The following is a 72,089-nucleotide window of genomic DNA, read 5'->3' as shown; positions in this document are numbered from 1 at the left end:
AACACCACCAGAATGGCTTGGTGCCTTGACAGAGCTAGGTGCCTAGAGAAATGCATGCCATGACAAAAGGGATTGGGGGACTGGTCTAGTGATACTAGATTGTTATGACAATCTGGTGTAGTCAGGGGTCCCACAAAGGTTCCATGTGCTGTCCGTTCGGGGCTGCCTATTTTCTTAATCTAGCTAACGCAAGACCCATCAGCTGAATGTAATGCCTTTCGACCGGTCTACAGATTTAGGGTTGCTTATGGCACAAATTCATATTTCCTCCTTATTAGTGCATCTAAAGGTAACAAGCATTGCAATGCCAATAGGTCTGGTTTTAAAAGAATGTTGTGTGGTAATGTGCAGCACTGCAAGTAGATAGCCTAGGAGTGGATAAGTATTTGTGTGGAAGCAAAGCACTGTAGAATAATATACGTTGAAAGGCCAGTGACAGTTGCACTGTCGCGCCAGACCTAACTATCCCCCCTCTCCCCATTTGAGCAGCTGCTAGTTAAAAACACCATAAATTATCTAGTTACCTAAGACACTTTAATTGCATTACAATGCCATATGTGTGCCCCTGAAAGTTCAATCTCAGGCAGCAGGATAAATAAACAGAGCTTTGTGGAGGGCAAGCACTTTTTTGTGGAAGCACACAACTTCTGCCCAATCAAAACATGTACTCCTGGATCCCAACATGTGGGTGCAGCCAAAGTCCTTTTCCAGGTGTTTGTCACATAACTATCTAGCAACAGCTGCACTATCAAGCAAGACCATAACAGTATTTTCCTAGTGTTGTTTTGCTGCAGCTCCTGGGTCCCACAGAGATCCCCTCATGGGCATTTCGGAATAGATGATCATACTAGTCTGCACCAGCTTTCTCATTCTGCTTCTGAATCGTGCCAAATTATGAATCTGCAGCATCAGACAGCACTAGAGATCAAAGAGATGACGGCAGAGCTCTGAAGTGAAAAGATCAGTTTAACAGCAGCAAAAAAGCTGCAAAAGGGTACAGAAGGAGAATCATTAGAGGCCCACAAGAGAAGGCATTCTAGGTATAGTCATAAGATGTCCAAAGGTGGGCAAAGAAATTCGACCAAGGCTGGCTTTAGTCTCAGATTGCCAGCCCTGGAGCTGCGCTCTCCACAGTCATGCTGCTGCCTCTCTTGGGTGGTCAGGAGTCCAGCATGCATCATCCTTGGAGTAAATGCAACGAGAGCTGCTGTTTCAACATGCAGCACATCAGCATCGACAAGATTTCTACAATGCCTGCCACTGAGCCCACATCAAGGCTGTCTTCTGCACCGCAAGAAATGCTTTATGTGGGGGCAATCGTTGTATTCCACCTGTTGATCCCAGCCTTGAACCAATGTGTGGTCTTCTAACTAGTTAGATGCAATCATACCGTTCCCAGTGTGAAGAGCTTTGATCTGCCTTACTCATTGACTGAGAGCACAAAAGTGTCCAAGCTCTGTCCTAGCTTTCCTAATGTATTGTCTAGTTATCCTTCAGACAATATAGGCTTGAAAGCTTCTTACCCTCAGCAGAAATCAGGTGAAACCAATTCCAAAACCCTGGAAATACCAGAAAGGCTTGTCCTGGTCAACGATTTTACTAACTGAGTCAGACCTTTAAGTTCACATTTACCACAGGAGAACACTTCTAAAGCCCCAAGTAACTTAGGGGAGGTAACTGGAAACTTGCAGCTTGCCATGCAGCAGCCAACAGCAAGGTCAAGTCCACGTCCAGTTGCCACTGGTCATCTTGGTAATTGCAGCAAAGGTCTCTGGTAGCTTGTTGTATTTCAATAGCTTGAAAAGGTCAGCCTTATGACCCTAGGACTCCACTTCTTTGTACTGGGTACAAGAGGGAGCAGGTCTAGTCTTCAGTGCTTCTTTTCTTCCTCAGGTCCAGGATTATTTTGAAGGGAATATCTTGAGAAATCACATTTAAGTCTGGTACAAGCTAATGGGTGGGAATGGTTCCTGGGCATGCCATAACCAATAGGGTAAAAGTTCCTGGGGACACTCCCACCCACATTGGCCATTTCTAAGATGGTAAAAGTCTTAGGCCGCTCTGAACTTGGGCTGTGAGGGCTAAGGGTGTGTGTGTGGGGGGGGTGTACTATAGTAATCCTTGTATCCTCCCACATCTAAAACTTAAATCCAGTTTTGGGCAACCACTGTCCCCCCAATAAACCCAGAGACAAACATCTGAGACAAACAAAGTAGGGATTTTCAGCAACTAGACAGTGGATACACAAGAATTGTTTTGCTATCATGTTTCCATTCCTTTCAACTGCCCATCTATGATTAATTGTAAATCCAGCCAACTTGTTAAACAAGATTTGATACTCCGGGATTTGACAAAAAGGATGCTCGCAGCCCCCACCATGCATATTCTGTGAGAATCAGAGGATTCATTTCTGCCCATTCAGGTGAGCCTACTGTTTGCTCCTGGGAGGCACTTTGCATCTTCTTCACACCTATTCAAACGTGAATGCCTGGCTGGGGGACTGGAAAGCAAATGTAAATTAGACTCCAGAATCTTCAAAAAGTAACTTTCTGAAAGCCATTTTTCCTTAATATTTCTTAATAATCCGACTTCACCATAGTTGTTTAATTATTTTTCTAGCTAGTCCCACTCCCAAAATCTGTATGAGGATTTTAATCTTTACTCTGATTTTGTACACTTTAAAAAAATATATTTTGAGGCCTGCCACAGTGAAAATTAGCTTTCAGGGCTAGTCACTGAAGGACGTTAACATTAACATTACATGTACTACTTTTAAATACCACAAACAAAGGGAATGCAGCAGGCTCATAGACAACAAACCGATCCCTATGGGTTCCCTACTGTCCACGACAGAGAAAGGGAAAGTAATTGATTCTAGTATCTGTAGTGTGCAACTCCACCAAAGCTCCTGCTGCAGGAGGAGTCTAAAAGGCAAAAAGGACCCCAATGATGCAAACTATAAAGGCGGTGCACCACTTAATAAGCAATTGTTTAGGTAGAGTATAAAAAGAGTCCAATTCTCCTATGGTAACGATGAAGCAAATCTTCTGATTTATACCAGTGGACCTGCTAATTACTAGTGAGGAATGTTATTGGGGGTGGGGCGGGGGGAGTGTATGCAAATTTTCCTGACCAATCTACCAACAGACCTTTCCCTTGGGATGGTTAGTATGCATGTCTGGATTTTAAGCCTTAGTCAGCCCAGAGGAATATACAATCTTTGTCAGACTTTTTGTATTTGGACCTAAGATCTTATTTCCCCTATTACATTAGGTTTCCTTTAATGTAGTCTACTGGCGCCCATATTGGAGCGTCTACCTGCGGTCTAGTTGTTCAAGCACAGGAGCGCGATATGCAAGTTACAGTTGTGCTGCAGTCTTGTTTTGAAGATGAGTGCGAGTTCCACTGACATAGAGCGACTAGAGGATTGGCTTGTGTGGAGGGGAACAAATTACTAGGTGATCGGAGCAGTTCCTGACCCTCCCAGATTTTTTTTTTAGGGTCGGAGTGATAGAGTACAAAGAAAAAAGATGTCCATGCAAATGAAGTATATATATATATATATATATATATATATATATATATATATGGAAAATGTCACTTACCCAGTGTACATCTGTTCGTGGCATGAGACGCTGCAGATTCACATGCTTTGCACATCCCGCCATCTAGTGTTGGGCTCGGAGTGTTACAAGTTGTTTTTGTTCGAAGAAGTCTTTCCAGTCACGAGATCGAGGGACTCCTCCCCTTTCGGCTCCATTGCGCATGGGCGTCGACTCCATCTTAGATTGTTTTCCCCGCAGAGGGTGAGGTAGGAATTGTGTATTACAGTAATAGTGCCCATGCAATGGAGTAAACATGTATGTACATAATGTAGTTTAAAGTGATATATTTACAAATTTACAAATGTTCAAGATCAACTTCGAAACGGCTACAGGCTTCCGGGGAGGCGGGTGGGCGCATGTGAATCTGCAGCGTCTCATGCCACGAACAGATGTACACTGGGTAAGTGACATTTTCTGTTCGATGGCATGTGTAGCTGCAGATACACATGCTTTGCATAGACTAGTAAGCAGTTATCTCCCCAAAAGCGGTGGTTCAGCCTGTAGGAGTTGAAGTTGTTGAAAAAAAGTTTGTGGTACTGCTTGTCCTACTGTGGCTTGTTGTGCTGTTAACACATCCACGCAGTATTGCTTGGTAAACATATGAGGCGTAGACCATGTGGCTGCCTTACATATTTCAGTCATTGGAATGTTTCCTAGAAAGGCCATGGTAGCACCTTTCTTTCTAGTTGAGTGTGCCCTCAGTGTAATAGGCAGTTCTCTTTTTGCTTTGAGATAACAGGTTTGAATACATTTAACTATCCATCTAGTATGCCTTGTTTGGAAATTGGATTTCCCGAATGAGGTTTTTGGAAAGCAACAAATAATTGTTTTGTTTTTCGAATTTGTTTTGTTCTGTCAATGTAGTACAATAACGCTCTTTTGATGTCTAATGTATGTAGTGCTCTCTCAGCTACAGAATCTGGCTGTGGGAAGAACACTGGTAGTTCTACTGTTTGATTCAAGTGGAACAGTGATATGACTTTTGGTAAAAAATGTGGGTTTGTCCGTAGAACTACTTTATGCTTGTGTATTTGAATAAATGGTTCTTGTATGGTAAATGCTTGGATTTCACTGACTCTTCTTAGAGATGTGATGGCAATTAGAAATGCAACTTTCCATGTTAAATATTGCATTTCACATGAGTGCATGGGCTCAAAAGGTGGCCCCATGAGTCGTGTTAAGACAATGTTGAGGTTCCATGAAGGAACTGGTGGTGTTCTTGGTGGTATAATTCTTTTTAGGCCTTCCATAAAGGCTTTTATGACTGGTATCCTAAACAGTGAAGATGAGTGGGTAATTTGCAGGTAAGCTGAAATTGCAGTAAGATGTATCTTAATGGATGAAAAAGCTAGTTTTGACTTTTGCAAATGTAGCAAGTAGCTTACGATGTCTTTAGCAGATGCGTGTAAGGGTTGAATTTTATTATTATGGCAATAATAAACAAACCTTTTCCACTTATTTGCATAGCAATGTCTAGTGGTTGGTTTTCTAGCTTGTCTAATGACTTCCATACATTCTTGTGTAAGGTCTAAATGTCCGAACTCTAAGACTTCAGGAGCCAAATTGCTAGATTCAGCGATGCTGGATTGGGGTGTCTGATCTGTTGATTGTGTTGAGTTAACAGATCTGGTCTGTTTGGTAGTTTGATATGAGGCACTACTGAGAGGTCTAGTAGTGTTGTGTACCAAGGTTGTCTTGCCCAAGTTGGTGCTATGAGTATGAGTTTGAGTTTGTTTTGACTCAACTTGTTTACTAGATATGGAAGGAGTGGGAGAGGGGGAAAAGCGTATGCAAATATCCCTGACCAACTCATCCATAACGCATTGCCCAGAGACTGATCCTGTGGGTACCTGGATGCGAAGTTTTGGCATTTTGCGTTTTCTTTTGTTGAAACAGGTCTATTTGTGGTGTTCCCCAATTTTTGAAGTAAGTGTGTAGTATTTGGGGGTGAATCTCCCATTCGTGGATCTGTTGGTGATCCCGAGAGAGATTGTCTGCTAATTGATTCTGTATCCCTGGAATGAACTGAGCTATTAGGCGAATGTGGTTGTGTATCGCCCAATGCCATATTTTCTGTGTCAGGAGACACAACTGTGTTAAGTGTGTTCCTCCCTGTTTGTTTAGGTAATACATTGTTGTTATGTTGTCTGTTTTGACAAGAATGTGTTTGTGGCTTATTATTGGTTGAAATGCTTTTAACGCTAGAAATACTGCCAATAGTTCTAAGTGATTTATGTGAAACTGTTTTTGACGAGAGTCCCATTGTCCCTGAATGCTGTGTTGATTGAGGTGTGCTCCCCACCCTATCATGGAGGCATCTGTAGTTATTACGTATTGAGGCACTGGGTCTTGAAAAGGCCGCCCTTGGTTTAAATTTATATTGTTCCACCATTGAAGCGAGGTGCATGTTTGGCGGTCTATCAACACTAGATCTAGAAGGTGACCCTGTGCTTGTGACCATTGTGATGCTAGGCACTGTTGTAAGGGCCGCATGTGCAATCTTGCGTTTGGGACAATGGCTATGCATGAAGACATCATGCCTAGGAGTTTCATTACTATTTTGACTTGTATTTTTTGGTTTGGATACATGACCTGTATTACATTGTGAAATGCTTGTACTCTTTGTGGACTTGGAGTTGCAATCGCTTTTGCTGTGTCGATTGTTGCCCCTAAGTATTGCTGTGTTTGACACGGCTAAAGGTGTGACTTTGTGTAGTTGACTGAGAAACCTAGTTTGTGTAGGGTTTCTATGACGTACTTTGTGCTTTGTAAACACCTTTCTAGTGTGTTGGCTTTGATTAACCAATCGTCTAGGTACGGGAACACATGTATTTGCTGCCTTCTGATATGCGCAGCTACTACTGCCAGGCATTTTGTAAAAACTCTTGGCGCAGTTGTTATTCCGAATGGCAACACCTTGAATTGGTAATGTACCCCTTGGAATACAAATCTTAGGTACTTTCTGTGTGAAGGATGTATTGGTATATGGAAATATGCATCCTTTAGGTCTAGTGTTGTCATGTAGTCTTGTTGCTTGAGCAGTGGGATTACGTCTTGTAATGTCACCATGTGAAAGTGGTCTGATTTGATGTAGGTATTTAATGTTCTGAGATCTAATATAGGTCTCAGTGTTTTGTCCTTTTTGGGTATGAGAAAGTACAGAGAGTAAACTCCTGTTCCTTTTTGTTGAATTGGTACTAATTCTATTGCTCCTTTTTGTAGCAATGCCTGGATCTCTAGTCCTAGAAGATCCATGTGTTGTTTTGACATATTGTGTGTTTTCGGTGGAACGTTTGGAGGGAATCTGAGAAATTCTATGCAATAACCATGCTGGATAATTGCCAGTACCCAAGTGTCTGTTGTTATCTCTTCCCAATGTTTGTAAAAATTGCTTAATCTCCCCCCCACAAGTGTTATGTGTTGGGGATTTCTGACTTGGAAGTCACTGCTTGTTTTGAGGAGCTTTAGGGCTTTGGAACTTCCCTCTATTCTTTTGGAATTGTCCCCCTCTATATTGTCCCCGAAAACCTCCCCGCTGATATTGACTTTGATAAGTGGGCCATGTTTGTGAGGTTGTGGGTTCTGTAGCTGGTCCTCGAAACCCCCCTCTAAACTGAGTTTTGCGAAATGTGCCTGTGCTCTGTGGGGAGTAGAGTGCGCCCATGGCTTTGGCCGTATCAGTGTCCTTTTTAAGTTTTTCTATAGCAGTGTCCACCTCCGGCCCAAACAACTGCTGTCCATTAAAAGGCATATTCAGCACGGCTTGTTGTATTTCCGGCTTGAATCCTGATGTATGCAACCATGCATGTCTCCTTATTGTTACTGCAGTATTTACTGTCCTCGCAGCTGTATCTGCTGCATCCATTGCTGACCGTATCTGATTATTTGAGATACTTTGTCCTTCCTCCACCACTTGTTGTGCCCTTTTTTGGAACTCTTTGGGTAAGTGTTCGATGAAATGTTGCATTTCGTCCCAATGAGCCCTATCATATCTTGCCAGAAGTGCTTGTGAGTTGGCAATACGCCATTGGTTTGCTGCTTGTGCTGCAACCCTTTTCCCTGCAGCGTCAAATTTGCAACTCTCCTTGTCTGGAGGTGGTGCGTCTCCCGAGGTGTGAGAGTTTGCTCTCTTGCGAGCTGCCCCTACTACTACAGAGACTGGTGTTAGTTGCTGCGTGATATACACAGGGTCTGTAGGCGGCGGCTTGTACTTTTTCTCCACCCTTGGAGTTATGGCCCTGCCCTTCACAGGCTCCTGAAACACCTGTTTGGAGTGTTTTAGCATTCCAGGTAGCATAGGTAGGCTCTGGTATTGGCTATGAGTGGAGGATAGTGTATTAAACAAAAAGTGATCCTCAATGGGTTCTGCATGCAAGGTGACATTATGAAAAGCTGCTGCCCTTGAGACCACCTGCGTGTAAGATGTACTGTCCTCAGGTGGGGACGGTCTTGCTGGGTAACAGTCTGGGCTGTTATCCGATACTGGCGCATCATAAAGGTCCCATGCGTCGGGATCGTCCTGACTCATTGCTGTATGCGTTGGGGATTGCATCAGTGGTGGAGTGACCACTGGTGATGTGTGCATTGATGGTGGTGGAGATGGTGGCGGAGTTGTCTGTCTTGCCACCTTTGCCTGTGGCTGCTTGTCCTTATCTTGAAAGGCAAGTTTTCTTTTCATTTTAATAGGGGGGAGAGTGCTTATCTTTCCTGTGTCCTTTTGAATGTGGAGCTTCCTTTGAGTGTAGTCTGGCTCCACTGATTCAAGTTCTTGTCCGAACTTATGTCCGTGCATTTGGGAGGACAATCCCTGTTCCTCTGTGTAGGAACCTGATTTCGGTTCCGAGGCTGGATGTTTCGGAATGGAAACCTTTTCGTTAGCCTTTTTCGGCTCCGACAACACTTTCTTGATTTTAGGCGTCGTGGTCTCTGGGTGCCGGACCAGAGTCGGATGACTTCGACACAAGCGTGCCCTTTTTCGGTGCCGATGATCGGTCACCTATTTTACGGGTTAAGCCATGGCCTGTTGGCGGTGGCGTCCCCTGGGCTTTTGTGGTCTTCTCGTGAGTTTTATGTTTCGACGTCTTACTCACGGTTTTCGGCGTTTCTTCGGGATCGAGCACGTCCGAGTCCGACTCCTGGATCGAGAAGCTTTCCTCTTCCTCCTCCAAATGCCTTTGTCCTGTCGGCGCCGACGCCATTTGCAGTCTTCTAGCTCTTCGGTCTCTTAGTGTCTTCCTCGACCGAAACGCTCGACAGGCTTCACAAGTATCTTCTTTGTGTTCAGGAGACAAACACAAATTACAGACCAGGTGCTGATCTGTATATGGATACTTGTTGTGACATTTTGGGTAGAAGCGGAATGGGGTCCGTTCATCAGCCTTGAAGAGACACGTGGCCGGGCCGACCAGGCCCCGACGGGGGATCGAAAAAACCCCGGCGGGCCACCGGAGCTCTTCAAAAGTCGGTGTTGATCTGTAGTAACTAACCCGATACTGAACGCAAACAATACCGTCAAATTTTCCGAGATTCTAACTAACTTTCCGAACCGAAACAGGGAGCGAAAAGGAACACGTCCGAACCCGATGGCGGAAAAAAAACAATCTAAGATGGAGTCGATGCCCATGCGCAATGGAGCCGAAAGGGGAAGAGTCCCTCGATCTCGTGACTCGAAAGACTTCTTCGAAGAAAAACAACTTGTAATACTCCGAGCCCAACACTAGATGGCGGGATGTGCAAAGCATGTGTATCTGCAGCTACACATGCCATCGAACACATATATATATACACACATATATACAAGTGAATGTTGAACTTAAATGGCTACAGGCTCCCGGGGAGGTGAGAGGGTGCATGTGAATCTGCAGCAGAACATGCCACGATCAGATGTACACTGGGTAAGTGAAATTTTCCGTTCAGTGCCATGTGTAGCTGCAGATATGCATGCTATGCATAGACTACAAAGCAGTTTTACCTCCCATAAAAGCGGTGGTTAGCCTATAGGAGTTGGAGTTGTTTGAAATAGTGTTCTTAGTACAGTTTGACCTACTGAGGCTTGCTGTGTTGCTAACACATCTACACAGTAATGCTTGGTAAATGTATGCGGTGTTGACCAAGTGGCTGCTTTACAAATTTTGGCCATTGGTATATTTCCTAAGAAAGCCATTGTAGCCCCTTTTTTCCGTGTGGAATGTGCCTTAGGTGCAACTAAGAGCTGCCTTTTAGCTTTAAGGTAACATGTTTGGATGCATTTTACTATCCACCTTGCTAAACCTTGTTTTGAAATGGGGTTATCAGTATGTGGTTTTTAGAAAGCCACAAATAACTGTTTAGTTTTTCTAAATGATTTTGTTCTATCTATGTAACACATTAGGGCTCTTTTAATATCTAATGTGTGCAGGGCTCTTTCTGCCACAAAGACTGGTAGTTCCACTGTTTGATTGATATGAAAAGGTGACACAACTTTTGGAAGAAATTTAGGATTCGTTCGTAGTACGACTTTATGTTTGTGTACTTGTATGAATGGTTCTTGAATTGTGAAAGCTTGAATTTCACTAACTCTTCGCAATAAAGTAATTGCGACTAGGAAGGCAACTTTCCATGTTAGGTACTGAATCTGACGAGTGCATAGGTTCAAATGGTGGTCCCATAAGTTGTGTGAGCATTATGTTTAGATTCCACAAAGGCAATGGAGGCGTTCTAGATGGGATGATGCGTTTTAACCCCTCCATGAAGGCTTTGACAACAGGAACTCTAAATAAAGAGCTGTGCTGTATATTGTGCAAGTAGGCAGAGATTGCAGTGAGATGTATTTTTATGGATGAAAAAGCAAATTTAGCTTTTTGCATATGAAGCAAATAACATACAATGTCTTGTATTGATGCTGAAAGAGGTATAATTTGTTTATATTGACAATAATGCACAAATTGTTTCCATTTGTTGGCATAACACTGCCTGGTGGTGGGTTTTCTGGCTTGTTTAATTACTTCCATACATTCAGTTGGTAGTTGTAGATACCCAAATTCTATGACCTTAGTGGCCAAATCGCTAGATTGGGTATGTTGGGATTTGGATGCCTGATCTGCTGTTTGTTTCGTGTTAATAGATCTGGTCTGTTTGGGAGTTTGATATGTGGTACTACTGTCAGGTCTAATAGTGTTGTGTACCAGGGTTGACGTGCCCACGTTGGCGCTATGAGTATGGGTTTGAGCGTGTTTTGACGCAGTTTGTTGACTAGAAATGAAGTGAGCGGGAGAGGAGGAAAAGTGTAAGCAAATATCCCTGACCAATTCATCCATAGAGCATTGCCCTTGGATAGGGGATGTGGGTACCTGGATGCGAAGTTTTGGGATTTTGCGTTTTCACTGGTGGCGAAGAGATCTATGTCTGGTGTTCCCCATTGTTGAAAGTATAGTTGAAGCACTTGAGGGTGAATCTCCCACTCGTGTGTTTGTTGATGATCTCTGCTGAGAACATCTGCCAGTTGGTTGTGTATCCCTGGAATGTATTGTGCTACGAGGTGATTTTTGTTGTGGATTGCCCATTGCCAAATTTTTATGGCTAGGAGGGAGAGTTGGGATGAATGGGTTCCTTCTTGTTTGTTTATGTAATACATTGTTGTCATGTTGTCTGTTTTGATAAGGATATTCTTGTGAGTGAGAAGAGACTGAAAATCTTTGGGTGCTAGGAATACAGCTAGCAACTCTAAGTGATTTATGTGTAACTGTTTGTGTTTGGCGTCCCATTTTCCTTGAATGTTGTGATTTTTTAGGTGCGCCCCCCAGCCAATCATTGATGCATCTGTTGTAAGTATGGTCTGAGGCACGTTGTCTTGAAATGGCCACCCTTTGTTTAGGTTTGTGGAATTCCACCACTGAAGTGATATGCATGTATGGCGGTCTATCATTACTAGATCGTGAAGTTGACTCTGTGCCTGTGACCACTGCTGTGCAAGGCACTGTTGTAAAGGCTGCCTGTTTAGTCTTGCATGTGGGATGATCGCGATACAGGATGCCATCATGCCCAACAGTTTCATTACGAATTTGACAGTGTGCTGTTGGGCTGGCTGTATTTGTGTCAATATATTGCGAAATGCTTGTATTCTTTGTGGACTTGGGCTTGCAAGCGATGTTTGCGTATTTAGTCTGGCTCCTAAATACTGTTGAATTTTCGCTGGTTGTAGGTGTGATTTTTCGTAGTTTATGGAGAACCCTAGGTTGTTTAGGGTTTGTATTACATAATGCGTATGTTTTTGACACTGTGTATGACTGTTGGATTTTATTATCCAATCGTCGAGATATGGGAAGACATGAATGTATTTTCTTCTTAGGTAGGCTGCAACTACCGCCAGGCATTTTGTGAATACTCTGGGAGCAGTTGTTATTCCGAAGGGTAACACTTTGAACTGATAATGCTTTCCCTGAATTACAAACCAGAGATTTTTTCTGTGCGCTGGATGGATGGGTATGTGAAAATACGCGTCTTTGAGGTCTAATGTTGCCATGAAATCGTGCTGTTGAAGTAGTGGGACAACATCCTGTAGTGTTACCATGTGAAAGTGTTCTGACAGGATGTAAAGATTGAGGTTTCTGAGATCCAATATTGGCCTTAAGGTTCCGTCCTTTTTGGGAATGAGGAAATACAGGGGCATATTTATACTCTGTTTGCGCCGGATTTGCGTCGTTTTTTTTAACGCAAAACTAACTCCATATTTATACTTTGGCGTTAGACCCGTCTAGCGCCAAAGATCTTGGAGTTTGCGTCATTTTTTAGCGTGGACACCTTCCTTGCGTTAATGATATGCAAGGTAGGCGTTCCCGTCTTAAAAATGACTTCGAGGCATGTGCGCCGTATTTACACTCCCGGGCAAAAATGACGCCCGGGAGTGGGCGGGTCAAAAAAAATGACGTCCAGCCGCTTTAGCGTAATTTTTTAACGCCTGGTCAGGGCAGGCGTTAAGGGACCTGTGGGCTCGGAAGGAGCCCAGAGGTGCCCTCCCATGCCCCCAGGGACACCCCCTGCCACCCTTGCCCACCCCAGGAGGACGCCCAAGGATGGAGGGACCCATCCCAGGGAATTTAAGGTAAGTTCAGGTAAGTATTTTTTTTTTTGTTTTGGGTGGCATAGGGGGGCCTGATTTGTGCCCCCCTACATGCCACTATGCCCAATGACCATGCCCAGGGGACATAAGTCCCCTGGGCATGGCCATTGGGCAAGGGGGCATGACTCCTGTCTTTGCTAAGACAGGAGTCATTTCAATGGGGGTTGGGAGTAAAAAAAAATGGCGCAAATCAGGTTGAGGCGAAAATTTTGCCTCAGCCTGACTCACTGTGGGCCGTATAAATACGGCCCACAGTGAGTAAACTCCTGTTCCTAGTTGATTTTGTGGCACTGGCTATATTGCTTGTTTGAGCAATAGAGATTTTACTTCTTGCAACAGGGCAGTATGTTGTGTGGAGAGGTTGTTTGGTTTTGGTGGAATATTTGGTGGAATTTGTGCCAATACTATGCAATAGCCATTGCGGATAATTGATAATACCCAGTTGTCTGTTGTGATGGGTGGCCAATTGGTGTGGAACCTTTGCAGTCTTCCCCCCACAGGTGAGGTGTGAGTTGGGAAGGGATGGATTAAGTCATTGTTTTGGCTGTTGTGAGGCTTGTTTTGTTGAGTGATATTTTCCCCTGCCTCTGGGGTACTGGCCTCTGAAAGTGCTTTTGAAACCACCTCTTTGACATTGAGGTTGGTAGGCCGACTTTGTTTGTGAGGTGGATGCCTCAGGTGTTTGGGTTCTAAATCCACCCATGTATTGGGACTTATGAAATGATCCCCTGTATTGCGTTGTATACAAGGCACCCATGGCTTTAGCTGTGTCCGAATCTTTTTTCATCTTTTCAATAGCTGTGTCTACCTCGGTGCCAAAAAGCTGTTTTTGGTTAAACGCATATTTAGGACCGCCTGTTGAATTTCAGGCTTAATCCTGAAGACCTAAGCCATGCGTGTCTTCATATGGTGACAACAGTGTTGACTGTGTAGTTTGTGATAGCCTGCCCTTCCACAACTATTTGTTGCGCCCTTTTCTGTTGGTCTTTGGGGAGAAGTTGTATTATATCTTTCATCTCATCCCAGTGGGCTCTATCATATCTAGCCAACAATGCCTGGGAGTTGGCTATCCTCCACTGGTTGGCTTCCTGAGATGCCACCCTTTTGCCCGCAACATCAAACTTTCTGCTCTCCTTGTCTGGTGGGGGTGCATCCCCTGATGACTGCAAGTTTGCTCTTTTCCTTGCTGCGCTTACCACTACAGAGTCCGGTAGGATCAGAGGGAGGTGGCTTATACTTTTTCTCCACTCTAGGAGTAATCATTCTAGCTTTGACTGGCTCCTGGAATATTTGGTCTGCATGCTTTAACATGCCTGGGAGCATGGGAAGCGACTAATAGGTGGTATGTGTAGAGGAGAGTGTGTTAAAAAGGAAGTCATCCTCTAACGGCTCATTGTGCATAATGACATTGTGTGTGATAAGATGCCGCCCTAGCTATGACCTGAGTATAGCCTGTACTATCCTTTGGTGGTGATGGCTTAGAGGGATAGCAGTCTGGGTTGTTATCTGGAATGGGATCAGGATCATAAAGATCCCATGGATCCATATTGTCGTGCTGTGAATCAAATGAATGTACAGGAGATTGCACAGGTTTGGGACTAGTAGGGGGAGAGACCAGCAAATGAGGAGAGTGAGGAGGAGACTGAGGAGGAGAAAGAGGAGGAGAAAATTGAGGAGGTGGAGGTTTCTCTTTAGATTTTGGCACTTTATCTGGTGGCTGAGCAGTGTCCAATTCTTCTTGAAAGGCTAATTTCCTCTTAGACTTTAGAGGAGGTGCTGTTATAATTCTGCCAGTGTCCTTGTGGATGTGAATCCTGGCTTGCCTTTCATCTATTGCCTCCATTTTGTGAGTGTTCCTCAGTGATTTTATGGCTTTCTTTGAGTGCTTGCGAAAGTCCATGTTGCTCTGTATAAATTGGCCTTTTCGGCTCCGAAGCAGTTTTTTTCGGTATCGAAAGGCTGGGAGTGGATGATGGCCTCGGCTCCGAAAACGATTTTCGAGGTTTCGACTTGAAGGATCGATGCTTGGTAGACTCGGAGACAGTGCTTCGGCTCGAGTCCAAAGGCTTAGGTGGCGTGGCCTTTTTCGGTGCCGAAGTTGTTGGTTGGTCACCCAAGGTCTTTTATGGGTGGAGCCATGGCCTTCCGGCCTTATGTTTGGGCTTGGCTGGTGCAGAGGCAGGCGTACTCACGTGCTGTCCTGCCGTGACCGGTCTGTCCTCCTCGGACTCCTGCTCGGAGTTGGATCCTCGAACGGAGACTGCTGTGTGCATGATCTCCTCCTCCTCGACGTTGAGACGTTCAGTGCTCTTGGACGCCATCTTGAGTCTCCGCGCTCTTCTGTCTCTGAGCGTTTTCTTCGAATGGAAGGATCTGCAAGCCTCGCAATTTTCTTCCCGATGGTCAGGGGAAAGACAGAGATTATAGACAAGATGTTGATCTGTACAGGGAAATTTTGCGTGGCAAAGAGTCCAAAAGCGGAATGGGGTCCGGTCCATGAGGCTTCCACGCAGTCGGCCCGACCAGGCCAGAGTTGGACACGGGCGCCCCGAAGGGCGAGTAAAGATATTTGACCCGACGGTACCAAAGTGACGATGGAAGATGGTACGCGCTGAAAACAATACCAACGAGAATTAAAGAGTTTTAGAACTTTTCCAACTCAAACTATCGGAGCGAAAAGAAACACGTCTAAACCCAATGGCGGAAAGAAAACAATCTAACATGGAGTCGATGCCCATACGCAATGGAGTCGAAGAGGAGGAGTCACTCGATCCTGTGACTGGAAAACACTTCTTCGAAGAAAAACAACTTGTAACACTCCGAGCCCAACACTAGATGGCAGACTATGCATAGCATGTGTATCTGCAGCTACACATGCCATTGAAAAAATATATATATATATATATATGGAAAATGTCACTTACCCGGTGTACATCTGGTCCTGGCATGTAGTGCTGCAGATTCACATGCTATGCATATCCCTTCCGACATCTAGTGTTGGGATCGGAGTGTTACAAGTTGTTTTTCTTCGAAGAAGTCTTTTTGGAGTCACAGGATCGAGTGACTCCCCCTCACTGTTACAGTGCGCATGGGCATCAACTCCATTGTTAGATTGTTTTCCCGCAAAGGGTGAAGGAAGGAGTGATAGAGGATAAGAATATATGTCCATGCAAATGTAAATGTATCTACATGTGTACAAATGTTTAACATGAACAATTACAGGCTTCCGGGGAGGAGGGAAGGTGCATGTGAATCTGCAGCACTACATGCCACGAACAGATGTACACTGTGTAATTGACATTTTCCATTTTCTGTTCAATGGCATGTGTAGCTGTAGATACACATGCTATGCATAGACTACAAAGCAGTTAGTCCTCCCAAAAATAGCGGTGGCTAGCCCGTAGGAGTGGAATTTGTTTAAAATAGTGTTCTTAAGACAGCTTGACCTACAGTAGCTTGTTGCTGTGAAAAAACATCAACACAGTAGTGTTTTGTAGATGTATGAGGAGTTGACCATGTGGCTGCTTTACATATATCAGCCATTGGTATGTTTCCTAAAAATGCCATTAACGCACCTTTCTGTCTTGTAGAATGTGCACTAGGAGTGATGAAAAGTTGTCTTTTTGCTTTGATATAGCATGTTTGTATGCATCTAACAATCCATCTTGCTAATTCTTGTTTTGATATAGGATTGCATCTATGTGGGTGTTGAAAAGCAATAAAAAGTTGTTTTGTTTTTCTAAATTCTTTAGTTCAGTCTATATAGTACATAAGAGCTATTTTGAGATCTAGAGTATGAAGAGCTCTTTCTGCCACAGAGTCTGGCTGTGGAAAGAAGACTGGCAGTTCCACTGTTTGGTTGATGTGAAAAGGAGATACTACTTTTGTTAGACATTTTGGATTTGTTCTAAGTACAACTTTATGTTTGTGTACTTGGAAAAAAGGTTCCTCAAGAGTGAACGCTTGTATTTCATTAACTCTTCTTAAAGACGTAATAGCTACAATGTAAAAAATTTAATTTGGCAAGAGTGCATGGGTTCGAAAGTTGGGCCCATGAGTCTGGTAAGTACAATATTTAAATTCCAAGAAGGAACCGGTGGTGTTCTGGGTGGAATCATGCGTTTTAATCCTTCCATGAAGGCTTTAATAACAGGAACTCTGAAAAGAGAAGTGTGTTGAATAGTTTGTAAATAAGCAGATATTGCAGTAAGGCGGATTTTGCTGGATGAAAAAGCTAAATTGGATTTTTACAAATGAAGTAAATAGCATACAATATCTTGTATAGATGCTTTAAGTGGATAAGTGTTTTTAGATTGACAATAGTAGACAAATCTTTTCTATTTGTTTGTGTAACATTGTCTAGTAGTAGGTTTACATGCTTGTTTAATTACTTCCATACATTCTGATGGAAGTTTTAGGTAACCAAATTCTATGACTTCAGGAGCCAAATCACTAGATTGAGAGCATTGGGGTTTGGGTGCCTGATTTGACCTTTGTTCTGTGTTAACAAATCTGGTCTGTTTGGGAGTTTGGAATGAGGTACTACAGACAGATCTAGGAGTGTTGTGTACCAATGCCGACGTGCCCATGTTGGGGCTAGGAGTATCATAGTGAGTGATGTTTGATGTAGTTTGCTGACCAGAAATGGAAGGAGTGGGAGAGGGGGAAAAGCGTAAGCAAATATCCCTGACCAATTGATCCATAAAGCATTGCCTTGTATAGGGGATGTGGGTGTCTGGATGCAAAGTTTTGTCATTTTGTGTTTTTGTTTGTTGCAAATAGATCTATTTCTGGTGTTCCCCACTTTTGAAAGTACTTTTGAAGAACTTGGGGGTGAATCTCCCATTCCTGAGTTTGTTGAGGATTCCTGCTTAGGAGATCTGCCAGCTGATTGTCTATCCCTGGAATGTATTCTGCTAATAAATGAATGTGATTGTGAATTGCCCATTTCCATATTGTTTGGGCTAGTAGGGACAGTTGAGATGAATGTGTCCCGCCCATTTGTTGAGGTAATACATGGTCACCATGCTGTCTGTTTTTATTAGAACAGTCTTCTGTTTGAGAAGGGGTTGAAACGCTTTTAGGGCAAGAGATACAGCTAATAATTCCAGGTGGTTTATGTGAAGCTGTTTCTGTTTGGGATCCCGTTTCCCTTGAATGGTATGATTGTTGCGTTGAGCTCCCCAACCTATCATTGACGCGTCTGTTGTGATTATGGTGTGAGGCACAGGGTCTTGAAATGACAGCCCCTTCATTAGATTGCTAAGATTCCACCATTGAAGGGACATATGTGTTTGGCGGTCCATCAACACTAGATCTTGAAGTTGACCGTGTGCCTGAGACCACTGTTGTGAGAGGCACTTTTGTAAGGGCCTCATATTTAGTCTTGCATGTGGAAATATGGCTATGCAAGATGCCAGCATCCCTAGAATTTTCATGATACATCTTACAGTATATTTTTGATTTGGCTATATGTGTGGGATGAGATTTTGGAAAGATTGTATCCTTTGTGTATTTGGATATGCTAGGGCTTTTTGAGTATTTAAAATAGCACCTAGGTAAGGTTGTACTTGTGCTGGTTGAAGGTGTGATTTTTGGTAATTAAAAGTGAACCCTAGTGTATGCAGGGTTTGTATCACATACTGAGTGTGTTGTTTGTATTGTGTAAAATAGCTTGATTTTATTTGCCAATCGTCTAGATATGGAAAGACGTGAATGTGTTGCCTTCTTAAGTAGGCTGCTACTACGGCTAGACATTTTGTGAACACTCTTGGAGCTGTTGTTATGCCGAATGGCAAAACTTTGAACTGGTAATGTTTTCCTGCTATGACGAACCTGAGGTATTGTCTGTGAGCTGGATGTACGGGTATATGGAAATACACATCTTTGAGGTCTAAATCAGTCATGAAATCTTGTTTTTTGTAGTAGTGGAAGGACATCCTGCAGAGTTAACATGTGAAAATGTTCTGACAGAATGCATAGATTGAGAGGTCTGAGGCCCAAGATGGGCCTGAGGGTGCAGTCTTTTTTGGGAATGAGGAAGTATAATGAGTATAGTCCTGTTCCCTGTTGAGAATGTGGGACCAATTCTATTGCTTGTTTTAATAGTAGAGGTTGTACCTCCTGTTGTAACAGAACGTTGTGTTGTGGGGATAATTTGTGGTAACGTGGCGGAATGTTTGGAGGGGTGGGGATGGGGATCAATTATAGGCAATAGCCATTGGGAATAATTGATAGTACCCAGTTGTCTGTGGTGATGTTTTGCCAAAGAGAGTGGAATTGTTGGAGTCTTTCCCCCACAGGAGATGTATTGGGTGGAGGGGTGGGAAGGAAGTTACTGCTTGGATGGTGTAGTGGCTTGCTTTGAGGCTTGGAACTTGCCTCTATTTCTGAAATATAGTCCTCTGTAGGACCCTCTAAATCCCCTTCTTTGATATTGTGTTTGTTGTCCCAGCTTGGCCTGGGAGGTAGAAGCCTCAGAGGATTGTGGCTTACATCCTCCTCTAAACTGTGGCCTGCGAAAGAAGCCTCTATATGGTGTGGTATATAATGCCCCCATTGCCTTTACAGTATCTGAGTCTTTTCTCAGTTTTTCTATAGTGGTGTCCACTTCAGGCCCAAATAAATGTTTTTTATTGAAAGGCATGTTAAGTACTGCCTGCTGAATTTATGGTTTAAAACCAGAGGAGCGTAGCTATGCATGCCTTCTAATTGTAGTGGCAGTATTGACACTCCTTGCTGCTGTATCAGCAGCATCGAGGGCAGACCTTATCTGATTATTACTTATAGTCTGTCCCTCTTCTACAACCTGTTGTGCCCTTTTTTGATGCTCTTTTGGGAGGTGCTGTATGAGTTTGTGCATCTCATACCAATGGGCTCTATCATATCTGGCAAGAAGTGCTTGCGAATTTGCAATTCGCCACTGGTTGGTCGCTTGGGTGGCTACCCTCTTGCCAGCAGCATCAAACTTTCTACTTTCTTTATCAGGAGGAGGAGCGTCTCCTGATGACTGGCTGTTAGCTCTTTTTCTAGCCGCACTGATTACTACTGAATCCGGAGGGACCTGATGTGTGATGTAGTCTGGGTCTGTAGGGGCAGGTTTATATTTTTTGTCAATTCTAGGGGTAATAACTAGCTTTGACAGCTCATTAAAAATTTGGTCAGCATGTTTGACCATTGCAGGCAACATTGGGAGACACTGGTATCTAGAGTGAGTAGACGACAGAGGCTTGGAGGGTATAGGTCAGGATCATTGTCTGGAATGGGATCAGGATCATACAGATCCAAAGGATCCACTGTAACTCCATGCGAGTATAGTGAGTGTGTTGGAGAAGGCAATGCTGGTGGACTATTGTGAGGAGATGAAAAATAAAGTTGTGGAGAGTGAGAAGAGGTAGGGAGATGTGCTGGTTTCTCCTTCTGTTTCTGAACCTTTACTGGTGGTTGAGCAGAGTCTAATTCCTCTTGAAAGGCCAGCTTTCATTTAGTATTTAAAGGAGGTGCAGTCAGAATTCTGCCAGTCTCTTTATGTATGTGGATTCTTGATTGTCTTTCATCCATAACCTCCAATATTGGCTCAATCTCAGTCTCTTCTTCAGAAGCTTTGTGAGATTCTTGCATCGGCTTCGAGATTTGCTCAAGTTTACTTGAAAGTCCTTGCTCCTCTGTGTATTAGGATTTTTTTCAGTTCCGAAGTTTGAATCTTTTTCTGTCCCGAAAATGAAGTCGGCTGTTTCGGCTCTGAAGCAGGATGTTGAATCTTCGACTCCGAAGAGTGAGGATGCTTACTAGAGTCTGAGGGGGAAGTTCTAACCGACTTGCTCGACTCCGAAGTGGACAGAGGAGTGGCCTTTTTAGGCACTGAGCCCAAAGGTCGGTCGCCGACAGTCTTTTTTCAGGCCGAACCATGGCCTCCTGGCAGTGGTGTATCCAAGGCCTTTGATTGTTTTTTATATATGGGCGTAGGGGCAGACGCACTCATGTACTAGCCAGCAGTGATGGGTCTATCATCTTACGATTCTTGCTCGGAGTCGGTGTCTCGGATGGAGACTGCTGTCTGCCCCTGCTCTTCCTCCAGGACGTTGAGATGTTCAGTGCTTTTCAACGCCATTTCTAGTCTTCGGGCCCTGTGATCTCTCAAGGTCTTCTTTGATCGAAATGATAGACAGGCTTCGCAATCTTCTTCTCTATGGTCCGGAGAAAGGCACAAATTACAAACCAGATGTTGCTCTGTATATTGGAACATTGCATGGCACCAAGGGCAGAATTGAAATGGAGTCCGATCCATCAGGCTTTTGACGCAGTAGGCCTGTATTGGCCCCAGTCAGGCGCACGCGCCCCGAAGGGTGAAATTTTTATTCCGACGGTACTACTGGTTCGATGGTAGATGGAAACGCAATTGAAACAATACAGATGATTAAATAGGTTTTCTAAGGTTTTTCTGATTCAAAACAACTTGTAACACTCTGCGCCCAACACTAGATGTCGGAAGAGGTATGCATAGCATGTGTATCTACAGCTACACATTGCACATGGTAGGTAAAGACTTTGCCTCCCCCGAATGGAGTACTGATTCTAAAAAGACCATTTTCCTCTCTGGTACTGGTGAGGATGTTTCCAATTAAACTGAGAACCAAAGTTTGTGCAGCTTGTGCATGACTGTCTTTACACTCCTTTGGCACTGTGTGAATGAGGTCTCTCTTACTGGTCCATCCTCTAGGTAGTGGTACACATGAAACCCCATCTTCTTCGGCATGCTGCAGTCATAGTCAGTTTGCAAAAAATTTGAACAGACTTTATACCAAAATGAAGTACCTTGAATTGATAGTGTAGCTCTGTGGTATTCAACCTAACGATTCCAAATTTCTTTTTAGATTGGAACAACGTTGGATCTTCAAACTAGGGACATCAGTCCGGGGACTGAACGATGAAATTCCTTGGACCACACTTTCATCATAATCAAGTGTGTCTTTTCTTTAACTTTTTGTACCCTTTTGACTGGTCTATGACATTAAAATTCCAGTTATTCTGTGCCTGGACGACCATTGGTGTTTCATGACATATCTAATTTGTTTGATTATACCAGTTTATCAATAACCAAGCAATAGATTATTAACATGACTGTACATTGTAAAATTACACCATAATGCAGAGTTTTCAATAGTAAGGACGGATTGAAGTCCGTTTTCGACATCCACAGCATTGATATCAGATAGTCCTTCTTCCTTTTTTATGACAGCACCACACGCGCGTATAATTGACGCTGCTGAACGCGGTACCCATTTGCTGGGACGCGGTCAGTCGGGTAGGTGCAACGACCTACGAACAACATCGAATCGTAAGTGCCTCTTCAATCTTTCCCTATTACGGGACGATGTGGATTCTAATTATCGATTCAATGGTTTCGTGTACTTTTGACAAAACTATTTCATTGTAAACTCTGTTTCTTGACCCTTGCTAAGCCGCCACTAACGAGTGATTACTCGCGCATTATTTGCATTGTTTATTTAGGGTTGAAACAAAAAATAAATTTCCCCCGCCACTTTCCTCCTCTGTAATCTCGATACGATAGGGATTCCTTAACAAACTGTATGTGGCAATAAAAATGTGGTTCTTTACGAGTTTAATTCCAATATTATAATACATTTATTGTGAAATATACTTCCGATGTCCACTGCTGGCTTTTGTTGTGAGACATATATTGTATTCTCAATTCTTGTAACATAATTTTTGTTTTTTATGACTACCTACACCTAGAATGTTAGTTCCAGACACTGACTAGCGATCTCTAGGAGCTTTATCCTAAGAATCGGGGATGGTAAGCTCAATTTTTCACTTTTTCTACGAATGGTGCATGTAATCACATCGTTCACAATGTTGTGTGTATTACATATAATTCTGTACGATTTATTTTTGTAATGTTATCATTATTTCAATTTGTAGGGCGACCTATTTTTGACACAGCAAGCATTAAAGTAAGTGACTGCTTTATTTATCTGTCCCAAGTTGGGCATAATAATTTTTCTTTTGGAGAAGTCTTTGTTATTTTCGGTCCTGATGAAGCGTCAATGGACCCGATTGGGCCAATAGACGCGAAACATGTAGACCCATTGTCAAGTGGAACCATAATAGGTCTGTTCCTCTTGCCCTAAGTGTTGAGAGCACGTGAGCATTATACTCACATATTGTCTCTCACCCTGTTTTTAACCTTGGTCTCCATCTAATTTATTCTGATTAAAATACATGATCATTGTTCTTGGATGGATAACCAATTTTACTTTCGTCTCTCTATTATTGCATGAGCACTTGAAACCAACTACTCATTATCCATCTGCAATACGGTTAAGAGCTCCCGTTTGGGAGCCCGTTAGGCATTGCAACACCGGCCTAACGAGGAGCGTTCCCAATGATGAAACCAGACATCCAATGTGATGCTTGAGGGTTCTTGCTCCTGTTAAATAGGTTTCTGCCCTACGTTAATTTGGAACAGTGTACTCCTTTATTTATTACTTCATTAGGGAGACTGTACACTGGACCATAAAAAACTCCCGGTCCCTCTTTCTATGATTGTCGGTATTCAAAGTACAGCCCGGACCAAATGCGGTCCTCCTGACGTTCACATGAAGCCCACAGCTGAATGACTGCCCTGGGCTGCTGTTTACTTCAGAAAGCACTACTTTTCAAAAAGATGTTAGATAAACATGAATGTGTTTTACAGGCTAAATGAAGTAAAATAAAGCAAATAAGGTGCCCGGCAAAACTTAACTTTAGGAACACATTCATTTTTTCAGCACATCTTGCAACAAACATGTAAAAATGATAACATCTCTTCAAAATTCAAAAAGGGTATTTCATTAACATGCACAAGTGTTACACATTTGTTCATCTGAACAGATAAAAGCATTCAGAAGTATTTTATTTAAAACTGATCATTTGAAGAAGAAAAAAATGAATGTATAAATATTCATGCCTGTGTCAAGTGGGGGATGTCAGGATTACTCCTAGGGTTTCTGGTTTCAAATTGTGCAATTCTATTTCATTTCAATTCAAGTAAAAAGGTATTTTCTTTTAAGAGTTGCCTCTCCCAGGGTAGCAATAGCAAACAGAAAGGCTACCCCAAGGTGTGGTAGAGAGACAGTGTTGGAAATGGCCCTTTTTGCAGGGCTATCCCCAAACTTTTTGCCTTCTTCCTCCTATTTTTTTTCAAGTCTGTTTTTGCTGGTTTATTGTCTCTGCGCATTTTACCAGTGCTAAAGTGCAAGTGCTGTCTAGGTAAATTGCACTGTCGATCGGTTTATCCATGATTGGCATATTTGATTTACTGGTAAGTCCCTAGTTAAATGCACCAGAGGTGCCCAGGGCCTGTAACTCAAATGCTACTAGTGGGCCTGCAGCACTGATTGTGCCACCCACATACGTAGCTCTGTAAACATGGCACAGACCTGCCACTGCAGTGTGTGTATGCAGTTTTAAACTGCCAATTCGACCTGCCAAGTGTACCCACTTGCCAGGCCCAAAACCTTCCCTTTTGGAACATGTAAGGCACCCCTAAGGTAGGCCCTAGGTAGCCCCATGGGCAGGGTGCAGTGTATTTAAAAGGTAGGACATGTACTGGCGTGTTTTACATGTCTTAACCCCTTCGCTGCCAGGTCTTTTTTTGCCTATTTGGGGCAGTTGTGCTTAGGCCCTCATAACTTTTTGTCCACATAAGCTAACCAAGACAAATTTACGTCCTTTTTTTCCAACATCCTAGGGATTCTAGAGGTACCCAGACTTTGTGGGTTCCCCTGAAGGAGGCCAAGAAATTAGCCAAAATACAGTGAAAATTTCGTGTTTTTCAAAACAATTGGAAAAAGTGGCTGCAGAAGAAGGCTTGTGGTTTTTCCCCTGAAAATGGCATCAACAAAGGGTTTGCGGTGCTAAACTCAGCAGCTTCCCAGCTTTCAGGAACAGGCAGACTTGAATCAGCAAACCCACTTTTTCAACACAATTTTGGCATTTTACTGGGACATACCCCATTTTTGCAATTTTTTGTGCTTTCAGCCTCCTTCCAGTCAGTAACAGAAATGGGCATGAAACCAATGCTGGGTCCCAGAACCCTAAACATTTCTGAAAAGTAGACAAAATTCTGAATTCAGCAAGGGGTCATTTGTGTAGATCCTACAAGGGTTTCCTACAGAAAATAACAACTGAAAAAGAAAAATATTGAAATTGAGGTGAAAAAAACATCAAATTTTCTCTACGTTTTACTCTGTGACTTTTCCCTGCAATGTCAGATTATCAAAAGCAATATACCGTTACGTCTGCTGGACTCCTCTGGTTGCGGGGATATATAGGGCTTGTAGGTTCATCAAGAACCCGAGGAACCCAGAGCCAATAAATGAGCTGCACCCTGCAGTACGTTTTCATTCTATACAAGGTATACAGCAATTTATTTGCTGAAATATAAAGAGTAAAAAAATAGCTATCAAGAAAACCTTTGTTTTTCCAAAAAGGGCACAAGATAAGGTGTTGAGGAGCAGTGGTTATTTGCACATCTCTGAATTCCGGGGTGACCATACTAGCATGTGAATTACAGGGCATTTCTCAAATAGATGTCTTTTTTACACACTCTCCTATATTTGGAAGGTAAAAATGTAGAGAAAGACAAGGGGCAATAACACTTGTTTAGCTAATCTATGTTCCCCCAAGTCTCCCGATAAAAATGATACCTCATTTGTGTGGGTAGGCCTAGCGCCCGCGACAGGAAACGCCCCAAAGCGCAACGTGGACACATCCAATTTTTTGAAAGAAAACAGAGGTATTTTTTGCAAAGTGCCTACCTGTAGATTTTGGCCTCTAGCTCAGCCTGCACCTAGGGAAACCTACCAAACCTGTGCATTTCTGACAACTAGAGACCTAGGGGAATCCAAGATGGGGTGACTTGTGGGGCTCGGACCAGGTTCTGTTACCCAGAATCCTTTGCAAACCTCAAAATTTGGCTAAAAAAAAAACATGTTCCTCACATTTCTGTGGCAGAAAGTTCTGGAATCTGAGAGGAGCCACACATTTCCTTCCACCCAGCGTTCCCCCAAGTCTCCCGATAAAAATGATACCTCACTTGTGTGGGTAGGCCTAGCGCCCGTGACAGGAAACGCCCCAAAGCGCAACATGGACACATCCAAATTTTTGAAAGAAAACAGAGGTGTTTTTTGCAAAGTGCCTACCTGTAGATTTTGGCCTCTAGCTCAGACGGCACCTAGGGAAACCTACCAAACCTGTGCATTTCTGAAAACTAGAGACCTAGGGGAATCCAAGATGGGGTGACTTGTGGGGCTCGGACCAGGTTCTGTTACCCAGAATCCTTTGCAAACCTCAAAATTTGGCTAAAAAAAACACATGTTCCTCACATGTCTGTGGCAGAAAGTTCTGGAATCTGAGAGGAGCCTCAAATTTCCTTCCACCCAGCGTTCCCCCAAGTCTCCCGATAAAAATGATACCTCACTTGTGTGGGTAGGCCTAGCGCCCGCGACAGGAAACGCCCCAAAGCGCAACGTGGACACATCCAATTTTTTGAAAGAAAACAGAGGTGTTTTTTGCAAAGTGCCTACCTGTAGATTTTGGCCTCTAGCTCAGCCTGCACCTAGGGAAACCTACCAAACCTGTGCATTTCTGACAACTAGAGACCTAGGGGAATCCAAGATGGGGTGACTTGTGGGGCTCGGACCAGGTTCTGTTACCCAGAATCCTTTGCAAACCTCAAAATTTGGCTAAAAAAAAAACATGTTCCTCACATTTCTGTGGCAGAAAGTTCTGGAATCTGAGAGGAGCCACACATTTCCTTCCACCCAGCGTTCCCCCAAGTCTCCCGATAAAAATGATACCTCACTTGTGTGGGTAGGCCTAGCGCCCGCGACAGGAAACGCCCCAAAGCGCAACATGGACACATCCAAATTTTTTAAAGAAAACAGAGGTGTTTTTTGCAAAGTGCCTACCTGTAGATTTTGGCCTCTAGCTCAGACGGCACCTAGGGAAACCTACCAAACCTGTGCATTTCTGAAAACTAGAGACCTAGGGGAATCCAAGATGGGGTGACTTGTGGGGCTCGGACCAGGTTCTGTTACCCAGAATCCTTTGCAAACCTCAAAATTTGGCTAAAAAAAACACATGTTCCTCACATGTCTGTGGCAGAAAGTTCTGGAATCTGAGAGGAGCCTCAAATTTCCTTCCACCCAGCGTTCCCCCAAGTCTCCCGATAAAAATGATACCTCACTTGTGTGGGTAGGCCTAGCGCCCTCGACAGGAAACGCCCCAAAGCGCAACGTGGACACATCCAAATTTTTGAAAGAAAACAGAGGTGTTTTTTGCAAAGTGCCTACCTGTAGATTTTGTCCTCTAGCTCAGCCGGCACCTAGGGAAACCTACCAAACCTGTGCATTTCTGAAAACTAGAGACCTAGGGGAATCCAAGATGGGGTGACTTGTGGGGCTCGGACCAGGTTCTGTTACCCAGAATCCTTTGCAAACCTCAAAATTTGGCTAAAAAAACACATGTTCCTCACATTTCTGTGGCAGAAAGTTCGGGAATCTGAGAGGAGCCACAAATTTCCTTCCACCCAACGTTCCCCCAAGTCTCCCGATAAAAATGATACCTCACTTGTGTGGGTAGGCCTAGCGCCCGCGACAGGAAACGCCCCAAAGCGCAACGTGGACACATCCAATTTTTTGAAAGAAAACAGAGGTGTTTTTTGCAAAGTGCCTACCTGTAGATTTTGGCCTCTAGCTCAGCCTGCACCTAGGGAAACCTACCAAACCTGTGCATTTCTGACAACTAGAGACCTAGGGGAATCCAAGATGGGGTGACTTGTGGGGCTCGGACCAGGTTCTGTTACCCAGAATCCTTTGCAAACCTCAAAATTTGGCTAAAAAAAACACATGTTCCTCACATTTCTGTGGCAGAAAGTTCTGGAATCTGAGAGGAGCCACACATTTCCTTCCACCCAGCGTTCCTCCAAGTCTCCCGATAAAAATGATACCTCACTTGTGTGGGTAGGCCTAGCGCCCGCGACAGGAAACGCCCCAAAGCGCAACGTGGACACATCCAAATTTTTGAAAGAAAACAGAGGTGTTTTTTGCAAAGTGCCTACCTGTAGATTTTGGCCTCTAGCTCAGCCGGCACATAGGAAAACCTACCAAACCTGTGCATTTCTGAAAACTAGAGACCTAGGGGAATCCAAGGTGGGGTGACTTGTGGGGCTCGGACCAGGTTCTGTTACCCAGAATCCTTTGCAAACCTCAAAAAACCCAGGGGGGGCAGAAATGGCCTAAAATAAATTTGCCCCCCCAACCCCCAACCTTGCCTACGGGGTCGCTCCCCCTGTGTGACATTGGCGCCAAAAAACAAATCCCTGGTGCATAGTGGTTTCTGCCCCCTTGGGGGCAGATTGACCTAAAATCGACCAATCTGCCCCCAAGGGGGGCAGAAATGGTCTAAATACAATTTCCCCCCCAGGGCAGCGACCCTTGCCTGATGGGTCGCTACCTATCTCTAAAAAAAAAAAAAAAAAAAAATTGCCCTGGCGCCCAGAGGTTTCTGCCCCCAGGGGGGGCAGAAATTCCCTAAAATAGGAGTTTCCAGCGCGATGGGGGAGGCCCCTGTGACAAATCAGCGCGTGCTGACGTCACAGGAGGGGTGGGGGGTGGAAGGGGAAGGTCTTTCCCTTCCATCCCCGCCTTGGGGGTGAGGGGGGTGGACGGGGGGCGCGCTAGCACTCCCCCAAGTTCCCCTGTGCCTTGGACGAGGTGACCTCGTCCAAGGCACAGAAGCGGTTAACAGTGAAATACTGCCAAATTCAGCTTTTACTGTTGCAAGGTCTATCTCCATCATAGGTTAACATGGGTGCTACCTTTAAATAACTTCAAAGCACAGATTCCCTTTCAGGGCAGATAGAAATATGGAGTGTGGGGTCTCTGAACTCACAATTTAAATTTTTTAAGATTGTGAGTTTGAAAATGCTACTTTTAGAAAGTATCTCACTTAAAAATGCTCCTAAAGGAATTATTTCGATATAGTATGCGTACATATTATACAGTCTTCAATTAATGAATAAGACAACTCCGTACTGTTAAAATTCAGGAAGTTCAAAAACATGTACAACAATTCCAACGAATATCCATTTCATAAACAACACTGTATACAACCCCTCTAGATCATAAGATTGAATCCCAACTGCAGATCCAGGAAGGGGTTATAATCCTCCGCATGACACAGTTCTGCACAATAATTGCCTGGTTTTCAGTCCCAGTTCAAGCAATATCATGGACTTTCAATTCAGCTTGTCAAATGAGAAGGTAATGTCAAAGTTTCGGCCTGTAGTGGCAGTCAGAGGTCCGTCAGACCATCATCAGGACACAGTGTTGTTAAATAATACAACAGGTTGCAAAAATAGGCTCTGTAGCAGCACACCAGGGGACTTCAACCTACAAGCCCAGGTAAACAAATCTTTTAAATACGGGACCGCTAGCGTCTGTCTCCATCTACAGCTGCTTATCACATGCGAGTCAGAAAAGTAGGCATTTTCTTGCTTAACCCATTCTGTGACTACGCCTGTTTGGGGATTCCCCGTCTTGGTCAGTTTGACACCTGGGCTGTTCACACCTCTCTTCTAGACAGTGACACAAAGGGAGCTGGGGTGCAGCCTGTTTCTCTTGACGAGCCATGTGAGCTAGAGTGGAGGGAGGAGTGGTCGCTTGCACCTGAAAGGACTGTGCCTGCCCTCACAAAATGCAGTCGCTAGCCCCCTGGTGTGTGTATGGGGTCTGGCCTGGACAAGGAAGGATCTTGCAAACACTTGAGATTTTGCTTTGAAGTTTGTCAATATCAAAGGCAGAAAGGGGTATAAGAAGAAACCCCAGACTTTGAGAATCTTTCTGGAATCAAAAGGAACCTCTGCCCAGGAGAAGAGCTGGAGGAGTAATGTCCCTTTGCTGTGTTGCTTTGCTGGACTTGCCTGCAGTTGCTGCTTCTGCCTGAAAAGAGCACCAAGGGTGAACTTTGCTGTGTCCTGCTTGAGGAAGTTCTCCAAGGGCTTGGAGTACAGCTTGCCTCCTGTTGGAAGTCTCAGGGATATCAAAGACTTCAGTTTCCTCTTCCTAGAGCACTGGGAATTGTGTTTTGTGCTGCTCAAGGAGAAAAACCTTAGCGACGCAGTCACCGACGCTGCTGGCCTGCACCACGACCTGTTGGTGCCACATGGAGCCGCACTGCCCTGCTTCGCACTGCGACTCTGGCCTCACCGAGCAGTTCCTCACACCACGACCTGTGGGCCCCACACTTCGGCATCGCCTGCTCACACTGCAGCCTGGGCATCCCCGACCGCCGCTCCTGCTGTCACCTGCACCGTGGCCACCGCTCGTGAGATACACAAAGCACCATCCCCTCCTGCACCACAGCCCCGGTCTACCGACACCAGCACCATTAACTCCAGTGTCATCACCAGGCATCCCTGCCTGCACTGTAGCCACCGCTCGTGAGGGTCATGAAGCACCATCCCGCACCACCAGCTTGGGCCTACCGACGACAGCGTTTCAGCAGCGACAACGACGCGGTCTGCAACGTGAACTGGTAACACCGCACATCGCATCACACCACAGCCCTAGTCTCACCGACACTGCTGGATACCATCACCGAGCCAATGACTGCACCCTGACCTATGGGCACACCGCACATAGAATCGTCCAGCTTCGCACCACAGCCCCCACACCATCCTCGCCAGCGCTCCTGACTTCATCAGCCGGGAGTTCGATCTGGAACACGTGACTTCAAGGGCCTGACATTCCCCACGCTGACTCCACTCTCTGGAGCTCACCGCGAGAATCACGACTCTGTGCAATTCCAAAGGTACTGTTAGCGGGTCTCCCCGACACCATACCTGGCCCGCGACCTGCCTGAACGGTAGGTTTTGTTTATCACGACACCGTGTAGCCCCAGGTGGAGCTATCGACTTCAAGGAACTGTATTTTTGAGTAAATCTTGCAAAATTCATATCTTTAGCACTGTGCGCTGGATTTTTAAAGTTTTGGTCATGTGTTACACAGATAAATGGTTTGGTGTCCTTTTGTAGTGTTTTCACTTATTACTGTGTGTTATGTGCAAATGCTTTACACATCGCTTCTGAGAGAAGCTTGACTGCTCCTGCCAAACTACCAAAGGGGGTGAACAGGGGTTATCTGAGTGGGTATCTCCCTTATCCTGACTAGAATGAGTGTCCCTACTTTGACAGGGTGCAGACCCACTGCCAACTAGAGACCCCATTTCTAACAGACAGCAATTCAGATACGGAATAACACCATATTGTCAAACCTATGACTCTTCTAGAGACTAGGAGCTGAACTCAAGACAGCTGTATGGAAAGAAACTCAAAATAGCTGACTCACTGGCCACACCATGTTTGTGATTTGCTTTCTCTTCCCCCACCTTAACACCACCCCTTCACAAAGCCCCCACTTCCACTGTGCTGGCATTAATGTGGCACTCAGGCACACAACAGATCATAGTTTGTGGCCCCTGCGGAAATGTTTGCAAGTACCCATGGTGTAGTTGGTTCACAACAAAGCAATATTTTGTGCTGTTTGTTGTGCTAGATTTCCTCAAGGTCTACTGTCGCCATATTCATTTTCCAGAATCTGCTGAAATGTCATCTTGATTTTTTTTTTGTTTTGTTTCTATGAATTTGTTTAAGAATCAAACATCCATAATTTGTCTCAGTGTCTGGTCCTTCCTGGGGACCAGGAAATATATATGTAGAATAGATTTCCTAGTTGTTCTCTTCCTTTGGTGATTTTGCAAATGTAGTTCCCTTCTTTGTGTTCTATTTACCAAGGGCCCTGTGGTCAGGGAAGGTCCCAAAGAGCTGCAGCATTTATTATGCAACCCTATGGGACCCCTCACCAAGCACATGTACACTGCCTAATCAGCCTGTGGGTGTGCTGGAGGGGAGAAAAGCAAAATTGACATGACACCCCTCTCATGGTGCCATGCCCACAAACCACCACCTGGGGCATAGGTAAGACACCCCTCTAGCAGGTCTTACAGCCCTATGGCAGGGTGCACTATACCACAGGCGAAGGCATAGCTGTATGAGCAATATGCCCCGCCTCCCCCCAGTGTTTAAGTCCATTCTTAGACAATGGAAGTGCAGTGTAGCCATATTGCGTATATGGTCTGGGAGTTTATCATTACGAACTTCGCAGCTCCATAATGGCTTCACTGAAAACTGGGAAGTTTGGTATCAAACTTCTCAGCACAATAAACCCACACTGATGCCAGTGTGGGATTTATTGAAAAATGCACACTAAGGGCATCTTAGAGATGCCCCCTGAATGTTAGCCCAACTGCTAGTGTAGGACTAACCAGTCTGTGCCAGCCTGCCACTTTCAGACAAGTTTCTGAACACATGGGGTGAGAGGCTTTGTGCATTCTGAGGTCAGAAACAAAGCCTTTCTTAGGTGGAGGTGATTCACACCTTTCCCTCCCCCCCCTTACAGGAACTGTAACACCTGGGGGTGCGCCTCAACAGCTCAAGCCTCAGATTACAGTGCCTCCAGCTAGTTGATGCTGCTCCCTCCTCCCTCCCCACCTCCTCCCTCCCTCCCCTCCCCCCACTATTCCGGGGGAGGTAAGTAATGGTTACTTTGTGAGGTAAGTAAGACACTTACAAGTCTCAGTTCCTAGGCATAGGCAGCCCATCGTTGGGGGTTCAGGGCAACCCCAAAGTTACCACCACACGAGCAGCTCAGGGCCGGTCAGGTGCAGATGTCAAAGAGGTCCCCAAAACACCTAGGCGCCTATGGAGAACATGGGTGCTCTGGTTCCAGTCTGCCAGCAGGTAAGTACCCACGTCCTCGGGGGCACACCAGGGGTTTTTGTAGAGCATTGGGGGGGGGGGGGCACAAGTAGGCACACAAAAAACACTCAGCGGCACAGGGGCGGCCGGGTGCAGTGTGCAAAGCAGGCATCGGATTTTAGATAGGAAACAATGGAGAGACCCAGGGGTCACTTTAGCGGTGCAGGCAGGCACAAGGGGTGCTTTTCTGGACAACCACCACCTGGGCTAGACAGAGGGTCGCCTGGGGGTCACTCCTGCACTGAAGTTCGGTTCCTTCAGGTCTTGGGGGCTGTGGGTGCAGTGCTTGGTCCAGGCGCCTGGTCCCTTGTTACAGGCAGTCGTGGTCAGGTGGATCCTCTGGATTCACCTCTGTGGGGTCATTGGGGGAAGGGGGGGGGGGGGGAGGTCATCTCTGGCTACTCAGAGGGTCGCAGTCGCCGGGGAGTCCTCCCTGTGGTGTTGGCTCTCTGGATCTCGAGCCAGGGGTGTCGGGTGCAGAGCGTGAAGTCTCACGCTTCCAGCAGGAAACATGAAGTCTTTGAAAGTTGCTTCTTCGCTGCAAAGATGTTGCTGTTTTTGAGCAGAGCCGCTGCTCACTGGAGTTTCTTGGTCCTGGGGGTCAGTGCAGTCCTCAGAGGCTTCAGAGGTCACTTGTCCCTGTTGGATGCGTCGCTGGTTGCAGGCTTTCGACTCTGGAGACAGGTCGGTAGGGCTGGGGCCAAAGCAGTTGTCGTCCGTCATCTCTGCAAGCTTGTAGGTCAGCAGTCCTTTGTAGTTCAGGTTGCAGGAATCTGATCTCCTGGGATCTGGGCCCCTAAATACTAGAATTAGGGGGGTGTTTAGGTCTGGGAGGGCAGTAGCCAATGGCTGTTCTGGTGGGTGGCTACACCCTCTTGGTGCCTCCTCCCTGTGGGGGGGAGGGCGGAATGGCGGGTACATCCCTAATCCTATTGGTGGAATCCTCCAAAACTAAGATGGAGGATTTCTAAAGGCAGGTGTCACCTCCGCTCAGGGCACCTTAGGGGCTGTCTTGACTGGTGGGTGACTCCTCCTTGTTTTCCTAATTATCTCCTCCAGCCTTGCTGCCAAAAGTGGGAGCAGTGGCCGGAGGGGCGGGCATCTCCACTAGCTGGGATGCCCTGGGGTGCTATAAAAAAAAAATATAATAAGGGGGGGAGCCTGAGGCTCACCGCCAGGTGTTACAGTTCCTGCAGGGGGAGGTGAGGTAGCGGTTTTTAAATGACTACCATGGGGGAACAAAGCACCAGACGCGAGAACCAACGTGGGGGAGTAATACAAAAATAAAGCGTTGTCTTGTAATGTTTTTTGTTTTGAAGAAGGGGTTTCAAGCTAACTTGTGATAAATCCCCCAAAACTCCTAACGCACCACGATACAGGCTCCACACTATTAATCCTTTTGAGTTCTGGAGTAGCAAGCTACTTGCCGAGGAGCGATTCAACGCCTCATCTGAGGTAGTAAGTGCTATGTAAATGCAATTCCAATATTCCCATTCATGCAGCACAGGCTACCTCAGAATTATCATTACGGGGAAACATTATGATTTCAAAGTTCTACCATTCAGGGTAACTGCCCGCCCCCAGGGTCTTAAAATGTCTAGCAGTAGTTGCAGCATACTGCAGATGTCAACACATCATTGTCTTCCCCTACTTGGATGATTGGCTCATCAAAGCCAGTACCATCTAATGCCAGCAACACACACAGGTCACAGAAGAACTCCACACTCTGGGATTCACAATCAATTTGAACACATCCCATCTCCAACCTTTGCAGCTACAGCCTTATCTAGGATCAATTCTCAATGCTCTTTTAGGGTTGGCATATCCAAGCCCACCTCAAATCCAAACTTTAAGCACCAGTGTTCTTTCACTAAAAATGTTCCATTGTTTCCACAATTGGCATACCCCTGGCACACAGAAAAGCCCCTTGTAAAAGGTACCAGTGGTACCAAGGGCCCTGTGACCAGGGAAGGTCCCTAAGGGATGCAGCATGTGGTGTGCCACCCTAAGGGACCCCTCACCTATCACATTCACACTGCCAATGCAGATTGTGTGTTGGTGGCGGAGAAAAGGCAAAGCCGACATGGCATCCCCCTCAAGGTGCCATGCACACAAAACGCTGCCTGTGGCATAGGTAAGTCACCCCTCTAGCAAGCCTTAAAGCCCTAAGGCAGGGTGCACTAAACCACAGGTGAGGGGGCATAGCTGCATGAGCAATATGCCCTTACACTAAGTCCATTCTTAGACATTGTAAGTGCAGTGTGGCCATATTAAGTATATGATCTGGGAGTTTGTCAAAACGAACTCCCGAGTTCCATAATGGCTACTCTTAATACTGGAAAGCTTGGTTCCAAACTTCTCAGAATAATAAACCCATACTGATGCCAGTGTTGGATTTATAATTGTATTTATTTTTAAACATAGGGGGTACCTTACAGATGCCCCCTGTATTTTACCCAATCCTTCAGTACCGGACTGACTGGTCTATGCCAGCTTGCCATGGAAAGGGGAGTTTGACCCCCTGGGGTGAGAGCCCTTGTGCTCTTTGGGGCCAGAAACAAAAGCCTGCACTGGGTGGAGGTGCTTCACACCTCTCCCCTGCAAAAACTGCAACACCTGGCTGTGAGCCTCAAAGGCTCAGGCGTGGTGTTACAATGCCCCCAGGGCATGCTAGCCAGTGGAGATGCCTGCCCCTTGCCCCCCAAACTCACCCCTTCCAATAAGCCCCGACTTTTGGTGGCAAGTCCTGAGGGATAATGAGAAAAACAAGGAGTCACCCCCATAGCAAGGTCCACCCATAAGTTGACCAGAGCTGAAGTCACCCTCTCCTTGAGAAATTCTCCATCTTGCTTTGGAGAATTAGAACTGATAGGGATGTGTTTCTTCCCCCCCCCCTCCTCCTCCTCCTCAGGGAGTGGGCACAGGAGGGTGTAGCCACCCTCAGGGTCAGTAGCCATTGGCTACTAACCCTAACACCCTCAAATATTTAGGGGTGACCCTGAACCTAGATCAGATTCCCGACGACCTCACAAGTTGGACTGCTGAGCTGAAAACCCCCCAGAGAAGAGATGACAACGGACTTGGCCCCAGCCCTACCGACCCGTCTCCTGCTTCAAAGACCCTGGAACCGAAAAAGCCTCCAGGGGGACTGCATGCATCACCGAGGACCAAGAGCTCCCGTGGGCAGGGGCTCTGCCCAACAAGAAGGCATCCATCTTTAAAGGGACTGCCACCTCACTCCAGAAGCGTGAGTCCCCACTACTCTGCACCAAACTCTCCCGGCCTGTGTCCAGAGAGGACCCCCAGGCGACACGAGGTGTCCACCCTGGGTGGACCTCTCCGCACCCCGACGACGATGCCTGCAGAGGGAATCCCAAGGACCCCCACCGACCGCGACGAGGAGATATCTGATCCCTGGAGGAGCACTGCACCCGTAGCCCCCAGGCCTGTGAGAAACAGACCACCGGTGCAACAGTGACCAGAAGGCGGCCCTCACCCAGGCCCAGTCGGTGGCTTGCCAGAGGCCCGCCTGTGCTCTGCCTAAGTGATCCCCGGACCCCTCCAGAGTTCTATTGAGAACCAGATGTCCTGTTTGCACACTGCAGCCGGCCACCCGTGTGCCGCTGAGGGTGTGGTTTGTGTGCCTACTTGGGACACCTCCAGTACTCCTCCAAACCCCCCTAGTCTGCCCTCCGGCAACACGGGTACTTACCTGCAAGCAGACCAGAACCGGAGTACCCCCCCCCCCCCGTCTCCATAGGTGCCCACATTATTTTGGCTCCTGTTTGATCTCTGCACCTGACCGGCCCAGTGTTGCTGGTACTGTGTGTTTGGGGTTGCCTTGAACCCCCAACGGTTGACTACCTATACCCCGGAGATTGAACCTGTAGGTTTGGTACTTACCTCCCCCAGGAACTGCTGAAAATATCAGTGTACACTTTTAAAATAGCTTTTTGCCATTTTAACGCCTTCGCTGCCAGGCCTCCCCCCTCCCCCCTCCCCCCTCCCCCCCCCCCCCCCCCCCCCCCCGTGCCGAGCCTTTTTTTGGCTATTTGGGGCAGTTCACGCTTAGGCCATCATAACTTTTTGTTCACATAAGCTACCCATGCCAAATTTGCATCCTTTTTGCCAACATCCTTGGGATTCTAGAGGTACCCAGACTTTGTGGGTTCCCCAGAAGGAGGCCAAGAAATTAGCCAAAATACAGTGAAAATTTCGTTTTTTTCAACAACAAAAAAAAGTGAAAAAGGGGCTGCAGAAGAAGGCTTGTGTTTTTTTCCCTGAAAATAGCATCAACAAAGGGTTTGCGGTGCTAAAATCACCAGCTTCCAGGAACAGGCAGACTTGAATCAGAAAACCCAATGTTTCAACACAATTTTGGCATTTTACTGGGACAAAGCCCATTTTTACTATGTTTTTGTGCTTTCAGCCTCCTTCCAGTCAGTGACAGAAATGGGCATGAAACCAATGCTGGATCCCAGAAACCGCAACATTTCTGAAAAGTAGACAAAATTCTGAATTCAGCAAGGGGTAATTTGTGTAGACCCTACAAGGGTTTCCTACAGAAAATAACTGAAAAAGAAAAATATTGAAATGGAGGTGAAAAAAATCTTCAATTTTTCTTTACCTTTTACTTTAACTTTTTCCTGCAATGTCGGATTTTCGAAAGCAATCTACTGTTACGTCTGCTGGACTCCTCTGGTTGCGGGGATACATAGGGCTTGTAGGTTCATCAAGAACCCTAGGTACCCAGAGCCAATAAATGAGCTGCACCCCGCAGTGCGTTTTCATTCTATACCTGGTATACAGCAATTAATTTGCTGAAATATAAAGAGTGAAAAATAGGAATCAAGAAAACATTTGTATTTCCAAAAAGGGCACAAGATAAGGTGTTGAGGAGCAGGGGTTATTTGCACATCTCTGAATTCCAGGGTGACCATACTAGCATGTGAATTACAGGGCATTTCTCAAATAGATGTCTTTTTTACACACTCATATTTGGAAGGAAAAAATGTAGAGAAAGACAAGGGGCAATAACACTTGTTTTGCTAATCGATGTTCCCCCAAGTCTCCCGATAAAAATGATACCTCACTTGTGTGGGTAGGCCAAAACGCAACGTGGACACATCACATTTTTTTTTTTTTTTTTTAAAGAAAACAGGTGTTTTTTGCAAAGTGCCTACCTGTAGATTTTGGCCTCTAGCTCAGCCGGCACCTAGGGAAACCTACCAAACCTGTGCATTTTTGAAAACTAGAGACCTAGGGGAATCCAAGATGGGGTGGCTTGTGGAGCTCTGACCAGGTTCTGTTACCCAGAATCCTTTGCAAACCTCAAACTTTGGCTTAAAAAAAAAAAACATTTTCCTCAAATTTTGGTGACAGAAAGTTCTGGAATCAGAGAGGAACCACAAATTTCCTTCCACCCAGCGTTCCCCCAAATTTCCCAATAAAAATGATACCTCACTTGTGTGGGTAGGCCTAGCACCCGCGACAGAAAATGGCTCAAAAACCAACGTGGACACATCAAAATTTTTCCATGGAAAACAGTGCCTACCTGTGGATTTTGGCCTCTAGCTCAGCCGGCCCCGGGATGGAGGGGGGCAGAAACGGCCTGAAATAAACCCTCCCCCACCCCCAAGCCAAGCCCCTGAAGTCTAAAAACCGCAGAGCAATTTGGTTGCTGCATGCAGGAAAAACCACTGGCAAAGCCAATAGCTCTCAATAGGCAGCAACTAATGATTTACTAATAGTGCTGGTTACACTACTGGGCAAATGGTACTCCACCAATACAGCCACCAGGGACAACGCGCAAAGGCAGACGAGGGACTAGCGGATGCAACGGTGGATTAGAAAACAATGGAGGTACGCGTCACATGGGATGTAGTAAAAGAAATTAGCAGTGAAAGAAGCAGCTCTGGAGGCAAGATTGGTCTTCCATGAACACGTCAGCAACAAGCAGGAACGGCTGAAAGTTGGTGAAAACGTGCCCGGGGAGGATTACTAAAGTCCCAAACCACTTCATTCGAGTACACAAAATGAAGGGGTCTGACCCTGGTGTGCAGAACTTACGCTCACCACAAGGTGGAGGAAGACCCTGCACGTTAACAATGGAAAAACCCAATTAACGAACTACCGTAGCCTTTCAACGGGTAAATTGTTTCTAAACTGCCCTCATCATTACCACTATACGTAAACATGTTTAGGCATCTATTTGCTGGATTTACTGCTCAGCGAAGGTATTAGGACCGAAGAAACTGGAGTAACGGGTATTGTATTTTTTCACATTTAAGAGGTTCAAAGTGCCGAAGACACGAGCTTTGGGCAGTGACTTCTTACTAAGCACACTTGGCAAAGAGCATCATTTGAAGAAAAAAAAGTTTTTGTGAAGCCCTCTAGGAGCAATACAGGTATATAACACGAAATGGTTTACGGCCTAAAAAACACAAATCAATTAGACAAGACTCATTTGTCCCCAGGACACAAAAACACACGGAGTCCATTTCATTGTACTTAACTCTGCACCCACACAAGTCTGCTCGGAGCTGCCAAAACTTGCGCTTAGCTGGGTGCAGCTTCCCTGTCGCCAAACTAGGCTAGGTCATCCCACATCTTTCAGCTTCAAAGCAGCACAAATTAACCAAGACATGATTTGAACCAACCACACCATTTTACACGGGACACCGAACAAATAACCCTACAAACCCTTCTGTAACAACCAGACCTTGCGTAAACAAAGTAGATGCTTACTCACTAAAGGAAGCAACATTACGAGTCCGAGAGCTGTATATAAATGCTACACTACAGCCACTATAGGCAATGGCTTACTCCAAAACATGGCAAAGTTGCATTATAAGTAAAAGTTTTAAGAATCAACCTAGGAACCACCTGTGCCATGTTAGGCGATACAAGATTCCCATGTGAGCCAGCACATAGGAAATATATTAAACAATTTTTTTTTTTTTAAAGGGGGCGGGGTTGGAAGTGTCCAATGACCATATTCAGAAATGTTGTGCATGTAATAAAAAATTAACTTAGAGGGCGCTTTAGTCCGTTTTAGACTCACTCAATTATGTAACCTGGTGATGAATAGAGGATCACTGTTATACTAATGGTTAGTTACTCTTGCTCAATTTTCAGCTACTAGTCTACTACTCCATACAGAAGGCACAATAGTTTCTCAAACCAGTGGGGTTCCTTCTGTTCGAAATCTCTAAGTTTTGAATTCTTTTGAAGAGACAAGCTAGTAGGACCGAGTCATACGATTTTTGAAGGCTTTACGCTACCACAGGCTATTTTTGAGTTCTCCATCCTGGTCTGTCTTAGACAGAACCTCGGACTCCCACTCTACGTCTCTCCTTCAAATGATCTTTCAGCTTGCTTAACACTGCTCTCTTGATTGGACCACCAGGGTCTCAAAGACGAGCTATCATTCTTCTGCACCTGCATGGTGGTATAGAGTGACTGCTTCAGCCATACTGTTACCCGCCCACTTTTTCAGTGATCCCCAGTCTTTATTGTTTTTGTGTGTGTGGTGGTGGGGGGGGGGCGGAGCGCTCCTTTGGGTCACAGGGTTTTTGAGTTTCTTTTCGCACATCCCTAGAGCTTCAACTGATGCTTTCACACCAAATTAAACAAGCATTTACAATGCAACGGGTCTCGCGTTTGCTCATGTTAGAGCTGATCGCGTTGTAAACTCCTAACCCAACTTTTTACCTATCGGGCAAAAGTGCATTTATGTATGTAACCCGAAAAAGTGAAATTAACTATGTAAAGCGCTCGACTTCTGCCAAGCGAGATCGCGCTCGTAAATTAGAGATAAAGTCGTCCACGAGCCCAATGGAAAACAGCGAGCCTTGCATGTTTTCTGTACTTGGTCGCTGCGCTCGAGGAGGGCTAGCCACCGGAAAAGGCAGGACGTGTGCATGCCTTCCACAAATGAATGCAAGCAGATTTTATTAGGCAAGCCCACGAACCAATAAAAAAAAATGACGTGAAGTTGACAGGGCTCAGAGCCCTTTTCTAAACTACTAAAGCGTCTCTGCGATACGCATGCGCGAGCACATGCAACGCAGGCTCGACCCTAAAAAAAAAAAAAAAAACGAATCTGGCACCCAGACAGGTGCTTCCAGGGCACAGGTACGATAGAAGGGCAGACAAGGCACCCCCCCCCCCCCAAAAAAATAACAAAAAAAACCACCCACACACCAGGAGAGGAACAGAACTTGAGAGTATTGCAGAACTAGAAGATAGAATAATGCACAGTATGTGAATCCAGAAATGATTCATGCTGCAAAAGCTATCTTACACCCAAAGTCACCAACATTACCAAAAGCTATGTTCTGCCCATACAGTTACTGGACATCCTGTCGCTACAAACACATGCTGACCCACTGAAGAATCTCTAGATCATCAATTTTGTCTTCAATTAAGACCTACAGCACAGTTCTACAACAGTGCCACGAGAACCTACTTGGTCCCTAATCTTCCAAATAATTTATCAGACACCTACTTACTTGTATCACCACTGACTGGAAGAGTTGTTGTATCACTACTGACTGGAAGAGTTGTTGTATCGCTACTGGAAAAGTTGAATTCCACCTACAAAAACGGACACTTCGCTGCATACATAGTCAACTAGTCTGACATTAATTATAGCAAAACCCTTGTAGGAAAATGAAACATTTTTAGAACTGCAACCTGACTTCCGGAGTATTTTTTTTTTTTAAATGACTCGCCTGTCAAGATTATACAACTTCTTTATGCCATAACACATATTTAATAGACTGTTAAACATGGCCTTGTATGTGGTATCTTAAACTGTAGCATGACACTAGTTCTATACTGCACATGCATATTTTCATCAATATGAAGTTAAACTGAATAAACCCTTATGGTTGTCAGTCATAGTGCATCTTAAAGTTACAAGTTTGTTGTAATGCAGAAAATCCACAGCAGTTTGATAGTCGAATCTATTTTCATATAATCACTAGAAAAATGTGTCGATTCACAAAAAGGAAACTGTTTCTATGTAAGCATGTTTGTGGCATGTAGTGTAGATTCACATGCTCGGTAGTCCTTTTAGTGTTCGTGACACCAACAGTCTCCGTAATAGCTGATTTTCCACGGCTATAGGCAGTCCCTTTTCTATTTTCTATATTTATGGACGGTAGTCCTCTTTTTATGTTGGGTCAGGACTAGTTTTCTATATGAGTCCCGTTTGATCATCACGCGAGGAGCGCACTCGCGGTTCCGGCGTTACGATAGTTGGACGCCGTTTTCTTTGATATGAGGGTGAGTTGCTGAGGCTATATACTTCTATATAGCGGGTTTATTTGCTTGTGTGTTGGTTAAGATCTGTTCCTGATAAGATTGGGCGTTCTGAGGAGTTATGATAGTAAAAAGTTATTTTGTATTTTAATTTCTAGACTATGGACTAATATGGGCTACGGACTTTCATCGCACACATGGTTGATACTTGGGTCGTTTAAAGGTATTCAACAGGATATTTGTTATATTATGTGGATTTGGTGTATATATTTGTGTAGTTATTCAAATATTTTTCAATAATTCTTTGTGATTTCTTTATGATAGAATCGGATCCTTGTACTTGCAGTTCGCATCAGTGTATAGCGGGTTTATGAGCCAATTTGGCTCTATCTTAGGGTCACCTCGATTAATCCACTGATTTTGGGTGAAGGTGTGTATGTGGAGGACATCTTTTTTGTTGGACAACTATCTTTTCTTTCCACCACCATTGTGAATAATGCTTTTATGTGGTGATTTTGGGGTGTATTTAGGATCTTGAGAAATTGAGGTAATTAAAACTTTTTTTGATAAATGCAAATTTTTAATATCCTTTTGATTGGAGTCTAAATTTGGGTTTTTATATAAAAATATGATATTTTTCCTCTCATTTTTTTCGGGTGTTTCTAATAAACTTTCCTGGGTTCTAAATTTGGGTCCTTTTTTTACACTACATCCAAATTTGATGTTGGAGCATTTTGGTTTTTAACTCCAACAATTCTCTTATAAATTGTAGCCCTGAAGTCGCTTGGGATGAGAAAAGTTCCCATGACGAAACACTTGTTGGCTTGAACTGTTCTTTTCTTGGATGAAGTACTAAGAATTTGGATGATCTAATTGAATAAATCATATGAATCGACTGGATATTAAGCAACTGCTTTATTGTCAATGGACTGTTTCTTCAGAATATTACTCATTTGAGTCAGTACTTATTTTAATTGGTGTAATCATTACTTCTGTGGGGTGCCTCAATTTGTTTTCTATATATTTGAATGGGTTTATTTTTAAACCACTGAGGGATGGGTGTTTTCCCTTGTGAGGTTACCTTTTAGTCCAATGAAGTTTGGCTGATGTATATACAGAGCGCCATTGTTTTCCCTTATTGAACACCCAGTTGGTTGTATTAGATTCACATGCTCTGCCCACTCCTGCCATCTGGTGTTGAGCTCGGACGTGTACAATTGGTATTTTTTTTTCCTCCCCTCTGACACCTTTTGTGTCACAAAGAATAGGACTCCTATTCCATGAACGGTTCTGCAGATGTAGTTTAGCAGAATTGTGTCCACAATCTACCTGTACGTTTACCCCAAGATCTTGGGGTAGGCTCCAAGCCTGCATTCGTTACAGCTCTCTAACCTCAAATGAGAGGGTGGAACTCCATATGCATCAATCCACACTTAACTATTTATGAACATCAGTGGCTATCTTTGCTGGAGAGGGAAGTTTACCTGAACACTAGCTCTCCATAACAGGCAAATCCACTATAGTTCTAAACCCTATGTCCTCCCAATACAATCAAGACAGACATTAGTTGGAGTTCCATGCTTCAAAAAACATTCTGAACTTAAGCAACAGTGGAACCAACTATCAGTGAGCCGCATCATATCCTGGGTAGGTATTTGGTTAACCCTTTAAGAAACAGTGCAGTTTTCCTCCAAAGTTTCACACCTAGACAAGTTTATCATCCGTTGAAAATGTTGAGAATTTATATATTTAAAAAAAAAAAAAACTACCAGTAAATCCATGTACTGGTGAACACGTTTTTTTCACCTGCTAGTTTGAAGTTTCTTTATCAAAACAAATATAGGCTTGTTGCCTTAAGATAGACAGTACCATCTCCTTGGTACAGCGATGAGAAGTAAATTTCACCAGTATTTGCTTATTCAACAAAGCTATTCTTTTAAGCACTTTATTATGGCATACACCTGTTTTATAACCAGTTTGGACCACATTGTTTAGAAACACTGTCTCAGGCTCATTTGGAGGGTTTCCCCTTGACTTTCTTGGAGTCCGTGGACTTTTTGACTTCCTTGGGTTTTTTGACTTCCTTGGGTTTTTTGTCTTCCTTGGGTACTTTGACATCGGCAGGTTTCTCAGTTTTGTCTGGTGTTGACTGTTGGCAATAAAAACAAACTCTTAGCAACCCAGTTTTAATGGTACAGCAATCGATTTGTTAACATGCATTACAGCTCACTTACTTTGGGAAGATGGCGTAGGATTGCGTTGCGGCGTACGGTCTTTGCATACGGGTTAAGTTTCACCATCATTCTCAAATTCTTAAGAGGATTCTTCTTAAGAACTCTGCGTTTGATCTTCTTGCTACAGAAACAAACATTGTAACTTAGGTTAAGTTATGAAGTTCACAGCAGGGAGCTAGTTCGGCTAAACATTAAAAGCTGAAAGCAAGGAAAAGAACAGTAACCGTGATGCACAACTCCGTAAAGCAAGCAAGTAAAACTCAACATGCCTTTGTTGGGAGAGTATACTCTAAGCCTCCTAGTGGTTGCGTAATGTACATCTTGCCAGCCAAATAGCACTCGTCCAGCAATAATAAAATAGAGTTGGTGCTAAACTACATTACTACTTAAGGCTGAAATATCTAGCTTTTATTTTCATTGTAAATTTAAAAAAAATCGTAACCTGGACAAAGTTTGACCTAATAGCAAAAACGAATTTTAGTTAATCACCAAGAACTCTTTTGCAGTTCTAGGTATCTGCACAATAGCTGTAGATGCTGCATAAGAAACGTAAGTACAATAACAAATAACGAGTTTTAGCAAGAAAACCACAACTGAAATTTGTCAAGTGCAACACAATTAACTAGCAAAATAATAAAGTGTGGCAATTAATCCCAATAAAGCTCAGAACTTCCCAATACCAAGGAACACAGCCAAAAAGACTAAAGAAACAAGAGGTGGCATCTTTAATGCGGCCACCATGAATTGGAGAGACAAATAAAAAAAAATAGTGCGCACACTAAAGTTTATGGCCGATTGTGCAAGAATACATGCAATAGGGCCAGTCTGCAAGTAAAACAGCCTCAAGGCAGGACAAAAAGCATTTACCAACAACAGCAAGGGATTTTTAAAAGAAAAGCTAATAAACGAGTGAAAGTGATGACATGCTGCTATGCTAGACTAAAAAAATAATAATTAAAAAATGACAATACAGTGGACTACTTACTTTGGTGCACGCAAAGCCTTTTGGATCTCTTGGCTTTTCAGGATCCTGCTAAGGTCTGTATTTGTCATCTTGTGCATTGGGAGGCTGAAAAATATAAGAGCATTTTATTATTAAACACAACCAGTAACACTACAAACCCTAGTGAATTAGTAGAACGAAATCTTACTTGTAGCTGGACTTAAGAGTTGCAGGTTTACGCCAAGTGCCATACAATTCATCCAGCTTCCGGAAGGCACTCTCTGTCCAAATGCAGAAACGTCCAACATGCCCACCAGGAGCTAGTCTGAGAAGATTCAGCTTGTTAACGTTAAGCAGAGTAATGCCTGTTATATAAAGAAGGAAATAAAATAGAAAAAAAAAAAGGGTTAACTATACTGCTAAATATTAAGTTTAAAAAAAAAAAAAACGACATTTATCAATGCAACATGATGCTACATCAAGCAAATCCAACAGATTCCTAAGAAAACTTAGCAGGGATCTGGATGCAGAACAAAGGCATGCCAGAAACCGGTTACAGCTCTATTGACCCAAAAAAAAAAAAAAAAAAACACACCTCACAATTATAGAATATGAAAATAAGGGCTTGTTGGGATGAGAACCCCCTGCATCGCTTTTAGAAGCTGTGCTACAGTAATCTTGACAGCCCACTTTTAGGTCCCCACAACTGCCAGTGCAAACTGTCTTGTAGGTAAACTATGTTAACTTATAATGGGTTTAGTGTCCGTCCACTGCTTACCAGTGGACGGCTGTCACACACATTTCTTGCTTCCTATTCAATGGCTTACCATGTCCATTTTGGTATTGTTCCTACCTAAGAGCTTGGCTCTTACCATCCTGCCGATTTATTCTCCCATTGCTTCCTTTTATGGAACTGTATTTTTTTTCTGTTAAGTTCCGAGTTCATGTGTTTTTCAGCCATTATGGTGCTGTGGAGTTCGTAATGACAAACTCCCAGACCATATACTCAATGGGGTACGCTGCACTTACAATGTCAAATAATAGACTTAAACACTGTAGGGGCATATTGCTCATGCAGCTATGCCCTCACATGTGGTATAGTGCACCCTGCCTTAGGGCTGCAATGCCTGCTAGACAGGAGACTTAACTATGCCACAGGCAGTGGGGTTGTGGGCATAGCACCTTGAGGGGTGCCATGTTGACTGTCTTCCTCCCCACCAGCACATACACCCTGCAAGGCAGTGTGCATGGGCTGAGTGAGGGGTGTCCCCCCCCGACAGAGTGGCATAATACATGTTACAGCCCTTAGAGACCTTCTCTGGCCACATGGGTACCTTTTAGAAGGGACCTTAACGGTGTGGCAGGGCTGTGCCAACTGTGGAAACAAAGGGACAGTACAGAAAGAACACTGGTGCTGGGGCCTGGTGCGCAGGGTCCCAGCGCACTGTCAAAGGTTGCATTAACACTAGGAAAAAAGTGTGTGGGGGCGGGCTCAGGTGTGTACCCATGTTAACAGTAGCACTTTTCTACACAAATCATTTTCTAAAATTGATATCCGTATTGGGAAAAGCGTTTGTAACACGGATTACTGGCATATTTACTAGATTTTGGCTCACAGTGCAGCAGCCAAAGTTGCTGGGCTGCGTCGCAGAAAAGGATGAGAAAAGTAGCACGATTACTAGTAAGGTAGGATGCCCTTACTGTCCCCAAGCACCAACGCTTGGACACCAAACATTTTTAAAGCAATCTACTCAAAATCACAGGTTGTAGGTCCTCCTAGTTTGTGTAACAGTTTTCTAGACAGTGGTAAGCCCCTCTACACCCAGTGCAGACCTATAGTCCATGAAACCGCATATGGTTTGCTTTCAGCCAACAATCTACTCGAATGCAAACTGCAAAACACAATTACCAAACTCAATGAGTCAGGTTTTAAATCAGCAACATTTATATAGTTTCTCTGTCATGTAGAAGTGTTGCAATGAACTAGCAGAACAAGCTGGGAAGGTTTTTTTAACTAAAGGCTATGAACTGCATATTTTGAGTGGTGACTGCAACTGTAGTTTTAACATTTGACGAGACGGTACTACATTTCTCAATGGAGAGAGGGGAAAGAAAAAAATAATAATTTAGTAGACCCCAATAGTATCCTGTATAAACGGAGTATTTTAGCTGCTACTCTGCCTTTAAATGGAGCAGCAAAAAGTCTCTTTAATTCTGTGAACTGGGGAGAGAACCTAGGAGATGCTACACCAGGAAGTAGTAAACAGATCTTAGGAGGTGAGGCACAAGAGCCAGCTGCTTAAAGGAACATTGTAGGACATGCCGAGTACGACCAGCAGCAATGTCGTCACATTAACTCTGCTGCTCAAGAGGAATCAAGATAATTGGAGTTGAGAATATTCGCCATCATCTTCAGAAATAATGGGGTCAACACGCACTATCCCAAACCAATCATGGGCCTGTAGATACCCACATACCTCTTCCTTTTCGCTTTCAAATTCTTGGCACGAGGCCCAGTTCTGCTGGCTGGAATGAGAACATTTTATCTTCTCAGCCCACACAGTTCCCGAGGCATTGTGGGTGCAAGCTACGTTCACGGACTGATCAGTTAGTTCCTAGTCGGGACTGGTCAAAGAACACCTGTAACTCAGACAGTAAACCGTAACTGTCCTTGCTAACCTGGGCTGTCCAACTGGAGGACACAAAAGAAATGTATAATACTGTTCAGTAACAATTGCCTCCCAGGATCTGAAGTAAGAAGGCCCAACAGTACTTGAGAAATAGTGAAATTGAAATATGAGTTTTATGTACATAAGCTCAAATATGGAGAGTGATTAAGTGGCAACAGCCATCCATTAATGTACAAGATGCTGATTTACACAAGAGTCCATCTGGCAGGCCATTTAAAAAAGGAGCAATATTGACTGTTTCAAAACTATATTTGTGCAGAAAGAGCATACATCTGTCTTGAAATGCCATTTAGGAGTGGCTTGGGATTCTTGTGAAAATTGGTTTTATTCATGGAATAAGATACTTTGCCTTAGCAAATACACCCAGCAATGTAACCGATCAAGTCTGCAATTGAAATAACCTGGTGGTCATCTTACTCTACAGTAGATTAAAATAAAAGCTCACTATTCCATTTGGTTCAAGTTTGGAAAGTGGTCATACCACTACCTATTAACGTGCTCTTTATATGACTCCAGTACAAGATTAAGTCTCTCAGGGAAACTATTACTTAACATTTTTATTGTACCTTCTTTGAAGCAAACCTACTCAAAAACAAGATTTAAACAATGCACCATCCTACTGGACAAAACATGCTTCAGCCCCACATTAGTCGACAATCACAGAATTTTAGGTCAGAACTTCTACTGAAGTCATGTATTTCAGAAACACGGACCACGAAGTGAAGATCATCATTCCCCAAGTTATTCCTCTTGCCCAAATCCCACAAAGACTTATAAAGCTGCCTCCATACCAGACTTATCACAATAACAGCCAAATTACCAGGAATATTTCTGAAAGCCTTGATAATTCCATTGTCCTCGTTGTAAATGATGCATGGGCCTCTGCGCTGAACGCGACGTCGGTTTCTCATCTTTCCCTTCCCAGCACGCATACGCTGGGAAGCATAAACCTAAAAGAGGCAAGACCGGAATAAACATAGGTAAGAGAAAGGGGGAAAAAAAAAAAAAAAGTACTACGTTGATGATTTTTGCCAAGAAATGTCTCCACGTCAGATCACCATCATCGTCACTGTTCTTCTGAAACACGGACCAGTGAAAAAGGATCATCATGTTTAAAGGTTGCTCCCACAAATAAAATCATGTGGTAGTGAGGGTGACTCAGTTTGATTTTGGTACACTACAGATACAATTGAAGACAACTACAGGTTTGTAGAAGCACTTTAAAGTCAAAGGGCGAGATCTATAAGCAAAATTGTTGCATAACAAATCAGATCAATCTCCACTGAGCAGCCTGTTGCCATGTACCACCAGCACTCAAATAATGAAAAATCGACAATTTTAGATCCCTTAAGAAAATTGTTTTAACACTAAAACGTTGACTTCTTTAAACGCACATGCATATATTTTTATACATAATACTTGTCAGGACAGCAATTCATTTGTGCCATCGTTTCAGTGGACCATCAAACATCACTTGCCCCTTTACAAATATGTTCTTTTTTCAGCTTCTTACCTACATCTACCAGTTCACGAGAAAGCTTTACCCAATTAATCAATTTCCTCTCGAAGAATATTGTATCTCTTCTAAAAGGATCAAGAAATCGCTACATCTTTCAAATAAGCTCCAGGCATCTCCTGCAGCACAAGTACATCCTTCTCAGACATCGCTGTTCGCATTTGTAACAGCCTGGTGCAAGAACTTCTATAACTACGTTTCCTAGCACTTTATTAAACGTGTGCCAAGAACTTCTTAAATCATTGTATTTTACCAATAGATTAATTTATAACAGATGCACAGCACCAGTACACCCTTGTGCCAAGACTTCCAAGAGCGCCTAGGGCTACCCCGCGGCATTCCCTGGTGTTTATGGAATACTATGGAGCAACAGCAAACAACTTTAATGGACCAAAGTACTAGACTTAGCGGCCACCTGTGCCTTGGCCATTCCGATTTTGGGCTCAACCTGCAAGCCTAGATTATTAATCTAACACGATTTGAAGATCTAGATACGATGCACCATCTGCCAAGATGGTAAGGGAATGGCAGATAGATTTACAAAGTATGTGCACAAAGAAATTCTCAGCGCACCTAAAAATATATATTTAAAAAAAAAAACACACATCAGCACTATTCTTCCAGTGGGAAAAGCGTCCTTTTGGCATTAATGTTATTTAGCACAAAACGTCTAAAGTTGGGTTTTGTAATCCTTTACCTTTGAAGGCACTGAGGTAGCAAAAGCTGTAACAATGCAGAACCCCTATGTACTTGATGAAATAAATGGGGCCCTGGAACTCTGGCACAAAGCCTAAAATGAGGCAAATGGGGGCATTTTCCCAACTTCTAGAATGAGCTCAGAATTTTTACGATTATGCTTCTACCACAGAGGGTCTCAACTTGGAATCTGTGGACACCTTGCGGTACACAATGCCTGCTTGGTGGCAGAAAAGCTAGTGGGTCAGCAACTATTAGGAAAATTAGCTATTAGCAGATTAAAGTAGAGGAAAACGAACCAAAATTGAAAATGTGATGGTATTTGAAATTAGAGGTTAAAATTAAGTTTTTCCCTAGGCTGATTCATAGGATCAACGTTGGTAAGAGTTAAGTTAACACCCAGAGTAACTTCTAGACACATTCAACAATGAACAAGTGTGTACCTGCACATGCAGCAGTTTAAACTTGCAAGTCACAACATAGATTTCAATAATCTCCTGGAGAGAGCAGCAAAGAGACTTGATCTTCCCATGATGAAGCAAACAAATTAGTAATACATACCATGTTAGTGTACATCAGAAAGACCAAAAGAGATGGGGGAAAACTAAATAACTAATGCCAGAACGTACATCCTTGCACTTGTCAGCCTGGCTCTAGAATTCAATAAATCTGCATATCTGACCATCCCAGGAGAAAGCAGGGATCTCTTGGCCAGAAGTCAGATAGTACAAACTAGACAGTCATAAATGGAAGAGGTTTTGAACCTGGTGTCAAAGGTCCAATGTGCACTCACTGTCATTTGCAACAGAAGAAACCCTCCGTATCTTCTCTATCTAGCATGATCAGTTCACGCTCACACTTCCGTTAAAGTTCACCTAGAAGATTAGTGGCAGTACCATTGTTATGGTCTACCAGACTTAAACAATTTGTCAAGGGTCTGTTTAGGACCTTTCCATCTGCGAGGGTTGCCGCCCCCCCCCCCTTAATTCTGAATACACGGTACTGTCCCAACTAATGAAAGGACCGTTTAAGCCCACCCATTAAATTCCTGAATTGAAAATGGACTCTCCTTTTGGCATTAACACAAGCAAGACGGGTTGGTGGGATACAAGATCATCATTCAAGAACATTTCCTGAAATTCAAAAACTATAAGTGATTGTAAGAACAACCTCAATATTAATTTAAAATTCCTGTAAGAACCCCACTTAAATAACCAGAACATTTTAAAGACCACCTTCTCTTCTCCCATCGCGTTATTAACCTTTGCATAGCTTGCCTACAACCTACACAAAAGAAATGGGTATTAAATCACTTGCAACAAGTCTATGGTAAGATGTGCCTCCTAAACTTTCTATGCACTTGATAGTACGGAGTGCAGTTAACATATGGGATAGCAGGTGTTTAGTGCGAACCAAGGTAGGAAGTTAGATGGAGGTGATAACCTCTTTTGGATTAAAGTTAAATCACCAAGTAAAAAGGTGCAGGGAGTTATTTGAGGAAGCAGCACAAGACAGAACGTTGCATTTAAGGGAAGCACGATTAAAGATGCATACCTAAAAAGACCTACTTTTTTTTCCAGCAGATAAAGGTTAAACAATTTTAGAGTTAAATGTAAATATTGCACCTTCTTGATGTCATTCCAGGCTTTCAACTTCTTGAGGAGCAGTACAGCTTCCTTGGTCTTCTTGTAGCCTTCTATTTTGTCTTCAACCACCAAAGGGACCTCTGGGACCTCTTCGATTCTGTGACCTAAAAAAAAGATCAAACCTCAGCCAGTGCTTCATTCACTCGTGACAAGTGAACTGAAGTACTCACTTGGGAACAATGACCTGCACAAATATTTTGTAAATTCCTCAGAGCAGAAGTCTAGGTGACTCAACTGCAGAGTGTTCAATTTGAAATCTGACTTGAAACTGAAAAGAACTACAGACAGTCCCAATACTCAACTTCACTTTACACAGACCAAAGATCAGAACTTCCACTAAAATCATGTAGTTCAGAAACACGGACCAATGAAGTGGAATTCATCATTTCAGGATAGCAAGATCGTGAGCGGAACGGATTCATGTCATAATTAGGGAGAATTGAGCAACAGAGACAAATCCAGTCTACGATATGGATAGTTTCAGGTCACCAATGTAGTAGTTTCTGCTACGATTTGAGCCCCCCCTCTGTTACCATACATACCCTTTGACATTACCAGGGCAGGAAGAGCTGAAGCAGCCAAGGCTGAGCAGACTGCATAACGTTTCTGGGTTATATTCACTCTACGATGCCAACGCCTCCATGTTTTGGTAGGTGCAAACATGCGACCTCCACGACACATCTAATTCTTAAGTTAAGAAATAACCAATAAATATAGATATATTTGTTTTAGTCTTCTAGTTGCTCAGATCAAATGCTTTCGTCAATCATCTCTACCGGCGTATGACAGCAGGCAACTGTCACCAAGTACAGAGTAGGACGCAAATTACGACATCACAGCAAACAGCTTAAAAAATGGGCACATGTGAATGATGGACAATAGTCAAAGGATACGTTGCCAAAGGCACCCTGGCCAGACCTGTGAGTACCACCCCCGCGTACACGTGGTATACGAGCAACAGCACGGCCTGTACCCCATGATTCAGCACTAGTTTGATGCCCTGAAACAAAAGAAAAAAAAGTTATCTGATCAATTTAAAAAAAAAATTGAAAAGGCACACGTACCGAGCCATTATACAACTTGTTTTTACTAATGCCATCAGAACTTCTACTTTTATCACGGGTTTCAGAAACACGGACCAATGAAGTAGAAAATCATCATTCTCAGAAGCGGCAACACTGAAAATCCACCTTGCAATTCAAATGACCAACAAATGGCTAATGTACGTACACAAACACATTCTGATATTAATTGCCATAACCACAATTACAATTCGGAAATACGGGGATGCAGATAAAGCTTCATACCTGCTAATTCACTGACAGCATAGGGTTGTCTGTTGTTCTTCCTCAAGTTGGTATGAACAAAGTTCACAATATCTGGGCGAATAGGAGCCTTGAACACAGCAGGCAAGGTGACATTTTTTCCCGATACCTCCCCCTTTTCAGAGTACACAGATATCAAGGGACGGGCGCAGGCCTGGAGGATAAATAAATTCAACATTAATCAAGCTGCCGTCATTGCTGATCAAAACAATGAGCTTACTTTTATATATTAAGTCGGTGAGAGGTTGGTAAGTAGGTCAGTCAAGTTGCTCAGAATCAAAATGATCGTCACTCCGTAGTGGCAGTTCAAGGACAGCAGGCAACTGTCACCGACCACCAGGTAGGACGCAAATTACAACATCATGGCAACAACCACCTCATGTTAGATGGACATTCTTATTTACTTTCAGGGCACACGATTTACACCGGCAAAAAAAAAATGTACCGATTCGTGGTCTTTATATAATCGGTGTCCGATATTTTTTGCCATGTTTTCTAGTTCCAAGACATGCAGATTACAGTGTAAAGGCTTGCAGAAAACTGTAATAAAAAAAAGTAAGACACGGGACGAGGAATACAGATGTCTGAAAAACTTACTGGCGCTTTTCTTATGACAAGCATTCCTGAAATCTCACTATTATGCTATGAACAGATACAATTGTGCAAAAGATGAAACTGTTTTGATAGGGGCTAGATACACTTTTGGTGACCCATGAATAGTGCCCAGGGAGCAACACATCAGTCACCGATGACCACACAAGGCTCTTATTTGCCTCTGCTCTTGATCTATACCAAGCGCTCCCCAGCTCTTCGGCTGCTCATGCATCCAACTAACACGCTTTCACTCTGGCTCCTCTAGTCACAGACTTTAATTTGTCAGCTAGTTAGTGTGCAGGCTACTGCTTACATTCTTCTTCCATAGTCCTTTGTTCACACACGTTGTAACTAATAAAGCATAACCTAAGACCTGGACAATCTCCTTATGACTTCGCTAGATTGAGAGTGGATGCACATGGTCACGTGGAAGACCCCATAGGCCTACATAGTTAGAGTGATATTAAGAGGCTCTGCCATTGGATTGGCTGGCTGACTGACACTAAGGGTACTGAAATGAACAGAGCAAAATTCTGTGAAAGATTTTGGAGAGCTACTTTGAGTGTGCCGGCAAGCTACCAGTAGCTCACAAGCTACTTGAAGACCTCTGATCTAGATAGTCCATGCTGATTGGTTGTGTGTGCTGCTTAATCTGCAAAGTAGAAAGACAACTGTGAAAGAGGTTGTTTAAAATGCAGTAGCTGCTTATTAAACTGCACAGAATTAAGCAGTAACATGAAAGCTGTGATCAAATCACTGCCTTTCTGCACAGACAACAGGTGCGATTTAAATTCACGCTTTATAGAGTAAAAGAGTGCGAGTATAGCCAGATGATTAGTCCCAATTTATAGTGTACGCATTACATGACTGCCACGTTCGAGACACTAGAGCCAAACGCAGTTGAATTAATGGTGGCATAGATCCTGCCACCGTACATGTTTAGAACAATGAATAACAAAAACCATTAGATTTAACTTTTGCGCCTCAAGTACACATTTTGTGCACCATACATACAAATATGGACGGAAAGTGAAGAGAGACATGCAAATATGCTAAACATACCTATACATCCTTAATCGCAAAGGCCAAGAAGAGACCTGCAGCCAAAACCCTAACCGACAACTTAAGATATAACCTATTTGTTGCTGTTGGTTTGGCGTGTCACTCTTCATATACCACGACTGCCTCAAACCTCTAGATCGGCCAGAAGAGTGGCAAAAAGGTAGGAAGAGGAACGGGCCTTGCTAACATTTATTTCCTCTACTAAAGTAGAGATATTTGAGTAGCACACATTAGATGTAAGGTTGGGAAGGAACAAGATAAGCCATTTGCGTCTTAAGAGTTAGACACGGTTCTATTAGAAAGGGGACATGCCATGTTTTAAGTCATAAAACATGAAATTACGCATTAAACAACATATGACCAAGCACAAAGGGAGCTAGAATGAAAATTAAGTTTAATGTGCACGTTTCACCTACTTTTAAAATTAAAAGTTGGTTCAAACTTCCAGAAAAACAAATTAAAAAATAGAGGAGCACGACCAAAGATAGGGAGTAAAATACAGTTTAAAATAGCTATGGATGTACTAATAAGCATATGTTTACGGCCAAACTAAGTGTGCACTGGCATGACTGATTATAAAATACAAAGTAATTTGAGTTCTTTAACTGTGCTAACCTTAACTTTGATCAAGTTTTCGTTTTATATTCCTGCTCTCACCTGAAGTAGTTTTGCTATTTAGGTACGGAAAATAGCACCCATCACAAAAGGATGTTCGTTATTCTACCCTGTTTAAATATCTGAATTTCCACCTGCCAACCACTAGATCTATACAAGTAGATCACTTTTAACAACAACAAAAAGGCGCAACAAGCATGGCCCAATGTGAAACCAACAGAGCTACGATATCAGCTATAGTGATACTCAACGCTTCTTTTGTATGTATTTTAAGGATACTGCCCCTGCCAGTGCGTAACCAATGAAAAATAACCAATTAGCATCTGAGAAATAAAAAACAATTGCCATGCCGTGAAGCTTGCATACTCTATTACAACAAAACAATGCCACAGACCAATTACCCTACTCCGTTCCTGCATGCAATTGTTTCGTTAAATTCGAGACCCTTTAAGACCAACTTAAAATGAGAAATACAATAAAAATACACAACGTGCTAGAGTACATGGAGCTGTCTGCGACAGGGGATTAATTCAGTTAAAAAACATTTTCACACACCCCTTATACAATCTTGACTTAACTGGGGTACACAGTATCTATGTGACACGAGGTGAACGCGTGGACCTTTAGAGTTCTATGTATTACCATAAAACTAGTTGTTACGCTGCGTGCTAACTTTAACAGGAGTTGGAAGTACCTGAAGAAAACATTAACTGGGGAACCAGTTCCCAAACGTCAAACTTCCCCCAAAAGGATTAACGTTAGCGAGGCTGCCAAACAGGTTTTCAACGAACTGAAATTAAACTAAGGATGCATTATCAAAATAAAGCATACACTGCCGCAGAAAAGCGCATTTTAGAAACAAACGTAACACGTTGCACACCAGAGAAGCAAAAATGACTACTGGATGAGCAGATCTGGTTGTCAGTCTGACAAGTAAGTACGCGATACGCGTCCATACCTGCTACGAGTGGAGGTGGTTACTGTTAAGATGCCTGCCCAGCTGCCAAGATATCAACCTTCAGCGGACCACATCTTCGGGCGTTAGTTAAAAATGATCAATTCTTGCATGCATGTTTAGTACTTAGACCCCACATACTTAGTAAAATTCGGCCACCGGTTCGATTTCGTACAACCTAGAAAAACAGTGATCCAGACTGTCTTGTTCGTCAAACGCGTTAACTCACACAGAGGGAGCCGTTCACCCTCAGTGGGTGGCGTGTGGTCTTCCCCTAATGGCAACCTAAAATGGCTTCAAGCCTAAAGTCAACCCGAGACAACCGAGGGCCGGGTAAATGATGTTGTCCCCCCACCTAATTATCTCCAGGGATTCTGCCTGCACCATCTTCTATCTAACCCTACGCCCCAAAGACTATCTCCCAAATACCATCCTGATCTACTCACCATTTTCTACCCCGGTACCCTCGGCGCGCCAGCAACACGCTGCTGCCTCGATGGCGGCCACAGAAGGAAAAGGAAGTGCTTAGCACTCCGCTCGCAATATGCCCCTCCGCCCGCGTCACAACAGCGACTACATTCATGACACACAGGCAACCACCTACACCGGAAAAGACAGGCCTGTATAATATTATTCTTTCTTTAGTAATCTATTCCAAGAAAGTTCGAAAACGGCTTTAATTTGATTGAAAATGAAACGAACTACTTTTCTCTTGGCGGAGTGATTCGAATCTGAAGTGACGTGTATAGATCCCTTTTTTGTTTTTTTAAAATACATCAAAATTATATGATATGGGCAAAGTACTTTTAAGAAAATGTTTCAGTACATTCAAACTATACTCAATAAAGTAAAAAATATGCTTTAGTGCACATTTTGTTTTATAAAGTTCGTGACCTTAGTGGCATGACGCAAACCCTGACCTGGCGGAAGCGTTTATCAGCGACGCGCCACAGACCCTAAAATGCAACTAGAACGCTAACTGCTTCAGCAATGTCCGTTGCGCGCTGGATGCTTTACAAGCACAAAAGCCTTTACTAGCAGAAAAAAGAACAAAAGCTACAGTATAATTGAAACTGACATTTTATTGTAAAAAAATAATACAATATCACTACAATAACTATTAAAATACAAATAAAATAAATAAAATCACAGTTCACAGTCTTTATCTGTTCTAGCAGTCTGCTTGAAAAAGGTGATAAACTAGATCTACAAAGTTAGTTAATCTGCCTTTAATTTGCAAATCTTGTGTTGTGTAAATTGCAATTGAGAGATATCAGTCCCATGTCAACAGCAGTGACAAAGCTGAGCAGATATGCATTGGCGAAGTTACAGGAAGTACATGAATTGACACTTGTATTTAATGGTTAATGTAAATGATCCTTGACTTTGTAACATTTGGAAGCAAACCATGTAGACCTTTGTGTTTGGTGGGTTAAGTACTTGGCACAGGAGGCAAGTTGTTACATTTCTCAACTGGACTGGCATGATGTTAATTGACACACCTCTGTCTATGATGAAAGTTATAGGGCATCCACTAACCTGTATTGTGATCTTGGGGCAGTGTTCAAATGGACTGGGTTGTGGGTTATTTTGTTTGATGACTTATCTTTGTTATTTTTTTCTTCCTTGCACACAGCCAAGCCAATGTGTGGCTGGCATCCTATGGTTGACATCATCACATACACCCATCTTCTTCACTGGTGCTTGATAACGACATCGTAGAGCCTTTGCAGGATGAGCTTCACAATGACTTACTTAGTTGGGTTTCTACTTGTCGTAACTGATTTTGCTTTTTGGCCTTGTAGGCGTGATGGAAATGTCTCTGGAACTTTCTCACGTCCATTTTCTCTTCTCGAGGTGACACATATGGTTTCTCTTTCCCCTTGCACATTGTTATGAAGTGTTTTTATTTTTTGCAACTGTTGCACGTCTGTCGCAAGGCTGGGCATTTGCTTTCCTTAGGATAAGAAAACCCACATAAGAAACACACCTTTTCTTTCTTTGAAGATGTCGGCCTATGTGCATCTGCTGAGTACTTGCTTCTCATGACTAGCGCTGATTCATTTTTTGCTGTTTCAGCTTCCATATCAGCTGCTTGTCATTCTGCTCTTTCATCATTTCTTGCGGCCATCATTATTTTCTCTAAACTGAGTGTCTCTCTCAATGTGCGTCTTCTGAAAGAGTCCAACAGACAGCCACTGAGGACTCAACGGCATCTGGCTTCTTAATCATTAAATTCACTAAATTTAGTGTTTGATGAGCATATCAAGTCTTTCAACAAACTCATCCATCACCTTGCTGTCTCACCTGATTGAAAATGTACCCTTCATAGTCCACATTTGGCATTGGATTGAATTTGGTATTCAAAGTGTTTGTGATCTGATGCTACCATATTGCCGCAGCCTGCAAGATTTTCTTCATGACTTCATTTACTCCATCACCTCAAGGTACTTAATGATTTTCTTATCATCTACTTAATTTAGGGCATTTATGAAGTCATCGAACTTCTCAATCCACACAGTTCACCTGGCACCAGTGATCTGTTTTTGGCAGTATTGAATGGCAGGGGTGGTTTCCGAAATGTAGCTGCACCGTACTTCGAGCCCTTTTTTACTGCCACTGAAAATATATGTTATTTAGGTGGCTGCAGCCGCTCACTGGTGGCAACTGCAATTTTTGCAAACACAGGCCGCGTGTTTGTGCTTGGGTCACCTTGTGTGAGGAGAGGTTGTAAATCATCACCCTCCTTTTTGGTGGTAAGTGCTGATTCTGTTTCCCGCACCTGATCACTGTAGCGCATAGCTTTTTTCATCATACCTGGTTGGCGCTGCCTTTAGCATTTTGCTTGCACCGTCAATGGCTCTGTGTTATGGTGCACCACAGTCTTTCTTCTTTTGGGCTCACCACAGGATTCTGGTGGGCCATTTTAGTGCTCTCCTCCACAGGGCTTTCTACTTTTTGAGGGCAGAATAAAGGCTTGATCGGTGCTTCAATTCCACATGCGCCAACTCTGACCAGCTCCTGATCAAATCGAGCGCACATGACACACACAAGCAGTCTGCTGGGTCAATGCAAACACTTCGGGAAAGCAGTCTCGTTTCTTTGTGCACATATCCCCTTATGCATCACCAGTTGTAGTGTCCTCCCCAGCCCAGGGCATGCAAAGACCATGCCACACACAGAGCTCTTTGAGCTGTTGATTAGACATCTTTATTCCTCACCATCTAATCACGCAATAAATCACGAATTATGTCATAGTTGCTAATAACCACAATGTAACACCTCCCAGCAGGTTAGGTATTCTCTCTTCTAAGTCCGCCCAGAACCGCAAGAGTCCTAGAACACCTAGTCTCACGTCACTACAACTGACACTCTTCTTTGCTGCTTCCCAATTGGTTAAAGTGTGCCCTCACTTCCTTTTCTGTCTCTGGTGGATGGACCTTTATATAGTGCTCACCCGTTGCCCAAGCTGTGATTGAGATACCATTTCTCTTTTTTTATTTTGCATTTTTATTATTGCACAAACTCAAACCAACTCCAAGGTATTGGAGCGCTTTACATTGTCACCAATTACATTACAAGTTCACTATAATTTTTTAAGACATTGGGGAGATTGAGTGATTTACCAAGAATTACAAGATGTTGAGCAGACGCAGAAACTCAAAACTGGTTCCCCAGTTTTCAAGCTGGGAGCTCTGGCCCTAATGTCAAATCCTTCTCCCCCCTCCTATACCCACTCCTTCTCCAATTTGTGTTTAAATGAAGGAAGAATGCTAGATCCAGGAGGTTTTCTTGGAGCCCCACCGGCCATACTGAAAGCCAGGTTTGCTGAACAACAAGTCTGCTGCCAGGTGTTGATTCCATCTTCCACAACCTTCACCCTTTCCTTCTTCTTTTGTTACTGCTTCACTATCTTTCTCTTGCTTCTTTATTCTCTCTTTTCTGCCTCTCGCTCTCTCTTGCTTGCTGTGGGTCAACATGTGACAATGAAAAAGTGCAAGTCTACAAAAATAGGAGCAGAGGTCCGCCATCTGCAAACATTAAGCACTACCAGGACCTTTTTTTACCTACACACATTTCCTCGATCACATGCACTCATTCATGTACTTTGTTTATCATAGGGTTTTGTGATCCCTTTGTGGAACTAACAGGAAACTTTGTGTAGTTTTTTCAGATTTTTTAGGAGAACCCCTTCTGCCACAACACTCACTCCATTCCTAATAGCAAAGTCTGGTTCACAGGGTGGGGGAGATGATTGCACCGGTTTGGAGCCACTTTTTATCCGAGCTCCTACTGCACGTACTGGAGATAAACTTGCAGTATTCCAAGGCACATCTGCATAGTTGCCTTTATTTGTAGGAGTTGTGCATGTGATATATGCTGCTACAGGAATATAGTGAGTATGTGTGTCAAGCAGTGCCTCTTCCACCCATCGTTGTCTCTCATACCACACAATTCAACTCCAATACACACAATGCCATACAATTCCAATCCACACAATGCCACTCCACTTCGCTACACTCCAGTCAACTCCATTCCATTCCACATCACAAAATTCCATTTCACACCGCCCAGTGCCACACAATTCTACTCCATACCACACAATTTACATAATTACACTCCACATCACACAATGCCACACAATTCAGGTCCTCTCCATTACAAACAGTTCCTTACCATTTCAATCCACTCTGCACAATGCCACTCCACTGCACTCCAATTCACACCACATAATTCCACTCCACATCACCCAGTGCCACATATTTCCACAACACACAGTGCCACCCAATTCCAATCCATGCCACATAATGAGACCTAATTCCACTCCACACAGTTACAATCCACTCTACACAATTCCACTCCACCAAATGCCATCCAACTCCATTCCATGCTAAACAATGCCACATAGTGGTACACAGTTCCACTCCACACCATACAACCCAATTCGACATAGTGCCACACAATTCCTCTCTATGCCACACAATGCCATATAGTTCCACTCCATATCACACAATTTCACTTAACAAACTGCAACAAAATTTTACTTCACTGTACACAAGCCACTCCATTCCATGTCAGTTTCACTCCACAAAATGCCACTAAATTCAACTTCATGCTGCACAATGCCACACAATTCTACTCCACACCACTCCAGAGTGCCACACAATTCCACTACATGCTACACAGTGCCACATAATTACACTCCACGCCACACAATCCCACACATCCTGTCCACACAATGCTACACAATTCAGATCCACTCCATTACAATGCCATACAATTTCACTCCACTCAATGCATCCCAGTCCATTCCACGCTGCACAAGTCCACTCCACCCCATATAATTTCAATCCATGCCACACAATCCTACACCATGCCAAACAATGTCACACAGTAACCACTCCACTCCAAACCACGACACTCAATTCCAATCCACTCCCCAAAATGCCACACAATTCCACTCCACTCAATGCCACACAATTCCATTCCACTACACACATCCAGTCCACACACACCCACAGAATTCAACTCCGTGCAGCACAATGGCACAGAGTTCCACTCTGTGCCATACAATTCCATTCCACACAATGCCACACAATCCCACTCCACTCTATGTCATACAGTTTCACTCCACACCATACAGTGCCACTCCACACCACACAATTCCACTCCATTACACACAGTTCCACTCCAGGCCACACAATTCTACTTCACTGCGCAATTCCACTCCACGCCAAATAATTCCACTCCAGGCCAAGCCACATAATAACACTTCACTACACACAATGCCACATAATTTTACTCCATTCCACACAATGCCACATATTTCTACTCCACTCTGTATATGCCACACAATTCCACTCCATTGCAGTCCACACAATTCCACTTCACACCACACAATTCCACACAGTTGCACTCCACTCCAAACAATTCTACTCCACACAATGCAACTGTACTCCATTATACACATTGTCATACACTTTGACTCCACGCCACACAATGCCAATCCATTTAGCACAATTCTACTCCATGTCACACAGTTACACCCCATGCCACACAATACCACACAGTTCCACTACACTCCACGCCACATAATGACACACAATTCCACTCCACACAATTTAACTCCACCCTACACAATGCCTCAGAGTTCCACTCCATGCTATGAAACACAATTCCACTCCACTACACACAATGCCATACATTTCCACTCCTCTCTATGCCACACAATTCCACTCTACTCAATTCCACTCCACACAATGCCACACAATTTCACTCCACCCCACAAAATTCCACTCCATTCCACACAATTTCACTCCACTTAACTCCACACAGTGACACACAATTCTGGGCCACACAATTCTACATTACGCTACATAACGGCACAAAATTATACTCCACGCCACACAATACCACATAGTTGCACTCCAGTTCACACAATGCTACACAATCACACTCCACTACACCTAATGCCATAGAATTTCATTCCACTCCACACAATGCCACTCCACCCCGATCCACTCTATTCCATGCCACACAGTTCCACTCCATGCAACACAATTCCACTCTACGCCACATAATGACACAGTTCCACTCAACTCAATTCCAAACCACTCATCAATGCCTCTCAGTTCTACTCCACTGCAGTCCACACAATGCCAGACAATTCTAGTTCATGTCACACAATTCCACTCTATGCCACACAAAGCTACATAATTATACTCCACACCATAAAATGCCAAAAAATGCAATCCACTTCACACAATGCCAAACAATTGCACTGCACACAATGCCACACAATTCAGCTCCACTTCAGTGCACACAATGCAATAAAATTTCACTTGACTTAACAACCCACAATGCCACTCCACTGCACTCTTATCCACTTCATACCACACAATTCCACTGAACACCACACAGTTTCACTCCACAAACTTCCAGTCCACTGCACTCCATGCCATAAAATTCTACTCCAGTGCACTCCACACAATGGCACAAACATCCACTCCAATACCACAATTTCACTCCACACAATGCCACATAATTACAGTACACACCATGCAATGTCAGTTGCACTCCTCTCTATGCCACACAATTCAACTCCACTCCACACAATGCCATACAATTTCACTCCTTCCTACATACTCCCACTGCACTCCACATCACACAATCAACTTCACACAAAGCCACACATTTGCAATCCATGCCATGCAATTCCACTCCACACAATGTCACACAGTTCCACCCCACCCACATAATATCACACAGTATATTCCACTCAGTTCCACTTAGCTCCACACAGTGCTACACAATTCCATTCCATACAATGCCACACAATTTAACTCTGCGCTACCCAGTGGCTGAGAGTTCCACTCCATTCCACACAGTTCTACTCCACACCACACAATGCCACACAATTCCACTCCCGTTCACAAAGTGCCATACTATTACATTCCATGCCATACAATGCCACTGTAATCCAGTCCATTCCATGCCATACATTTCTACCCCACACAACACAATGCCATACAATTCCACTCCACATCACACAGTACCACAAAATTCCACTCCAATCCATGCCACATGACACAATTCCACTCCACTACATACAATCCACTCCACACAATGTCACAAAATCCCACTCCACGTCACACAATGCCACACTATTGCACTCCAATCAATGCCACATGACACTCATTATACTCCACTCCACACAGTTCCACTCCATGCCAACCTACGCCACACAGTTCCACTTCCCACCATTTCACTGCACTCCACACAATGCCACATCACACTACAGAATGCTGCACTCTACTCTACACCACACCACACAATTCAACTCCACACAATGCCACACATTTCCACTCCACACAATTTCACTCCATCACACACAATTCCACCCCATTACACACAGTGCTGTATAATGTCAAGTGATTCCACGCAATTCAACTCCACACAATGACTGACAAGTCTATTCCACACAATTTCACTCCACACCACACAATCCGACTCCTTGCCACACAATTCCATTCAACTCCACACAATGCCCTTTCATTCCAGACAATGCGAATTTCACCCTGCTTAATGCCACTCAACCTACATCACACAGTACCATTCCATTCCACACGCCATTCCACTACAGTTCACACAATGCCACATGATGCCACTCAACTCTACACAATGCCCCTTCACTCCACACAGTGCAACATGCCATTTTACCGCACTCCATTACAGTTCAAACAATGCCACATGATTCCACTCAAATCCACACAATGCCCCTTCACTCCACACAGTGCTGCTATATGCCACTTCACCCCACTCAATGCCACTCCACATAACACAGTGTAATTCGATGTCACACACCACTCCACTACAGACCACACAATGCAACATAATTTCATTCAACCCCACACAATGCCACTCCACGCCACACAATGTCACCCCACTCAACACAATGCCACTCTACTCCACACAATACCATTCACTCTACTCTATGCCACACAAGGCCACTCCATGCCACACAATGCCACTCCACACTACATAATGCCACTCCACATCATACCCCTCCACCAAAGCTAATAGATCTTACATAAGTGGAACCTATTGGCCTTGCCAATGCTTGCTTGTTGATAGGCAGGTAATGTTCCATTTCCTTCGAATTGTGCAGTCGCACACATGTCAACATTTATAAAGAGAAAAGTAGGAGATTAAAAAAAAGATAAATTACGCCATTTAATTCTATTGAAGCAGAGGCAATTTCAGGTGGGAGATAGCCCAAATAAAGCAATTTTTGTGCTTACAAAATCTGGAGTCTCCCACCTGAATCGGGTCTATTGGCATGTATGCAATTGGAATGTAAAAAATTTGAAATCTCAAACACTTTTCTTTACAGACAGGCAGCCCTGCCAAGTACCACGCATCAGGGGTTAAACTAACACTTTTTAATGTTGGTGTTGACATCACCACATTAAAATGCGTTAGTCACGCAATGCACGTCTTCCGACCTCATGTGTAAATTGTGAAAATGTGATGCAAAAATGAATTTAAACAGCAGCCAACATGATTACGCTGCTCTGAACTGCTCACAGCCCAGGTAGTTTACTCATTGCCAGTCAGGCCTGGACTTGTTGCTATGGTGAATAAATCAGGATGCTGCACCACTTAAAATATGAACAACAACAAGCGCCGGCCCAGCTCATGTGGATCCAGTGCCTTCAGTTACTTTAATGCCACTTAATGTAGCGGTTGTTCGGTTCCAGGAGGCAAGAGTTCTATGATTTTTTTCCATCCAGCACAATAAACTGTGTGGTGGTCCAGGCACTGGGTGCCGTGGACATCATCACACATGCTTTCTGCCCCTTCGCCGAGGTGTCCTCGTGGTTATCCTGGTGCCATGTGCGAGGTCAGCTGCCTTTCATTTTTTTTTCTCTACCCCAATCCTCTCCACATTACTGCAGGCCAACCTGTCCTAGGCATGGACAGAGAGTCTGAGACTCGGACTACTCCAAGGTATAAGCGGAGCTTGCCAAATACAGGGCTTTAGTGTCTTCTTCGGACTCGAGGGAAAGCAAGGGAATTGTAGTAAAAAGAGGATATGGTGTTACAGCCAGAGCTACCGAACTTGGAACTGGGGACCCGATTCAAGGGCCTGATTTAGATATTGGCGGAGGAGTTTCTCTGTCACAATGGTGACGAATAATCTGTCTGCCGAAAATTAAATCCCATTATTTTCTATGGGATTTAGATTTCAGCAGATGGGATACCCATCACCGTTGTGACGGAGTAACCCATCCGCCAATAACTAAATTAGGCCCGAAGTGTCGACATCAGCTCAACATCCTTTGGTTTTGGACAAGTCACTAAGGGCCTGATTTAGATTGTGACGGTGTTACTCCCAAATCGCGTCGGCGGCTGACCAAAGAAGACCGTTAAGTCGACTGTGTTCTGGCCATCGTATATAGATGTTACAGCTCTGCAAGCAGAGGACTGGCTACAAATTGCTAAGGGAGGGAGACCGCAGCGATACCGAATAGACTTCATACAATGGGAGGGGCTATGGAATAGAGGTAAGTGACACACACACACACACTGTACCTTAGCCACATGTGTGCCCATGAACTACACACTACACAACAGACCACATACACACTGTAGGAAAGTACCCTCTTTTTGGCATGGTGACTGTAGGAAGGTAGCCTCTTTCTAGCCTTGTTACCCCCACTTTTGGCCTGTTTGTGAGTATATGTCAGGGTGTTTTTACTGTCTTACTGGGATCCTGCTAGCCAGGACCCAGTGCTCATAGTGAAAACCCTATGTTGTCAGTGTGTTTGATATGTGTCACTGGGATCCTGCTAGCCAGGACCCCAGTGCTCATATGTTTGTGGCCTATATGTGTTCCCTGTGTGGTGCCTAACTGTATCACTGAGGCTCTGCTAACCAGAACCTCAGTGTTTATGCTCTCTCTGCTTTCTAAAATTGTCACTGCAGGCTAGTGACTAATTTTACCAATTCTCATTGGCACACTGGTACACCCATATAATTCCCTTGTATATGGTACTTAGGTACCCAGGGTATTGGGGTTCCAGGAGATCCCTATGGGCTGCAGCATTTCTTTTGCCACCCATAGGGAGCTAAAACAATTCTTACACAGGACTGCCACTGCAGCCTGAGTGAAATAACGTCCATGTTATTTCACAGCCATTTTTCACTGCACATAGGTAAATTATAAGTCACCTATATGTCTAACCCTCACCTGGTGAAGGCTGGGTACCAAGTTACTTAGTGTGTGGGCACCCAGGCACTAGCCAAGGTGCCCCCACATCGTTCAGGGCAAATTCCCCGAACTTTGTGAGTGCGGGGACACCATTACATGCGTGCACTGCACATGGGTCACTACCTATGTGTAACGTCACAATGGTAACTCCGAACATGGCCATGTAACATGATCCCCCGGGTCTCTAGCACAGAACCCGGGTACTGCCGAACTGCCTTTCCGGGGTTTCCACTGCAGCTGCTGCTGCTGCCAACCCCTCAGAAAGGATTCTGCCCTCCTGGGGTCTGGGCAGCCCCGGCCCAGGAAGGCAGAACAAAGGATTTCTTCTGAGAGAGGGTGTTACACCCTCTCCCTTAGGAAATAGGAGTGAAGGGCTGGGGAGGAGTAGCCTCCCCCAGCCTCTGGAAATGCTTCGATGGGCACAGATGGTGCCCATCTCTGCATAAGCCAGTCTACACCGGTTCAGGGATCCCCCAGCCCTGCTCTGGCGTGAAACTGGACAAAGGAAAGGGGAGTGACCACTCCCCTGACCAGTACCTCCCAGGGGAGGTGCCCAGAGCTCCTCCAGTGTGTCCCAGACCTCTGCCATCTTGGATTCAGAGGTGTTGGAGGCACACTGGACTGCTCTAAGTGGCCAGTGCCAGCAGGTGACGTCAGAGACCCCCTCTGATAGGCTCTTACCTCTCTTGGTAGCCAAACCTCCTTTCTTGGTAGCCAAACCTCCTTTTCTGGCTATTTAGGGTCTCTCCTCTGGGGTATTCTTCAGATAACGAATGCAAGAGCTCACCAGAGTTCCTCTGCACTTCCCTCTTCGACTTCTGCCAAGGATCGACCACTGACTGCTCCAGGACGCCTGCAAAACCGCAACAAAGTAGCAAGACGACTACCAGCAACATTGTAGCGCCTCATCCTGCCGGTTTTCTCAACTGTTTCCTGGTGGTGCATGCTCTGGGGGCTGTCTGCCTTCACCCTGCACTGGAAGCCAAGAAGAAATTTCCTGTGGGTCGATGGAATCTTCCCCCTGCTAACGCAGGCACCAAAAGACTGCATCACCGGTCCTCTGGGTCCCCTCTCATCCTGACGAGCGTGGTCCCTGGAACACAGGAGCTAGATCCAAGTGACCCCCACAGTCCAGTGATCCTTCAGACCAAGTTTGGTGGAGGTAAGTCCTTGCCTCCCCACGCTAGACTGCAAACTTACGTACTGCGTGATTTGCAGCTGCTCCGGCTTCTGTGCACTTCTCCAAGGATTCCTTTGTGCACAGCCTAGCCTGGGTCCCCAGCACTCCGTCCTGCAGTGCTCAACCCTCTGAGTTGGACTCCGACATTGTGGGACCCTCCTTTAGTGACTCCGGTTACACCAATCTTCTAAGTGCCTGCTCCGGTACTTCTGCGGGTGCTGCCTGCTTCTGCGGGGGCTCTCTGAGTTGCTGTCTCCTCCTCCAAGGGGTGACATCCTGGTCCTTCCTGGGCCCCAGCAGCACCCAAAAACCTCTACTGCAACCCTTGCAGCTAGCAAGGCTTGTTTGCGGTATTTCTGCGTGGAAACACTTCCGCGACATCCAGCACGCCGTGGGACATCTTCCATCCAAAGGAGAAGTTCCTAGCCCTTTTCGTTGTTGCAGAATCTTCGGCTTCTTCCACCCAGAGGCAGCCCCTTTGCACCTTCATCCGGGGTTTCCTGGGCTCCTGCCCTCCCTGGACACTATCGCGACTCTTGGACTTGGTCCCCTTGCCTTGCAGGTCCTCAGGTCCAGGAATCCGTCTTCAGTGTTTTGCTGGTGCTTGTGGTTCTTGCAGAATCCCCCTATCACGACTATTGTGTCTTTCTGGGGTAGTAGGGTAACTTTACTCCTACTTTCTAGGGTCTTGGGGTGGGGTATTTTGGGCACCCTTACTGTTTTCTCACAGTCCCAGCGGCTCTCTACAATCTCCCATAGGTCTGGGGTCCATTCGTGATTCGCATTCCACTTTTGGAGTATATGGTTTGTGTTGCCCCTAGACCTATGTTTGCCTATTGTATCCTATTGTGATTCTACATTGTTTGCACTACTTTTCTTACTGTTACTTACCTGTTTTGGGTTTGTGTATATATAACTTGTGTATATTATTTACCTCCTAAGTGAGGGTATTCTCTGAGATACTTTTGGCATATTGTCACTAAAATAAAGTACCTTTATTTTTAGTAACTCTGAGTATTGTGTTTTCTTATGAAAATGTGCTATATGATATAAGTGGTATAGTGGGAGCTTTGCATGTCTCCTACTTCAGCCTAAGCTGCTTTGCCATAGCTACCTTCTATCAGCCTAAGCTGCTAGAAACACCTCTATTCTACTAATAAGGGATAACTGGACCTGGCACAGGGTGTAAGTACCACAAGGTACCCACTATAAGCCAGGCCAGGCTCCTACATTGGTGGTGCAGCGGTGGGATAAGTACTTGTAACTGCTTTACCACTTTGTCATTTGGTGCTTTTCATAAGAAAATCATATACCAAATAATTCAGTATATGTACACTTAACCAAAACTGTTTACTTTTCTATTCTAAAACGTTTAACAAAGTTTATGAAAAGTTTTGAAAACTTCTAAAAGTTTTTCCAAAGTTTGAAAAAGTTTTTCTCTGTGCTTTCTAAAGTTCTAAAACGTTTTCTCTCACTATCCTTAAACCTTTTCTATCATGTCTGTAGTAGAGCCCACTCCCAAAACTGTTAATGCAACATATGAGAGTTTGAACTATAAAAGTTTGAGGGGCCTCTGCTTAGAAAGAGGTTTAAGCCTTGGTAAGAATCCAACAAAAGAGTTTCTCTTTAACCTGCTCTTAGAGGATGACCAGAACCAGCCTGGCCCATCTCAGAAAAGGAAGGTAGGAGGGGAAGCCTCCCAGTCAGACTCAGAGGAGTTCCCTGAAGAAGCTGAGGAGGGTTCTTACAAAGACCAGCCATCTAGCAGGCCTCCTAGTGACACTGGTAGTGTTAGAGGGTCACACATTAGTAGGGCATCTTTCACTCCTAGAGGCCAGGTTACTAGGGTCCAGGAAGTTAGGGACAGGTCTCTCTCTGCCAATTCCCAAATCTCCCCTGTGTCCGAACATTCCCAAGCCTCCCACCCTGAGGATAACTTAATGGAGAGGGAACTCAGAAACTGAGGTTGGAAGAGACCAAACTGAAGCTGAAACAGCAGCAGCTGGCCTTAGACAGGGAATCCCTGGATATAGAGAGGGAGAGACAGAGATTGGGGTTAGTTCCCTATGGTGGCAGCAGCAGTGTTTCAGATGGTAATCCTGTTAGAGAGCAAGATTCTAGAAACCTGCATAAGATAGTCCCCCCCTTATAAGGAGGGGGATGACATTAATAAGTGGTTTGCTGCACTTGAGAGGGCATGTATGGTACAGTTGGTCCCTCAAAGGCAGTGGGCTGCTATCTTGTGGCTATCTTTCACTGGAAAGGGTAGGGATAGGCTCCTTACTGTCAGAGAAAGTGATGCCGATAACTACAAAGTTTTGAAGGATGCACTCTTGGATGGATTTGGCTTAACCACTGAACAATACAGGATTAAGTTCAGAGACACCAGAAAAGAGTCCTCTCAAGACTGGACAGATTTTGTTGACTGTTCAGTGAAGGCCTTGGAGGGTTGGTTGCATGGCAGTAGAGTTTCCGACTATGAAAGCCTGTATAATCTTATTCTGAGAGAGCATATTCTTAACAATTGTGTGTCTGATTTGTTGCACCAGTACTTGGTAGACTCAGATCTGACCTCTCCCCAAGAATTGGGAAAGAAGGCAGACAAATGGGTCAGAACAAGAGTGAACAGAAAAGTTCATACAGGAGGTGACAAGGATGGCAAGAAGAAAGTTGGTGAGAAATCTTAGGATAAGCATGCGGATAAAGGTAAAACTAAAGATCCTTCTTCAAATCCTAAACACTCTTCAAGGGGTGGGGATAAATCATCTTCTTCCTGTTCTTTACAACGCACACACATTAAAAAGCCTTGGTGCTATATGTGTAAAAATAAAGGCCATAGGCCAAGGGATAAGTCCTGTCCAGGTAAACCCCCTGAGCCTACCACCACTAATACATCAAACTCAAGTGCCCTCAGCAGTAGTGGTAATAGTGGTGGGACTGCTGGCAACAGTCAAAAGAAGGGTGTAGTTGGGTTCACTTATGGGTCCATCATAGAAACTGGGGTAGTCAGTCCCAAGACAGTTTCTGTCACACCTGGTGGCATTGGCCTTGCCACACTGGCTGCTTGTCCCCTTACAAAGGATAAGTACAGGCAGACAGTTCCCCATAAATGGTGTTGAGGCTCAGGCCTACAGGAACACAGGTGCCAGTATCACTTTGGTGACTGAAAACCTAGTGTCTCCTGAACAACACATCATTGGACAACAGTACAAGATTATTGATGTCCATAACTCCACTAAGTTACTTCCCTTAGCTATAATTCAGTTTAGTTGGGTGGAGTTACTGGCCCCAAGCAGGTGGTAGTATCACCTAGCTTACCTGTAGACTGTCTCTTAGGAAATGACCTAGAGGCCTCAGGTTGGGCTGAGGTAGAGTTTAATACCCATGCAGCCATGCTGGGTATCCCTGAGGAATTGCTTTCTCTCATTTCAGCTGCAATGAAAAAGCAAAGGAGAGAAAAAGACCTGAAAACTCAGGATCCTTCTCCAACAACAGGTGAGAAGGGCATCAAAGTATCCTCTATCCACCCTGCCATTCAGGATACCATTCCTGTGGTGGGAGAAACCTCTCCTGGGGTGGCACCTGTACCAAGGGAATCATCAGCTGAAACAGCTGTACTCCCTGGTGGAAGTACCTCTCTGTGGGATAAATAATATTGGTGAGAAAAAGTGCACCATTTTAGTTAACATGGAGCATCCCCCCAACCCTCCCAGAGAAACTTTAGTGCAGCAACCCTGCACTGCCTCAAAACACTTAGGACAGCAGCCCTGCCCTAGTGTGGAGCTCATAGGACAGCATCCCTGCCCTGCTCCAACTCAAGAGAAACAGCAACCCTGTTCTCTCTTACAGCCATATGGACAAAGTTTTTGCCCAGCTATGGCTTTACTGAGACAGCATCCCTGTCTGGCATTCTCATCATTTGATATAGGTCCAGTGGACAATTCCCACTGCTCTAAACTGAAACATACTAATAGGAACTCTGAAAATATAACTTCACATTGCTGGCTA

The 72,089-nt window shown here is 44.2% G+C and overlaps 1 protein-coding gene and 5 non-coding genes across 6 annotated transcripts; all 6 read right to left on the bottom strand.

Annotated features, from left to right (window-relative positions):
* Positions 1 to 43,782: 43,782 nt before the first annotated feature.
* On the bottom strand, positions 43,783 to 56,701 carry RPL4 (ribosomal protein L4). The gene is made up of 10 exons (XM_069222884.1): positions 56,574 to 56,701; positions 52,884 to 53,055; positions 52,470 to 52,576; positions 52,119 to 52,257; positions 51,556 to 51,680; positions 48,539 to 48,668; positions 45,237 to 45,393; positions 45,071 to 45,154; positions 44,086 to 44,206; positions 43,783 to 44,000 (listed from the first exon to the last, which is right to left on the bottom strand). The coding sequence occupies exons 1-10, from the start codon at positions 56,574 to 56,576 to the stop codon at positions 43,863 to 43,865; spliced, it is 1,176 nt and encodes a 391-aa protein (XP_069078985.1). The 5' UTR covers positions 56,577 to 56,701; the 3' UTR covers positions 43,783 to 43,862.
* LOC138286254 (small nucleolar RNA SNORD18) lies at positions 48,387 to 48,456 on the bottom strand. Its single transcript, XR_011201917.1, has one exon. It is a non-coding gene; the product is annotated as a small nucleolar RNA SNORD18 (small nucleolar RNA).
* LOC138286253 (small nucleolar RNA SNORD18) lies at positions 51,897 to 51,967 on the bottom strand. The gene has a single exon (XR_011201916.1). It is a non-coding gene; the product is annotated as a small nucleolar RNA SNORD18 (small nucleolar RNA).
* Positions 52,318 to 52,417, bottom strand: LOC138286258 (small nucleolar RNA SNORD16). The gene has a single exon (XR_011201920.1). It is a non-coding gene; the product is annotated as a small nucleolar RNA SNORD16 (small nucleolar RNA).
* On the bottom strand, positions 52,671 to 52,742 carry LOC138286255 (small nucleolar RNA SNORD18). The gene has a single exon (XR_011201918.1). It is a non-coding gene; the product is annotated as a small nucleolar RNA SNORD18 (small nucleolar RNA).
* LOC138286257 (small nucleolar RNA SNORD16) lies at positions 53,169 to 53,269 on the bottom strand. The gene has a single exon (XR_011201919.1). It is a non-coding gene; the product is annotated as a small nucleolar RNA SNORD16 (small nucleolar RNA).
* Positions 56,702 to 72,089: the final 15,388 nt, after the last annotated feature.

This window comes from Pleurodeles waltl, chromosome 3_1 (assembly GCF_031143425.1).
Source record: "Pleurodeles waltl isolate 20211129_DDA chromosome 3_1, aPleWal1.hap1.20221129, whole genome shotgun sequence".
NCBI lineage: Eukaryota > Metazoa > Chordata > Amphibia > Caudata > Salamandridae > Pleurodeles > Pleurodeles waltl.
The sequence above is the reverse complement of the archived record's forward strand: the minus strand, read 5'-3'. Positions and strand labels throughout refer to the sequence as shown.

Bases quoted from the DNA above. Each gene is read 5' to 3' on its own strand.
- RPL4 (XM_069222884.1), bottom strand. The intron at 51,681-52,118 runs GTATGTATGGTA...TCTTTTTTTTAG, and splicing joins TGCCCTGGTAATGTCAAAGG to GTCACAGAATCGAAGAGGTC. The intron at 44,001-44,085 runs GTAAGTGAGCTG...TATTGCCAACAG, and splicing joins TCCTACGCCATCTTCCCAAA to TCAACACCAGACAAAACTGA.